Raw genomic sequence first — 72,089 nt, forward strand, 5'->3', positions numbered from 1 at the left:
CCATGTCTGTATCACCTGACCAGACTTTCCTCCAATGATAGTCCAGCAGTCACTCAGCTGATTCCTTTCTCAGGTGAAGCTTTTTAATCTCTTCTTCAGTGTTGATCTCCTCGCTATTCTCAGGTACCTGGCCTGAGGACCGCGACCTTCTCACTTGGTGTGGCGAAACCCAATCCCAATTGGAGGGGTCACTGGTGAAGACCTCCAGGTGGGTTAGACTCTGCGCCTTAGGTCAGGTCTCATAAACACCTGGGTTTGGCCTATGAGGAAGACATATTTACAACCCCATTTGCTGCTTCCTGCTCAACCTAATCCCGCGGCTCTTGGACCTCTAACTGAGGATACCCAGTGTCAGGACTTGACAGTTGATACTTCATGTACACTTCATACTGCTGGAGATACAAACTGATTATAATTATGTGAATATGTCACGCTATAGTAGATTTTGCCTAAACATTCAATGCTGCAGGAATTTTCACTGACTAGAGTGGTATACATTTATTTTGCTTGATGCATGCTATAATGGAACAAAGAATTGTAGAAAATTAACTCTCCTTTTCAGGGGGGCAATCGTTATCAATTGTGTTTAAAATTTGACTTTTAATAATTCATTTAAATATTCAAGAATATATTCCAACCGACTTATAGGAGTAAAAAACGAAAAGAAGCTCAATATAAGAGAAGCAACGAGAATATTTTTGGCATTATAATTCAATCTGGAAACACAAATGCTCCAATATTGTCGCAGCAGACAGTCACCAAGTTCATTAGTAAGAAGCTATTGAATTACTGTATTATAATTTTCTAACCTAGGGCCTGATTCAGAGCCGTTCGCTATTTGCGGTCGTTCGTTCAAAAACAAGGGGTGGCTATTCAAATGATCATTTCGCAAATTGCAGTCTGTTCACACCTCTAAGTCTGAATGAGCGAGCAAAACATACGCTCGTTTATTTGTTAAAAACGCCCCCTGGCCGCACGCACCATACGTCATGTCCGCTTTTTATTAGATTAATCGAGTACATCGACCAGCGTATGAACTGCTCGCTATTCTTGTGGTTGGTTTTTGCTACCACAATCTTGCGAGCAGTTCTGGCTATAAAATAACCCAGTGACGTGGTCAATGACGCTGCTGTATTAATGCACACCCATAAAACGCCCGTTTTGACCTTTAAGCACGCCTGCGTTCGGATCTCCACTCCCCATTTTCAAGCACCTTCCCCTGTTACCACCCACATACGCCTCATTCTGTCACTCAAAATAGAAGGCATTCGCTATATTGCGAGCACATGAATTTCGTCCGCACTGACTGGTTCGCGCATGCGTATAACGATCCGTACGCATGCGCAGATGTGCGAACATCGCTCAGAACGAGCGTACTGCCGCTAGCGAGTGGCTCTGAATGAGGGCCCTTATCTCCATACATACAATATCTACTGTATACCAACATTTTGAATATTTATGTTATATTTATGTCAGTACTAGATACTTTGACATTTATTTTGTTCATTTGACAGAGTGTGACACTTATGTATTGCCTATACTCCTTTTACATCAGAGCTAAAACCCCGGTTATTGCAGGGTTAACCCGGGTAGCTCCTTGTTGTAAAAGGGGAATGGGTTGGATTCCCGGGTGGAGTTACCCTGCAATTCAGCCCAGGTAACTTGCAGGGTTTTACACGGGAATAACCCGTGACACCCTGCAGTGTAAATTACCTAGATTGTGCCGAATGCCTGACGATTGGCCGGCTTCAGTGGCGCTTGGAGATGACATCTCCAAGCGTCCACTTCAATGCTGGAAAAGCCGGGTCACTGCAGACCCGGCTCCGGTGTGAACGGTGCCGACTCGGGTATATCGATGTCGGCGCCAGCTAAATTGCGGGTCTGATCCAGTTTGGAACCCTGTTCCAACCTCCGGGTCAGACCCGGAGTTAAGGTATAAAAGCAGTATAAGACAACTCCGGATTGCTATATGGAATTTGTAACTGCATTGTAACTGTTATTTGAGTTTGAGATGAATTTACATCTCTATAACAAATATATATTGCTGTCACTCGGCAAAGTAATATTCATTAGAACTGTACTACCAATTATAATACAGTAATTTAATAACTTCTTACTAATTGACTTGGTGACCGTCTGCTGCGACAATATTGGAGCATTTGTGTTTCCGGATTGAATTATATTGGCAAAAATATTCTCATTGCTTCTCTTATATTAAGCTATTTTTGTTTTTACTTTTATATGTCGGTTTGAATATATTCTTTGAATGTTTAAATGACTTATTAAAAGTTAAGTTTTAAACGCAATAGATAACGAGTGCCCCACCAAAAAAAGAGAGTTCCTATTGTTCTGTTCCACATTTTACTCTCAGGGGCGCACCCACACATGTGTGATATATATTTGCCATAGGATCTATCTTGATTAGAGGGCAGCTAATAATAATGATGTAATCTGTATTACTATCTTGTCATATTATGTGTCTTACCAGTGCTCCGGTTTTTCCATGCCCTTTTCCCTTGTGACTGCATGCTGTAATGAACCATTTGGGATATCACGCCATATGTATATATTTTTAGATATCTTTTCACCTCAGGTTGTTGACCATTGCATCATAAGATTGCTTTAATTGGCCATATTCTTTGCTCTAAAATATATTTCGGACCAGACCACATTGGAGTTATGCAGATTTTGCGTCCTGGTTGTCCCGTTCTTTTTTTCCAGGTACTTCCGATATCATTTCATTTTTGTTATATGTATTGCTACTTTGTCTTTACGTGTGATTTTCATATTACTGAAGACTACTGTCTTATGATTACAGTGTGATCTTGGAATTAAAACCTGGTAATATATGGGATCAAATGACATTCGACAATATGGTCCCAAACACTGGAAATTGGACAAAAACGATTGTTCAAATTGGTTAAATTAGTCTGATTGAACCAATTTATGTCTGTTTTCCAGTATTTGGGACCATATGATCGATTGTCATTTGCTGTCATACCAGATTTTCATTCCAACCATCCAGATTGAACAGATGTCTGACAGATAATTGTAAAGTGTGTGCCCAGCATTATTTTATTTTTATTCTTTGTATTATTGATTTCAATCTCATGAGTTATTCTCTAATGCCTACTAGGGCTTAATACATTATTTAGAGTCCAGTGTTAATTAATATCAGTGCTCAGGTTTTTCCTCTCTCCCCTGTGTCCTTGGTTTATCTTGATTGTTCTGCAAGTTACTGCTCAGATAACACAATGGGGAAGATTTCTCAAATCTTGGAAAGATATAGAGGGGTATTCAATATGAAATGTTAACTTCACTGTCGAAGTTAACGTTTCATATTGGAGTTTTTACCTGCGTTAAAGTATCGGGCGCGCTCCCGCTTATCCCCGTATTCAATATAAAATTAACAAAAACGGGAAACTCCGAAGTTGGATTTGCGTAAAGTTATGAATTTTTCCTTAAAAAATTTGTAAGACCCCCCTAAAGGTGTAAAAAGATGAGGTATCACTATGGGTACCCCCATTTTAGCCTTTAATTGAAAGTCGGGGATTTAAATAGCCGCAGCAGGTGTTTTTTTCCCGACATTGAAGAAGTGATGCAGAAGAGCACAGGTTATTTTTTTCATTTTTTAAGTGGTCCCATCAGATTTGGGGTACATGAAAATGGGTACTAGCATATTTTGATGTCCCTAAAGTAAGTTTTTAAAATTCTGCATTTGTGCTCCTGCCGCTATAAATCTATTCTAGAAAACATCTGCCGCATACTTGCAGAATAGCTCTGAACCTATTTCCCTATTGTTAAACAATTTTTTCCGATTTTTTTTTTTACATCCCAATTTTTTTATTAATTTTCTGGGGTGTCCCTATTTTTTTAAAAAACTTTTTTTGACACAGTTCTTTTTTAAATGTCATTCCCAGGGGTGCAGGCTATTTTTTTTAAGCCTGCATCCCTAAACCCCAATTCTGCACTTTTTTTCGACACCTATTCAATGGTGAAAAGTTATCCCCGTTTTTTATCAAAGACTTTTCAAAACTGTGATAAGTCTTTGAAATTGAATACGATGTAAAAGTAAAACCTGCGATAATGACGTCATAAGTGCGATATTAATGCAAAAACGATGTTTTCGCTCCCATATTGAATACCCCTAATAAAGTGGAGAAGTTGCTTGGACGCACAGATCTACACCAGGGAAGGGCTTTGTAGCGACATTTGTATAAAGTCGCACATGGGCGACTGCCAATAGACGCAGACATGGAAGTGACTGCATCCACTCACGATCAGTCCCACTATGGGCCATATTCAATTAGGCTGCGAAAACCCGTTATCGGCAATAATTTATCACCGATGATGTCATTTTCGCCATTTTGACTTTTCCCCATATTCAATTTCAAAGACTTGTCGCATGTGTGAAAGTCTTTGGCAAAAACTGGGGATAACTTTTCACCTATGACTAGGTGGCGATAAAAAGTGCAGAATTGGTGTTTTGGGGTACAAAGTAAAAAAAAGTACCCTGCACCCCTTGCAATGTCCCCTAAAGGTATTCTGTGTAAAAAAAAAAAAAATTAAATAGTTCAACAGGATACCCAAAAAAACGTACCATCCTCATATACCCCAAATTTGATGGAACTAGTTATTTAAAAAAAAAATGTTGCTAAATGCTATTCTTCACCACTTTGTTAAAGACGCATTAAAGCACCTGCAGAGACCATTTAAAAACCCTAAATACCTTTAGCAGGGAGTTTTGGGGGTACCCATAGTGATCCCCCATGTTAGTACATCTTTTGGGGGGTGACAGGCCGATTTCCCCTAAAAAAAAGTGACAGGACTTTTCGCTACTTACCTCTCTGCCAGGGCCCGTTTCCCCCCGATTCCTAATTGAATACGGGGATACGCGGGCAGGGGCCCGATACTTTATCCCCAAGAAAACCTGTGTTGGCGGGAAAAAAGTCCGGCCTCTGACTTTTTGCCTCAAATTGAATATGGCCCTATGTCAGAGGTCCCCAAACGCAGCCCTCAAGGCACCCCAACACTTCAGGTTTTAAAGATATCCATGGTTGAGCACAGGTGACTTAATTAGTACCTCGTTCAATTTGATTTAACCACCTGTGCTTAAGCATGGATATCTCTAAAACCTGAACTGTTGGGGTGCCTTGAAGACCGCACATGGGAACCTCTGCCCTATATGGTAGCCATAAGTGTGCCACCATGTGGCAGAAATGTCTTGTGTCTCTTTAGAATTGAAAACAATTGATCATATATCAATATGACCACTAGTTGGCAGTGTGACTCTTACTTTCAACGGGATAGGTGTAATTTAAGAGGAATCAGATCAATAGGTGCAGATAAAACACTGCAATAAAAAAAATCCTAAAAATGGAACATTGTGATGTAAAATAGCTCTGATGCTATAGCCCAGATTTTTCGCCCTTGTGTCAGGCTCTAATGTTATAACCTTCACCGTGACTCGTGTACAAGTAAAATATAATGGGATTTGTTCTTCCATGATTCCAGTCATATACAGTATACGAGAGAAAATGAAGTAAAATGATAAAACAGGGACAGCTTGTCACTCTGGAAACCCTGAGCCTATGCGACCGTTCCACAAGCTTAGGCCAACTGGTGCCCTCTCACTGGCATGAAATAACTTCATACACACATCAGGATCAAATTAGAAAAAGTTTAAGAAGTAAAAGGAAACGTGTAAATTAGATAAGGGTGGGATACACATGTGATAATGAGCAGTGCTGTGAGAGAATCCCTTTGAAGAGTTAGTAAGAAGTAAGAAATCCATTTTAATTCAGGAATTAAAATGTCACATCAGGCCTAACATTGAGTCACACACAAGTGCATTTGCCTGTTGGAATTTTGAATGACAAACAGGGCTGGCCCTAGGCATTATAGGCAAATGCCTAGGGGCATCCCAAGCCAAGGGCCAGATGTAGATTTTTTCTCCTTGAACTGGCTCGGTGCAGCCAGGCAGGAGGCAGCAGCAGCAGCAGCAGGACACTTCTCACACAGGCAGGAGGCAGCAGCAGCAGGACACTTCTCACACAGGCAGGAGGCAGCAGCAGGACACTTCTCACACAGGCAGGAGGCAGCAGCAGCAGGACACTTCTCACACAGGCAGGAGGCAGCAGCAGCAGCAGGACACTTCTCACACAGGCAGGAGGCAGCAGCAGCAGGACACTTCTCACACAGGCAGGAGGCAGCAGCAGCAGGACACTTCTCACACAGGCAGGAGGCAGCAGCAGCAGCAGGACACTTCTCACACAGGCAGGAGGCAGCAGCAGCAGCAGGACACTTCTCACACAGGCAGGAAGTGTTTACTTTCACTTTTGCTGACTGTCAGCTGCTGCAGAAGAGTGCAGAGGAGGGTAGAATTTGCCCTGTAGAATGCCTTCTGAGGTGGGGGTATAATGAACTTTCCCCTAAAACCTGTCCCTTTTCTATTTAGTTACAGCAGTGTGCTGAAATGGGTGCTGTGAGGGGAGAACCTGGGATTTTCTGCTGTGGGCATCAGACAAAATCTTGCCTAGGGCACCAAATTGGTTTGGGCCGGCTCTGATGACAAACTTTAATGAAATGTGCATGCAAACAATTTGCACCAGTAGCTTTGGCTCCATGTACCTAGTGCTAGAGTCTACTACACAGGCTCAGGATGCCGGGAACATGATGCCAGCGCCATGTTTTCTGTAATTTGGCTGCATCATTTTCCTGATGATTTGTGCAGCACTAGTGCTGGACTCTAGAGAGGTAATTATAATGTTCGGGTGCAGGGTGTGCGGTGTGGTCCCCCATGCACCCAGGGGCCTATGTGCAACAGAAATCCTGCACCCAATTCCCATGTGCCAAGGTAAGATGCATTGGGAGCATAGATGGGGACAGAGCACCTCTTTAAGTAGGGATGTGCGCAGACCCCCATGTTTTGGTTTTTGATCTGTATCTCCTCGTGTTTTAGATCTGGACTTGTTTTTTTCAAAATAATGCCCCTTGTGTGTTTTGGTTTTGGATCTGTATTTTTTCTTTAAAAAAATCATAAAAACAGGTAAAATCACATAATTTGGGCCTGTTTTTGTTCCTACAGTATTATTAACTTCAATAACATTTATTTCCAGTAATTTCCAGTCAGTTTTGATCACCTCACAGCTCACAATATTAATTTCATCCAGTTTAGGCCAAAAGGTTGCATCCAGCTAGCTGGCTGACTAAGCTAAGCGACAGCAGTGGGCGGCACTAACATGTGGCAGTTCAGCTTCCAAAATGGCACAGAGGGGCACTGCAGTGGTAGACCGGATGGCAGTTCAATAAACTCTACGACCCCTAGGAAGTTTAAAAACCAAGAAAGTTTTCCTTAACTAGGTCAGAGGCCCGACGGAGTTGGAATATGTTTATGGACTGAAGACAGGGAAAGGACGGAAGGATTGATTTGTTTTAAATTTATTTATTCTAATGTTTTGATTCTTAAAAAAATTATGATGGAAGATCAATCTAGGATCAAGTTCTTCAGTTCCTAAAAGACATCATTGATCTGGAGGAGGTTTTTTTAATTTATATATATCTAATAGAAATGAGATGGCCTTGCTTGTGGAGGTGCTGCTAGAACACCTGCTAATGCACACACACACACAAATATCTTATTTTTTTATTTTTTGTGGATTGATAATATTAATTTAATTTCACTTTTATTTTTTTGACACTGGGGAAGAGCACCCCTGAACGAGGCAGCATCCCCTTGATGAACAACACAGACAGCACCCCTTCTTTATGGACAACAAAGCACCCCTGCTGAGAACGGACAGACCACCTGCAGAGTCACAAATACGTGGACGATAAACTGCGGCAGTGTGACCGAACAATAATAGCGCAGCTAAGTTGCTAACGTACACACACAAAAAAAAGAATGAAAGTAAAACACTTTTATTTTTTTTACACTGTTGAAGAGCACCCCTAATTGACAGAGCACCCCCCTCCCCGCTGGACAACACAGCACCCCTTTATGGACTGCAGCCCTAGCCTGATGGACAGGACACAACACAGCAGCAGCCACAGTTAATTGACAGGACAAGTGACAGCAGCTGCAGCACCCACTGAAGGAAGCCCCCCTTTATATACTGCAGCCTAAGCCCCTTTATATACAACACAGCAGCAGCCTTCAGTCCAAGACCCCGACTGGACACACACTGAGTGACTGACAGTGACTGACTATGTCTGCTAACTTCTCTCTCTACAGCCGGAGTGAAAATGGTGCAGATCGCAGGGACCTATTTTGCAATTTTGCTGTTAGAGTCATATTAGAGTTTGCAGTGTCTTTTGTGACTTTTAAATCTTTAAATTCTTTTATTAAAAGCTGGGTTGGGAGGTTGCCTTAAGCTGTCTGTAGTCATAAAAAAAAAGCCTAGACCAACTCACCAGTACTCTCAAGCCGGTTGGATCTAAAATACCGGAACTTGGGATGCCGTCTGTCAATAGGCCGAACAGTAAGTACTGTAACCCTGCGCTATTCACCCCCTAACACTCCTTTCCTGTATCCTAACACTAACCCTCCCTACCCCCCACCCTAACCCTCCCGGTTAGTGCCTAAACCTAACCCTCCCCCCTTAGTGCCTAACGCTAGCCTCCCCCCTGTGGTGCTTAGCCCTAACCTCCCCTGACCGCAGCCTAACCCTAACCTCCCCCCTCCCAAAGCCTAACTCTAACTCCCCCCGGGGTGCCTAAACCTAATCTTCCCCCCAGCGGCTAACAGCTAACTCGCACCTGTATACATACGATCGGGATCCCGGCTGTCGGGATTCCGGTGTCGGCATCTCCACTTGTGTCAGGATTCCGGTGTCAGTATTCTGCACGCAGTTCGGTATTCCGGCAGTCGGCATCCCGGCTCTAGGTTTATTAACTATATCCCCTCTCAAACACACCAGCCCTTATGAGTTGCTAACTTGCCAATCTACTGTATGTCTGACCAAGCCCCATGCCCAGATGTAAGTGCTGTGCACCCAAGGTAAGATTATATAAGGGCATGGAAAACGAAAGTGAATTGAATTAGAAAGTGTTACAATCACAGCAGTAGGAGAAGTGGTAGCATTGCAGGCTGCCTTATACCTGCCTAATGTGCACTGTCTGTATATGTATGCATTCACCATTGTGCACAAACGTGACATTAGTGGTTTGAAATGAGTCACTTTTGTCGCTTCTCTGTTTATCTGGGTGTGGGGCTTGGCGGTAGATCACATAGGAGCTGTTGGTTTGGGCTGTGTGTGTACAGAAGTCTGCATATACTCATCACCCCAAAGATGGAATCTGATGCATAATGAACCACTAGGTCGCTGCACTCTACCAGTGGGTATAACTAACTAACTAACAGTTAAGCTGGGTACACACTGGAGTGAAATAGAAACCATTTGCCATATTGTAATGACAAATCGTCTACATCGTCTAGTGGGTACCCTCAATTGGCGCTCCCATGGACAACATATTATATTGTTTGATTGACCAAGCTGCCCATTTATTCAAATTCTATAGTTTGTTCGGCAGTGCATTGTAAAAAATTACAGAACGAAGTATCGTTCCGCGGTTCATTACATCGTGTAGGTTGTACCGGCAATCTGTGATGGTCCGCGGTGAAGGGAAATTTCTCTGACCATCTGCACAATTGTCGGTCGTTGTAATGTGTACCCAGAGTTGCATATTGCTTACGCTAGGGGTATTTAATATGCAGGCTTTCAGTTGCTGTGGAACTACAGATTCCAGCATTCACTGCCACAGTTTTGCTATTAGGGCATGCTAAAACTTTAACAGGGCATGCTGGTATGTGTAGTTCGACAGCAGCTGGAGGGCCACATGTTGAATACTGCTGGCTTATGGGTCATATTTTTAAACTTGAACCTGTGGGTTAATGTTTAACGATATTTATCTTTTAAGTGTTTTGTAAAAGTCTATCTGAAATGAACAATGCTCACACACTAGTGTGTTTGCTTGTTCGTAATAGAATTTTAATGGCCTCCAGTCCCTGAGTCAATATTATTGTCTATGGGATGCATATCCATCTGAACTTGTTTACAGCCAGGTCCCACTTTGGGACAAGTAGTTTAAAGTTAAACCTAAAATGTATCTGGCCCAGCGGAGGCATGGACAATATTTGAGTCCTCCTGGAGACCAGTCTGATGTGACCCGAAGTCTTGTGATATTACATCTACAGTATGCAGTTCTGTACAGTCATCTTTATTTAAAACAAAATACCAACATATAGTTTAATGCATACACAGACAGCGACTGACCTCAGGGGTTGCAGTTACATACCCCAAATTTTGAAACCACTTTGAACGGTTACCGAAAGTTGAATAAAATAAATGTCTCCTAATGTATGTACTATTCTAGAAATCCCAAAGTGTTATTTTCACATTCAAATGTATGATTATGAGGTACAGAAGTACAGACATCTCTAACTGCAATTATGTCGTTTGCCCGTGTTCATGTTCAACAATATATATTTTTTTAAAAACCAATATAGAAGAAAGGAGCAGGGGGGGCCAATGCAAAATGTAATAAGTGAGGGCATGGATGGAAAGTGTTGTGTACATCTTTGTGAGTGGACCATAAACTTAGTTTCATACCCGTCACCATCGCCCTATACTTTGTGCATAAGATACATCTGAAAACGGCCAACTTTGCATAGCCAGCAATTTTGTCGACAGCCTTTTCACGAACGTTACCTATGTTAAAATGCCCCGTTACAGTCCAGCTACGCCCATCCAGGTGTAATCGGTGATGTGACGGAATTGCAGATGCTCCTGCGTCACCCGCACGTGGGTGCGCTCAGATCTGATTCATTCGCAGTGTGAAAACATGCAAGACACAGGGCCTGATTCAGAGCCGGACGATATTTGCGCTCGCTCGTTCAGAAAAAGGGTCCGGATATTTAAATTGAGCGCTCGCTCTTTGCGGTCTGTTGACACCTCTATGTCTGAGCGAGCGAACGAAACATGCGCTCGCTATTTTGTAAAGACGCCCCCTGGCCGCTCGCATCCTACGTCATCTCCGCTATTTATTTGATTAATCGAGTACATCGAAAGGCATCTGAACTGCTCGCAGTGCTTGTGGTTGGATTTTCCTACCGCAATCATGCCAACAGTTCAGGCTAAGAAACAACCAAGTGACATGGTCGATGACGCTGCTTTGTTAATTATGCACACCCTTAAAACGCCCTTTTTGACCGTTTGGCACGCCTGCGTTCGGATCACCACTCCCCGTTTTCAAGCACCGTCCCCTGTTACCACCCACAAACGCCTCAGCCTGTCACTCAAATTAACAGGCACTCGCTATTTTGTGAGCGCTCGATTTCCGACCGCAATGACTGGTTGGCGCATGCGCATTACGACCCATACGCATGCGCATATGTGTGAACATCACTCGGAGTGAACGAGCGGCCGCTTACGAGCGGCTCTGAGTCAGGCCCACAGTCTGTACAGGGTTGTACATTCAACTCCAGGTCAGCACCAGGCTGCTGTGTGGAAAGTCGCCAGGCTGAATCGTGGGTCTCTTGGCCTTGGAGCAGTAAGCTGGGATGACACAAATTGATGACACAATGCACCACTACAAACACAAACAACACATTGCTAATAACAGGCAATCCTCCTATTTAGGTGTTCTCTACCTTCACTGACAGTCACGCATTGTGCTGTAGTAAGAGAATGTGATACAAGGGAAATAGTCTCCTTATACGTAGTGACAGTCGGCAGAATTGTTGGTTATTGCTTATAGCTACTACATAAAGCTTGGTCCACGTATAGATTTAACAGACAGGTCCAGAGGGCTCATTCCATAACCTGCTTTGATATATCTGATTTAAGTCCATTGAGTCCAATATACTCTAATACTTTAGTTACAATAAGAAGTAATGTATTATCTCTATCGTTTTTCCAGCTGTCTGAGTGATCCAGACGATGACATAGAGTTGATTTGTGAGGATGACGAGGATGGCAGAGGAGGCGAAAGCACCAAGTCCCTGGAGGACTGAGTGTTCCCCATACATTGAGTCTCCTCTTTTATGACATCTCCAGAAGATACCACAGAGTCTTGTTCTGGGTCACTTCCTCGCCCTCTCTTCTTGTCTTCTTCCTTCTTCCACTTCATCCGGCGGTTCTGGAACCATATCTTTATGTGTCTTTCGGTCAGGTTCAGCATGACGGCTAGTTCCACTCGTCTGGGCCTTGAGATATATTTGTTAAAGAGGAATTCCTTTTCCAGCTCCAGGAGCTGAGCTCTTGTGTACGCTGTCCGTGTCCTCTTATTCTCTTCTTGTTCCATCATGTAGGAGCCACCTACAATGACAACATGCAGAAGATTTAGGTACACAGTAATAGGGGGTTGTAATGTTTTTCTATTCAACAATTTAGAAGTTACCTTCTAGTGCAGAGGTGCCTGGATTTTTGTGACTTGGGATCTACTTTTTGTTTACTTAGCGGCAATCTACCAGCGTCAATGTGTTGAGGTGGAAATTATTATTGGTGCTATTAAATAAATAGCACCGATAACAATGTCCCCATCAAATAATAGCACCAATACATTAATGCATGCATTATGGGTATTATGGCTACAGTCAGGTGCATAAATATTGGGACATTGACAGAATTTTCAGATTTTGGCCTCTATTCACCACCACAATGGCTTTGAAATGAAACAAACAAGATGTGCTTTAACTGCAGACTTTTAGATTTAATTTGAGGGTAATTACATCCAAATCAGGTGAACGGTGTAGGAATTACAACTGTTTCTATATGTGCCTCCCACTTTTTAAGGGGCCAAAAGTAATGGGACTATCAACTCAAAAGCTATTTCATGGACAGGTGTGGGCTATTCCCTCGTTATTTCATTATCAATTAAGCAGGTAAAAGGTCTGAAGTTGATTCTAGGTGTGACATTTGCATTTGGAATCAGTTGCTGTCGACTCTCAATATGAGATCCAAAGAGCTGTCACTATTAGTGAAGCAAACCATCATTAGGCTGAAAAATCAAAACAAACCCATCAAAGAGATAGCAAAAACATTAGGTGTGGCCAAATCAACTGTGGACCATTCTTAAAAAGAAAGAACGCACCAGAGAGCTCAGCAACACCAAAAGACTCGGAAGACCACGGAAAACAACTGTGGTGGATGACAGAAGAATTATTTCCGTGGTGAAAAAAAACCCCTTCACAACAGTTGGCCAAATCAAGAACACTCTCCAGGAGGTAGGTGTATATGTGTCAAAGTCAACAATCAAGAGAAGACTTCACAAGAGTGAATATAGAGGGTTCACCACAAGATGTAAACCATTGGTGAGCCACAAAAACAGGAAGACCAGATTAGAGTTTGCCAAACAACATCTAAAAAAGCCATTACAGTTCTGGAACAACATCCTATGGACAGATGAGACAAAGATCAACTTGTACCAGAGTGATGGGAAGAGAAGAGTATGGAGAAGGAAAGGAACTGCTCATGATCCAAAACATACCACCTCATCAGTGAAGCATGGTGGTGGTAGTGTCATGGCGTGGGCATGTATGGCTGCCAATGGAACTGGTTCCCTTGTATTTATTGATGATGTGACTGCTGACAAAAGCAGCAGAATGAATTCTGAAGTGTTTCGGGCAATATTATATGCTCATATTCAGTCAAATGCTTCAGAACTCATTGGACGGTGCTTCACAATGCAGATGGACAATGACCCGAAGCATACTGCAAAATCAACCAAAGAGTTTTTTAAGGCTAAAAAGTGGAATGTTATGCAATGGCCAAGTCAATCCCCTGACCGGAAACCTATTGAGCATGCATTTAATTTGATGAAGACAAAACTGAAGGGAAAATGCCCCAAGAACAAGCAGGAACTGAAGACATTTGCAGTAGAGGCCTGGCAGAGCATCACCAGGGATGAAACCCAGCATCTGGTGATGTCTATGCGTTCCAGACTTCAGGCTGTAATTGCCTGCAAAGGATTTGCAACAAAGTATTAAAAAGTGAAAGTTAGATTTAGGATTGTTTAGTTTGTCCCATTACTTTTGGCCCCTTAAAAAGTGGGAGGCACATATAGAAACCGTTGTAATTCCTACACCGTTCACCTGATTTGGATGTAATTACCCTTAAATTAAATCTGAAAGTCTGCAGTAAAAGCACATCTTGTTTGTTTCATTTCAAAGCCATTGTGGTGGTGAATAGAGGCCAAAATATGAAAATTCTGTCAATGTCCCAATATTTATGCACCTGACTGTATATTTTAATGTGTGCCTTGTTATTGGTGCTATATTATTTGATGTGACGTCACCCGCACGTTGCACCACTGGGAAATGGGCTTCTGAGGCCCAAGAAGCTGGCAGAGGTTTGTTAGGGACCAGAGATTGTTAAGTTGGTCGTGGTCTACCAGCGGATGCCCTGTGAGCTACCGGTAGATCGCAATCAGCATTTTGTCCAGGTCTGTTCTAGTGAAGTAATTCATGTATCATCTCCGCTCATAATGCTACGAACAAGATCTTTCAACATATCATTGATAATGCAAAGCATTGGCAGCACAGGGACAGTCAGATCAATTCCTTCTTGTCATTATTAAGAGAATTGATGACCTGGAATCAGGGGCGTAGTAAGAGAGGAGGAAGCCCGTTTGCATTCCCTCTCCGGGGTCCCTTCTTCTCTCCACAACGGCCGGCAGCAGACTGGCTGCTTACCAAAGTAGACTCTGGGCACTAGTTTGTGCCCAGCGTCTACTACACATTTCCTCAGTTCGAGTGCGCAAAACACTGGGAAAATGGTTGTTGCGGCCATTTTCCGGCATTATGTGCAGAGCTGAGATATCCGACACAGGATCTCGGAGAGGTAAGTATTAAAAAATGTGGGTGCAGGGTGTGCGGTGTGGGCCCCCTCTGGACCCAGGAGCACATGTGCACCACACACCCTGCACCCAGTATAGATATGCCCCTGCCAGTAATAAAGATCATTGTTCTTTTTTTTTTTAATTATCAATACAAAATGAATGAAAATGTGTAACTTTTACTCTGCCCTCAGCTAAGCTTAAGGGCTCGCACACACCGGAGTTCCCTATTAAAGTGTGTACACGTATACTTTGAAAGGTGTGTGTGTCCTGTGTTTATTTTAATTTTGCTTTTGCTGTGGAACTACAGGTACCAGTGGGCCCGTAATGCCTCGCATGCCGGTACTTGTGGTTCTCCAAGTACCAGCATACGGGAGAGGCTTTCTGGGATCTGTTGATCCACAGCAAAAGACATTATTTTTACTTTTAGCAAATGCACTACACTACACTATCAACCCAGCACCCACCACTCCAGGAGTGCCGGGGATAGCACTGTGCTATCAGCCTAGACTTGGGGTGCCCTGGAGAGGCCTGGGCTTACTAGCGGTCAGGGTTAATGCTTCGGCTGGGAGGCCCAGTGAAAGGGCTCCCCTGGCTGTGGCATTAGCCCCCCGCTAGAAAAAGTCCAGTGCTGTTTCTGGATATCACATGGGGACCCTGCTCATTTTTTTCACCCTGTATTTCCAGGGCCAGATCAGAGCCCAGTGCTGGTTGCTCAAAGTGCACAACCAGTGCTGGTTCTGACTAACCCTGGACTGGTTCGTCTTTTGGAGGGTTGCTTGTAGCACAGAACTCCTTGTTCCATGCCTGCAAGCATCATATATACGAACGACATATCGTACAGGCATAAACACTGTATGATATGCCGCAGGATCGTGTCCGAGATTGGCAGATTTTACCTGCAGCAGGCAAGATCTGAAGATGCGATGTACAACCCATGGGGAAACGCATCGGCATCGTGATCGTGAGTGTCCACGACTAGGACATATCTTACACGATCTCTCATTCCAATGCGTCGGACTCGGGCACATCGTGTAAAATATCGCCTAGTGTGTAGGCACCTTTAATGTGCCATGAGGACTGAGGTTGGGAAACACTGCATTACAGAGACCGTGCATCTCCCATGGATCTCCAGTCCCTGAGCAGCCCTTGCCTGGAGCACAGCCTCCCTTTTCACTTTATTGAAATATGGCCACTGTTCCTGCGGTGCTGTGAAAGAATGCAGCCGCATGCTGAAACACGCCCATACCACGACCATGCCACCTCCCATAACATGCCCATGACCAGGGCATAACTAGGGGTGTGCGGTCGCACAGAGTGCAGGGCTCTGTGGGTGGCATCAACGCCACCCCACGGTCCCTGCTTCTGGCTGCAGGGTGCCTGAGGAGGAAACGGGGATAAATGCAGCGATTTGCGTCATTTAGTCCCGCCCCCTCCCTACTGACCCGCAAATTGCTTGGAAAATATCCCCATTCTGCCCGCGTCCTAAGGAAGTGGGCGGTATGCGGGAGATTTGCCTACTCTTTCGGGGGTGCGGAGGGTTCCCTGAAAATCGGGAGCCTCCTGCGACTCCCAGGAGAGTAGGCAAGTATGGGCAGGAGGGCGTGGCATAGCGAGCAGGGGGCATGGCCACGCGGGTTTGGGGGGGGTGCAGGAGGTGCGGACTGCGTTGTGTGCAGTGTGCCGGCTCCCTCACAGTGTCAGGAGCGGAGTTCTGCACTTAATACTACAGTGCAGCTATCAGCTCCTGTCACTGAGGGGGAGTCTGCACCTCGGTGTCACCCCTCAGTGGGTGACACCCTAGGGTGACCTTGTGACGCCACTGCTTCCAGTTTCCACCCTGAAACACCCATGGATCGCAGACACCGCCGCAGGTCATAGCGTTGCCATACACAAATGCATACGCCATCGCACATATTGGTTCGCGTGTGCACACTAAGGGCTTTTTAGGTTTATTGCAAATGCGCAGTAGCAAAGCATCGCTCAACTGTGCAAACATCGTCACTGTGTGTACCTCTGAATCAGGCCCATAGTATTAGTATATATATGGAGTTGTTGCAAAGTTGCATAAAAATCGGCCGCGATTACACTCGCATTGCATGTATGAAACTAAGGGCCTGATTATGAGGTGGAAGCCTAGTATGTGCTACTGTGCATGTGCGAAAAATACTGAAAGCCACTACAGCGCATACAAGACTCTGAGTGTACAATTGCTGAATGCAGATATTCATCCATATACCGAGTAGTAGGCACTGCTGCAGCTGCACTAGAGATCCTACTACAGTAGCTCTGAATGAATGCACAGGCTCATTCTTATGAAAATTGCGCACAATATAGATTACATCACTCTGTGCATGTGACTGGTGCACTCTACAAAGGACCTGTCACAAGATCCTCAGGTGTAAAAGGACATTGGGCCTGATTCACTATGGATCGCTATTGCAATCGCAGCTGCGATTACGCTTTTGCACATCCATAATACCTTGCAATCCTGCATATACATCGGTAACATCGAGTAACATCGGACCCTCACTCAGAATTACAGCAGGTCTGAACTGTCTCAGAAATTGCAACTGTCGTCACACGCAGTGAGTACTCAAACTGTGAATACCGTCGCAGTGGCTAAATTATGCACGTCCAAGAAATGGCGTTCAAACGGACAGATACGCCTGCTTTTTTACAACAAATCCCTTGTCAGCACTGCTGACGTCCCATCACTCACACTTGGCTTTGTATCTACATACGTGATCGCAGTGCGATTGTAATACTGACCGGAGCACTGCGATGCATACCCATGTGCAGTACGCACCATCGGCCGATCTGCATACGCTGTTGCTGTTGCGATCCATAATGAATCAGGCCCTTTATTTATACTACTGTATATATGGTTATCAAAAACAAAACAAAACAAAAACGTTCATCAGGTGTAGCTATAATCCTGATCTGCAGTACTACGAAAGAACTGTAGGTTGTGCAATTTACCAATTCATATATGCAGTCTGTGCTTTGTGTAAAATAATTTGATGCACCATCTTTACTTACATTTTGGTTGATATGATTTAAATTGTATTTATTATTAGTAAATTAAGGTTTTGATATATAACATACATTTAAGGCGGGTATCCACTTGTAGATATACAAACAAGAGCACAATTACGACATTGCAATCGTGCTCTCGTTTGTATATCTAGTGATGTGCCTAGACTGAACGTTCACTCCTTCAGTCCCGGCACATCCCTCATCCCCGCACATGCTGAACCTGAGGAGATCGTCAGGTTGACCAGCATGTACGGTCGGATGTCGGAAGCGACCAGTTGGCACGCGCATCGCTGCTCACTTCTGACCAAAACATGCCCGATGCATGCGCGATTTGCAAGTGATTGCACGATAACGACGTGGTTATCGTGCAATCGCTTGGCTAAATCGCTAAGTGGATACCCCCTTTACACTGTGTGAAAACGTGTTTACTTAAATAAATCTTTATACTATAATACAATAATAAACAATTGTATATTGTATAATTTTGATAGCTGTCAGCTGTAGAACATGGATTATCAGGATAAATTAGACTAAGTGAATTACATAATGTTCTATGTTATATCAACAAATATCTGCCTTCTGTCTTCCCAAATATACTGTATATCTATATAGTATTTAATGTAATGCTTTTAAACTTAGTATACAAGGTGCCAAATGCATGCGTATATCATTTTTAAAACAATTATTTAACTATTTATCACTTGTTATGTTTATTATATTTTTATGTATTTCCTTTATTCTTATTTGCACACACACACTCCATACTTGCCGCCCATCTCTGCCTAGTATGACACATCCAATGTGGGAAAACTCTGTGAGGCATCTGTTTTTGTTATATCTGAGTGATGCACTATATCCTAAAATAAGATCACTTGGTCGGATAAGATGGTGAACCAGTCAGTAGCCACCCCTAGACAAGTGGCTGTCTCAGTATGAATAGAGGGCCTGATTCAGACCCAGTTGCAAGCGCAGAGTGCTCGCAACCGGGTCGATGGTGGCCCACAGCGCATGCGCACGACGGAGCCGGCTCCGTCGTGCACATGCGAGAAACCCGGCTAGCGACGGCAACTCTGTCGCTCCGGGTCTCACACCAAAGGGGGCGAGCTGTCGATGTTGAGTGACAGCTCGCCCCCTTTGGTGGAAGGGCCGGGGGGTGGGGGCGGTCACCCACAGCTATGCGAGAGGCCGAGAGGACGCTCCAAAAATAAAAAAGCCCGGCCCTGATTCAGAGTGAGCGCTCTGTCATAGCGAGCGGCTCTTAATCAGGCCCAGAATTGGTTGCAGAATTAGTATAAAGACCTCATAATCAGACCTCTAGTGGCATAAGGGTGGGACCTCTCTTACTCCCAGGCTACATCTGCTGTCAGTCACAGTGCTTCTATAACACATGTGCCACACCGTGCACCCTCCTGCAATTACTGAAACCAGCAAGGACTCTTAGAGCTAGGAGGAAGCTAATGAATTGATTTACTGAATATTGATTCCAGCCACAAAGTGGATACCTAGGATACACATTAATATCCTAGGAAAGCTTTGATCTGTGGCACAAGAAGTTGTATCATTGATCTCCTTTTGCCAATCAATATATGTTGTAGAACCTTGGACTTTTCCAACATAGGGTCTGATTCAGGGGTGCACGCAGCCGCGCCTGCTTATTTATGCTAAAGCCATGGCCTATTCTGTTCCTTCTGAGACACCACTTGCAGAGGCGCCAATCCATCTTGGTGCATCTTAGGAGCACCATTGGTCATACCAGCAAAACTTGCATAAGCCCTTTGCAGATGCAATATCTCCATCTGAACATGGCGTCCTGTGTCAGCAACACGCCAGCAACACGCCCGCGTCTGCATAAGCACCTCCCTATCACCTCCCAAGAAAAACCCAGGGAAATCCTCGGCTCTTGCTTCCAAATTAGTTCTGCGTCTTCCGGCAGTAACTATAGAGACGCATGCACAGAGCGACCGGGACACATGCACAGTACTTCCACATTGCCTGTCCTCATGTCGGCATTGCATGTAGCTAGCTGCATCGGGCCCATGGGTACAATCCAGTAAAACTTACATTATATGATTACTAGTGTAAATATATTCTGAAGGGTAATTACTGTAATAGTAATAGCAAATATAATAAACCCATTGGTTGCAATAAACCCATTGCCTAGTTTGAGATATATATTTTTTTAATGTAATTATTTAAAAAATATATATATATATATATACATATATATATATATATATATATATATATATACACACATAAAAGTTTGAATCTTAGGTGGAAATAAGTACTCTTGCTGGTCCGCCGTACGCTAGCTTACACTATACTGATGAATGCATGACATGTTTTCCATTCCTCAGTCTAAGAAACAATGAATCACTGCATATATTTATCTTATCTGCTGCCATGTGCTTCACTGTCTCCAGATGGCAGCATGGCGTCTCCCGCTCTGCGCAGTTGCCTGGCACCCTGATATATAATTATTTGGAAAGACAGACACACAGTCGCCAGCGTTTTATTCCAGAGACACTTCGCTGCTGAGCCGATGAATCAATGTAGGTAACATGCATTACTCTATCAGCATAACCTTGGAGCTCTACAATCCTCATCATGTCATGTTTGCTGAATGTGATAAATTGACTTTATTGCATTTTAATTACTCCTGTTCAATAAATGTTAACATTGAAAAACCGAGAGAATAAAGGGTCTATTTATTGAGGCTAAAACCATGTGATTTAAGTATCACTGTAATGTAAGAAATGCCTAAAGCAGAGATATCAGATCTTTTCTGCACTAGGCAAAGTAACGCAGCAGACCACAGTTCCTATTACCATGCTCTAAAAATCTTATCCCGAATAGCTAATGTCTTCCTTTAGATGGCGTTAGATGTTGTAACCATACAGGGAAGGCATTCTGACCGCCGGCATCCCGACAGCTGGGATCTCAACCGAGATTTTCTTATCTGTCCCTGGCGTCCTACAAGCTCCTCCCATCACGGTTATCATGACTTTATTCTGCGCTTATCCTGATGGTGCATGTGCAGGGTCTGAGCATGCAGAATAGTGATAGTGATCACTTTACTACAAGCCTTTCCACTAGGACAGGTCGGTAATGGAGCCACTTAGGACAGAATTGCAAAGATGCACGCAAGCAATTCTTCAATTCCGTCTTTGCTAACATGCAAATGCAGCAGGAGCTGTATGACACCCCTACTGTGTATGACACCCCCATGCTGCATTTGTGATCCAAGCACAGGCTGGGATCACCATGGTAGACGGCACGGGGCCACCGGACAGCTGAGTTAGCCTCAGCTTATTCAGGCTGGCCGGCTTGTGAGGCCAGGAAACTGCGTCCATGGTCTTGCCACTCCTGGAAAATGGGGCCGACATGCCCCATTCCCGGGAACGCTGGCCGTCTCTGCTGTCAATCAGGCAGAGGCATAGTGGGGCTATGCCCAGATTCCCGATAATCTGGTCCATTCTGGAAAAAATTGGGACATTTGAAAGGACACAAAATTGTCAATACAGCGCACAAATAAACTTTGTACCTGTGCGCACAGGCACTCCGGATCACACGGACGGCAGTCCAGGCAACTCTCCGCTGAGTGTATCAGGTATCTCTGTCCTACTCTTTCTTCACCAGACTCTCATCAGTTGCCGGCTCTGTTATTCCCACCCTGCAATACTGCTGCAACAGGGGGTTACACTGCCCGCGCTGACAGCAGAGAGAGTGCTTTCTATACTTCATTGGACAGGGACTCTCATTCCCAGTCCAATGCAGATGTAAGACTGGCAATAGCAGATCCCTATTTCCCTGTAAATGCACAGGCACTTTATTTCTAATCTATCATGGGGGCAATCTATGGTTAATGAGGGACGCCTCATAGACATCTTACAATTACACGGGTCCGTGCTATTACTGCTTCCATTAATATAGGCAGTAATTGATCACTTGATGACACTTTTGTCCATATTTGTTTTTATTTTCGCCTACTATATCTCTCATTAATTAACTGTGTTCTATCAATTAATAATGCATGTATTTATACTAATATGATTACGTCATATCACTTGCTCAAGAGGAACAGCTTCACAATATGTATCTTTTGTGACTTATGTGTATTTTTCTTTTTGCACTAAGTGAGATATTAGTACGTAGTACACTGCATTTGGTTCACCAGTGAAATTAATATTGGGTGGTATGACAATAGTCACTACCCACTTTTTGCACATATATGTTTATTATATTTTTCTGATATCCACTTAAGGATCTTTTTCAATTGCACTAGCACTTTTGATATTCTTTGATATATATTTTTTGGTGCTTATTTGGTATGTTGACACATACTTTCTGTTTGATTATATTTGATTACCAAGTTACTAATTAAGTGCTCATTTTTGTTTTATTTATTGCTCATATTTGCACACATACGTTATTGACTGTGTTCTCTTGATATTTTTCATTTGCAGTAGCACTTTGATTTTTTCTGCTGCTATTATATATATATTTTTTTTTTGTTTGACTATATTTATTATTAATTTATTAACTAACAATTTATTTATTGGTACTACATCTATTTAATTACTAGGATATATATCCTTAAAGGACATATGTATATATTCTTTTGATTGCACCAAGCACTTTGATGTCCCTATTGCTGACTAGGCATACAAAATACTGTTATACTTCTTTGATTGAGTTTAATCATTAACATGATGTATCTGAGTTTTATTTTTTAATTCTTTGAAATAAAAGTTAATTTTTACTATTTTTGTGATACAGTGTGCCCCAAACAAAGGAGTTACCTTTCTCCTTCCTTCTTGTGAATCAGGCCCTGATTCAGAGCCGGACGCTCTGACAGAGCGCTCGCTCTGAATCAGGGCTGGGCTATTTTTTTTTAGTACGGCCTCCTGGCCGCTCGCATAGCTGTGGGTGACCATCACAACCATCGGGCTTGCGACGAGACCCTTGTGGTAGGGTCTCTTTGCCACAAGCCCCAGAGAGATTTCGGCTCTAACAGAGCCGAAATCTCTCCCACTGACATCACTCGTGATGTCAGTGGGGCCGGCCCCAAACGGAGGCGTTCACATGGGAACGCCTCCGTTTGGGCAGCCACTTCCCCGGTCCGCCCACCAAAGGGGCGTGCTGTCACTCAACATCGACAGCACGCCCCCTTTGGTACGAGACCCGGAGTGACGGATTGCCCATCGCTATCCGGGTCTCACGCATGCGCACAACAGAGCCGGCTCCATCGTGCACATGCACTCTGGGCCACAATCGACCCGGTTGCGAGCGCTCAGCGCTTGCGACCGGGTCTGAATCAGGCCCTCAGGCCCTAAATTATTACTGCCACAATATATGGGGATAAGAAATTATACTTACCTGTGCTAAAATGCTGCTTAATGATGACATGCACACAAAAAGGTTTTCAACGCAACCACAGCTTTTGAATTTGGCGAGGAGAACCCTAACATCCACCCTCCACAGGTTCACTTACACCCTCCTCCTTCCCACACATACACTTAACTCCAGCAAGGAGACATTACATTATTATTATTAAAGATAGTTACAATTTTGTCTCTTAAATCAATGTTGTGACTTTATTATCATTATCTCATCACCAATCAAGATCAATAAGTTGAGTTTTTCTGTGGAACTGAAGGTGAGGTGATAGCACACGTCCATTTTTTTATATCTCTTCCCAGTGCAATTGTTGGCAGGAGAATGGAGGACGGCTTCTCCCAGAGAGATCACTGATTTCTGTACAGAGACAGACTAATCATATATGTTGGACATTACACACTAAGGGAAGTCAGTGTAAAGTAGAACATGCTACTACGGGCTCCTTCCTTGCCTGCATCTTGGCACCCAGAGGGGCCCATTTATCAAAGTGTATTTGAGGTAAAATCCCCGAAAACACCCATTTTCGGGGGTTTACCTCAAATACTAAGTATCTCCCATATGTATTAAGGAGGGACTGCAGCAGGTATATCCGATACCTACTGTGATCCCTCCATTGCCGCTGGCAGCCGCATCCTCCATAGGTTTCTATGGGGGATGCGATGCTGCCAAATTTACCAATATCCGAAAAGCTATTTCAAAATAATCTGATATTTTCTTGACAGAAAATAAATAACAGTTGTTTTAATTCAATCAATCACAAATAAGAACACAAAACGAAACAAACATACAGCATACGAAACAAACATACAGCATAGGAAAGTACTATGTAATATAGTGGCCTATTCATGGGGGCGATTTCTCTTTGCTTGTCGCTTGTACTCCTCCTCTGGGGCATCTCTTGTCACTGCCCAACAGTAGTGATTCACCTACCCTGATATCTTTGTTCCATTGCTGAAATGTCTTGGTGGAATCACTCACTATGCTTGTCACTCAGTGCACCACAGTTATCATGTGTGGGTAATCCCGTGAATCGCATATATTTGAATAGGGGATCGGACAAATAACTGATTAATTTAATTGGGTCATTATGCCCCGCGCCCTCTGCGCGGAACGCAGATTGCTGGTAAGATTCCCTCCATTCTGCCCACTTCACTAGGAATACCCCTACATCGTCATAAATGGGCTATATCTCGGAACTCAGAGCTAACTGAGAATTTAAATGTCATATTCATTCTTTGCATGCTGAAATCAATTAGAAGTAACTATTGTCACATCGGAAACATTTTCATTGTTGTGCAGTGTATTCAGCAATATTTGCTACAAAATTTAAAGCAATTTTTTTAACGGCAATACTCGGCATGTCGGTATGGAAGAAGTTGTTATAAACAGGGATGGACTAGAACAGCCCCAGCATTCCCTTGTGCGGGGCGGACGGAAAAGGAGCGTGTTCACATCTTACAGAGCAGTGCTGTAGGTCATAGGGAGCGTCCCACGTCTTTCTGCATATCAGCTGAGCAGAGCGCTGGAAGCTGTACCTGCTCGTTCAGTCTTTTGGTCAGACCAGCCCTGGTTATAAAATAATGTTTTGACAAATCACACGGTATAAACCTCTTTATGAGAACCATTGAGTTTGTTTGCACACTATTTCTCAGGCATGGGAATAGCACCCAGGTCAGTGGGAATGGGTATGAAATCTTCCTGTCGGTATTGTGTATGTCACCTCCTGTCGGTATTCCGGCGACGGTCTTGTAGCCGCATAGTGGCATTCTGATGCCGGGATATCTTCAGCCGGGATGCCGCACATCGGGATTATAACTACATCCCAGGTAAGTGGTGTATCTACAATGGGTGCAGGGTGTTCCGGTACCAGGGCTGCCATCAGGAATTGTGGGGCCCGCGACTAACAAAAATAGCCAGGACCCCCCCAGCTCCCACTCAAGCCCCCCTTCCCCTGCTCCCCCTTACCCCACTGGCTGGGAGAAAGTAACAAAGCAGCCCCCTAGCCAGTCCCACTCCCCACATCTGAAATGCTGCAATAATGAAGATATCAGACGCTTACCTTAGTAACCTCACTCCTTTTTCTATTCCATCTGCTCTGGCTCCTCAGTCCACTCCTCACACCACACGCCACGGCTCCTTTCTCATTCAGCGCCGTGACGTCATGACGTCACGCTGCGCTACGCCAGCTCACAACAAGTAAAACTTTATTGCTGCAGTGGGCGGATCGCTGTTAGGAGCAGGCCCCCGTCCGTGCCTGTCACTCATTATGGAGATGATGGTAGCAGGCCGTAATAGGAGCAGGCAAGCAGCTAGGCAGTCACATCTCTTGTGTGGCAGCAGGGAGTAGCAGCGGGTGGGCCCCCCGAGTGTCCGGGCCCGGGACACCAGTCCCAGCAGTCCCCCCCTGATGGCGGCCCTGTCCGGTACACACGGCACACCCTGCACACAATTCTTCACCACTTACCTCTCCAGAGTCCCTCGTCAGCACTGGCCGTGCTGCACAAACTACCAGGGAAATGGTGCAGTGGCCACTTCCCAGCGTTTTGCACATGCACAGTAGAAAAAAAATTGCTGGGAAGATGGCCGCAACGCCATCTGTCCGGAGACCTGCGCATACACGGTAGACTCTGGCACAGCACAGCACCAGAGTCTACTAGTGCCCATTAATTCTTTTGCGGGGCTTATCATCATGACAAGCATTGAAGTATTCAGTGCCTATCGCAATAATTCCTATCTCTACTGGTTGTTGTAAATTGCTTTGTTATCAATTCCTGCCTCCGTTCCATAAGTGGGGTATTATGCTGACGCATACATACTCTCCCGGAAGTCACGGGAGGCTCCTGATTTTTTGGATAACCCCTCGCGCCCCCAGGAAGAGTAGGCACATCTCCCGCAGCCCGCCCACTTCGTAGTGAAATGGGCAGGATGGGGAGATTTTACGGGGAATATTTGGACCCGCGAGTAGGGGGCAGGGTTAAAATGACGCAAATCGCATCATTTGAATTCAGTACACATATGAAGAATGAATAAATATAATAATAATGATAATAATGCTCAAATAAAGCCACAACGGTTAATTATAGACAGATGCTCAGTTTGTGTATAACCAGCAAGGGAAGAGTCCTGATAAACTACAGTACAGTATCTGTGCCCTCCATAATGGAGGTCTCCAATTATGCTTAAATAATAAAGGACAACATCCCAGTGATAGTGAGCTGGTGAGCTGATAATGCTGGTAAGCAAGGGTGAGAGCAGCTGAGCACTTTCAGCTCCAAGCGTGACTACCTTGCGGCTGTGGCTGTATTTCAATATACCAGCTCATTCATTTGAGGTTTGATGAAAGTGAAAGCAGCATAAAGCATTGTGCTCCGTACATGACAAGGACAGAGTGGTGACGCCTGTTGAAGTAAATCCGTGCGGCTGGTTCAGTGTACAAGCAGCCTCCTGGTATATCCAAAAACCAAAGTCTGACGCGTTTCCCGAGGCTCCTCCCATGGCATCATCAGAGACATATGCCGCTTACCATGGAATGGCAAACTAAATAGGTACTCTAATTGACAATTATATTTCAGCTGTAACATCAATATTCAATTGTATCATCTCCACAGTGTTACACAAGGATATATTCACAAAAGCGATAAAAACGATACAAAGTATCAATGAAAGAGATGCCATTCCAGTCTGCTAGTATAATAGAAGGCAATCCATATTGAATAGCAAGAAGACACAATTTTAGAAATAATTGTATATTGATTGACGCTTATTAACTCTAAATATAGTGCAAAATAGTATGCAATGGTCATTACTTAATAACTGTAATAAAATGTTTATATTTATTACATTCAAGAGGGAGAAAGATTTAAGTATAACAATAATAATAATATTTTGGTCACATAGTGAACCCACATAAGTGACCTCAGGTAGTTTGAAACAAGAGTAGAGAGAAAGGGGTCAATCCTATTAGGTGCGAATTGCGAGGTGCGAGTTGCTACTTTCACTTCAAATTAGCAAAGTGAATTCATTTTGCAATCCAGTTAGCAACTTGCACTGAATCAGTCAGACTGAATTCGCAACTTTCCACTCGCACCTCCCTGAGGGTGAGAGATGCAAAGGAAAATCTTTATTTTATGGTTAAAATGTCAGGATACTGTGCTGAACCCAACCCAATGACTAATTAGGTATTAGGAAGTTTCCAATTAGCTTAATTAGTCCAATAATTACGTCATTTTTTGGGATAAAAAAAAATTTCTTCAAATTACCCCAAAATCAACTTTTTCGTTAGTTTAGGCATCCCAAATTTAATTACAATAATATTTTAGTTGAAAAATAATTTTTTTGTAGAATTTTTTTACATTTTTCAAGGTGCCCTCAAAGTACTTCAAAATCACCCTTTTTCCTACTTTTTTTTGCATTTTTCATTTAATTCGTTTGAGATTAAACAAAAAAAGTAATTTTTTTATAATTTTCTTGCATTTAAAAATCCCCACAAATTGCCCATTTGACACCATTTAAAAACCTACAGTACTCTCCTAATGCCCACAAACAGCCTTCTATATAGTCCTGCTAATGAAATTATCCATTTTGGGGGGTCCACGATAGTCTCCCCACATTTTCATGCATTTCTGCCAAATCTCATTTGGCAGTCAATTCGCATCCCTCCACTGCGAGTAGAGCGAATAGGCATTTTTAATTAGATTGGAGGATTCTCAAGAGAGCGCTTCACTGCGAAGTGTGCGAGTTTCAAGAAACAAACTCGCTACTCACAATTCGCACCTAATAGGATTGACCCCTAAAGAGTCTAAAGAGAAAAAAATTGCTAAAACAAAACCTAAGATACCTATGTGTAATGTATACCCAATTCAAATAATAGAATTAAGATCAGCAACAAGAGATGAGTGAGCTGATCTTTTGGGCACAGTTCCCTCTAAGCTTTGGAAATGATTAAAAATACAATTTTCTATGAAAAATCCTGCAGATTGCAAATTGAGGTTAAGGATCTGAACCCTCATTGAAATAGCCCTATAAATCCTTATTTTCTGTATTGCACAGCTTAGGGAGACCTTTGCGGGAAGCAATGACCTGTCCAATCCTGTAATTATGGGCAATCTGGGTCAGTGCTGCGTCTTCGGGCTCACTGGATCAGAGAAGTGATGTTAAAGCTGATGGTGGCATCTGGAATAATGATATAGACACCTCCTGGCTTCTCCGATTCGCTGCCAAAGACACAGCATTGAATCAACGACACAACCATCGCAGGTACCAACGCACATATGAGCAACCTAAGGTCCCTGGTAACTAAGGTGCAGAGGCCAGTGCATCTGTGTCAGAAGTCGCAGTCTCTTGCTTTGGTACTCCTCAAAAACGAAGGCATCACACCTCCATTTTTAAAAAGGGACCCCGTTCCCACCCCCAAATGCCTGCAGCCTGTCTATTAAGCTGCAGCTAACCCCACATAACAACTGGAGCGCAGCACCATCTCAGCACATGCGCTCTTTGGCTACGGCGCATGCGCACATAACAAGCCATCATCATTTATGACCGAATTAGCATTATGTCCAGGGCTGAATCAAGCCCTATGTCCGCAAGGACAGCACTGGAAATTCAGGAACTCTTATGGAGGTTTCTGGGAGAGAAAGCAAGTATGGAACAAACTTTGGGCTCATATGGATATCTCAGATTTTCATAGGATGTCCCCTAAAGTAGCCAGGTATGCTCTGATGAAATGATCATTTAACACTGCCTTCACAACTGATATGAACCCACTGATAAACAGAGATGGCTCCCAAATCCCTGCAGCATGGATGTGAGTGTAGAGGAGCTGAGAGAAGCCAGCAAGAAATGGAAGAAGTGGGTGAGAAGAAAATCAGATGTTGAGAGGACTTTATGAAAAACAACTAAAAATGTTGGAGAAAACCAGGATGGAGGGGACGGCGGCATGTAGAGAAAAGTGGTTGGTTGTACAGAACTGGGGCGGAGTGGTTGGTTGTTCAGAAAATGGAGTGGCTATTGGTGTGTGTGTGTATTGTTGTCTGTGAAACATTTATAGTTCTAATCACAAAGGTCATACAATGTGGTCTACGCAAAGGGAACTGGTGTGTGCCTATTAGTCTACAAAAATGACCTGTGTTTATACTTGTGCTAATTTCACTGGACCTGTGTTTTTTATTTTTTATTTTTCTTGCTTTACTCACAACTCAGAATCAGCTCAAATGTGTGCACTGCAGTTTGTAAAAATAAATTTAAAAAAATTGGTTGTACAAATGATCCTTGGCTATGTGTAAAAAGTTTAATGCAGTCGGTTGAATGTAAACTGAAATTTGGTATGGCTATCAAGTGGTGACAGACCCCCACCATATTCTATCATATTTATATATGCTTTATTCCATTCTTAAATAACATATTTCCAGGGCTGGGTCACAACCCTTCTTTCACCACCATATGCTATCAGATTTACCCTCATGCCATCAGACCTCACCCGATGCTCCTTACATGCACCTTCCCACATACCCTCAGATCACCTGACATGACCCCAGACCTTCCCACATACCCTCAGATCACCTGACATGACCCCAGACCTTCCCACATGCACTCAGATCTCCTGACTTTCCCCTGACATATTCATCAGGTTCATGAGTATGAGATGCTGGCGTTCGGGATCCCGGCGGACAAAATGCTGACGCCAGCATCCTGACAGGGTAAGGATACTGACAGCTGTCAGTTGGTATCCTAACCCTCCCTCTCTCCCTAATCCCTAACCATCCCTCCCCGATCCATAAACCTTACCCTCCCCTTTAGTGCCTAACCCTAACGCTGCCACTAACCCTTGTACTTACCTTCGGAATGCTGGTGGTCGGGATGCCAGCACCGGGATTCTGACAGGTGTTGGGTTTCTGACATCGGTTTTCTAAGCACTGACATCCCTTCCCTGCGCTAGGATACTGAATGTATCCCATTCATCAGACCTCCTAACATACCCATAAGTCATCTTTACATACACATCAGACCATCCCAACAATTTATACCAAAGCAAAGAATTAGTTAGATTGGGAACAGCCAGATAGGAAACAATCAGACACTAACATACCTGGGAGCACTTTTAACATTTACAAGCTACATTTACAGATTCAAATAGTTGCAATCTGGACACTGCTGGTCAAGAGTGCTCATTCATTAATCATCTTTCCAGGATGTTAGTAGGATCTATCTCTTTTTCAAACAAAGCATTTTAAGCCACCAGCACCTTCCAGATACCCCTTATGTACCATTAGACCCCTCTATATGCCACTTTTAGGACATCAGTCCCCTCCAGATTCCTCTCACAGTATGTGCCATCAGACCCCTTCATAATGCCCTTTTTATGACATAAGTCACCTCCAGATGCCCCTTATATGCCTTCAGACACCTCTGAATCACAATTATATGCCATCACCCCTCTATGTGCCACTTATGTGCCATCAGACCCAACCGCTTGCCATCAGAGCCTTTCTTGGGCCCCTTATGTGCCATCAGCCCCCTTCATATGCTCATTTATAAACATATTCTCTTTATTAATATACCCTGGTTTGTAATATTGTCTTAGTGTGCTTGACAGTCTTAGCATTAGCACAGTTAATACACAGCAGAGTTTCCCTCCATCTTATCGCTAGTGATGCAAACACATACAGTCAAGCCAAGGAGTATTTAAAGGAAAGTGGAAATGAATGGGGTGTACCCAAAGTGCCAATAGGCTGGACACGAATGTGATGTTTTCACACTTTCCCACCATGTGGCTTTCCAGTTGAACCTGCAAAAGTAGACACCTATTGATTTTGCAGGGTCAAATCCGGGATGTCATCCAGCAAGTATGCACAATTAGAAATATTGCTAAGTATATAAAGCATTATATATAGTTTTAAGTACTCATATAAACATAGCAAAATGATTTCCTTTTTTTTCATGGTCACCATATAATGATGAAACACAGAAATTGACTTTTTCTTCTGCTGAATGATGGTGGAGATTTTAAACACACGCACAGATATCACATCTACAGTGGTCAGCGGGAATGATCCATAAGTTTAATAGCTAGATTTTAACCTGCCTGAGACTTTCATATGGAAAACCAATATAGCAGTCTGACATTTAAAGTAAGGTTGATGGATGAAACTTGGAGCATGTGTGAGAGGTCACATCATCCCCACAAATAGGGTCACTTATGTTCTGTGGGCCTGATTCAGAGATGAATGTTATTGTGTCAGCCGCTGCATCTTTGTACACAGCGACTGGGCTAAAATAGGAGGCGTTTTCTGTAAAAAGACGCCACTGCCGGCTTCTCTGTTTTAATGCTGCATCTGGAGATGCAGCATCAGATCAACTGCGTCAACATCAGACATCTGAGTAACACTCAGGTTACTCAGGATTCCCATGAAGTCATGTTGGCGGGGCTAGTGAAGATGAAAATGGGGCACAACATGCCCCCATTTTCTGGAATGCTGTCCGTTGATCCCTCCAAATACCACCAGCATATCAATCATGCTGCGGTTTTTGGACCTAGACTGGACAAATTCAGCATCACATGACCTCCTCCGTGTCACATGGTCTCCTCCGCACAGCGCCAAAAATGCATCTCAGATCAGAGGAAGAAGGGACAAGCAGAATGCACATGTGGTCTCCCTCCTTCGTCCGTGGGACAGAGCTGTGTGGTCCCGGATTATTTTACTAAAACATTGTAAGGAATTTTAGGCAGAAACTGTTATGCCCAAGTGTGCTATCATTGTTGGTTGCCACCTATACATGCAAACAGACATTGGGGAGCTGTAATAGAGTACCAATTTAGTGGCCTGTTGAAAGCCAGCAAGACATAAAACCAAATCGCATTTGAGCCAAAATACAAAAAAATGGTTCTGGCATGCAGTGTCAGCTACTTTTCCAGCAAAAACACATTAAACAAATGTATTTGATACTGGCTAACACTTAATTAAGGGGCCCAAACAATTACTATATATACATTAATAGGCCACAAATATTGAATTAATTTATTATAGGGTTCAACGTAATCATAAATAACATATATAACATTTTAATTAAACAGGCAAAATAATATTTAATACAAATAAAGGAATCAAAATTATGAATTCATAAAATAACATGGCCAAAAATGTTTATTTGGGATCATATTAATTAATGATAGAGACACATGAATCCTGGCTCTTGTAGTACCTCAAGTTTGTAATATCTTGGCGCCTCCATCATTAATTCATTAATTTAAATGGCCCCAATGAGTTGGGTATTAAATCTCGACAGCGAGAATCCAGACACCTAGAGGAAGGCATGTAAGTATTTTACCTACGGCCCTACCTAAACCTAACCTCCCCCCAGTGCCTAAACCTAACCTCCCCCTCCCCGCACCCTAATCCTAACACTACCTCCCCGGTGCCTAACCCTAACCCTCACACTATCACCTAGCCCTAACCCAGCTAGCTAACACTAACCTCCCCCTAACACCCCGATACTTACCTTAGGGATGCCGACGGTCGAGATACTGGTGCCGGTATTTGGACCATCGTCTTCCCACACGCCAGGATGCCGACTACAACCTGGCCCAATATACATATAAATGTTTTACCCAATTTTTTTACATTTTAAATAATATGAATATTTATTAAATATATTATTTTGTCAGTCTCGTTAAAATTTTGTTATTTTTCAAGTTAATATGAACTTGACCCCAATCATTTCTTCAATGATTATGATCAGAAATATATTTATTAATTGTTTAGGCACCCTCATTAATTTCAACTAGTAAAAATGAAATATGTAAGTTATTATTGTTAATAATTATTGTGCCCTTTTATAATGTTTTGGCTGGCCAGAAGGTTCAAGCTGCAAGAAGCGTTGAGCAATTTTGCTTGACATGGGAAATTCTCTTGTTTGCGAGGAGTTTTTTTTGTTGTTGTATTTGGCGGCAATTTGTGTTTGGGTGATGTTTATTCAGAACACCTGAAAAAAATTCAGAAAGGTGACTTGCAGTGAATCATGTTTGCAATTCACGGTGACAGTTTTGCATTTAATACAACCAGTGAGTTCAGGGACGGAATTAGGGCTACATGGGCCTGGGGCTGAAAATGTTCAAAGGCCTATTGTGAGAAGCGGTGGAGGTGTGACCAGTGCTGTGTGGGTGTGGCCAGTGCCATGTGGGCGTGTATACCCCTTACACTATCAGCCAATGTCTTCCTAATTATGTAAAAGAAGAAAAAATGCATAATTTTGTGAGGGCAAAAGAAATACAATTTTAATATGTATGACTTATGATGGATTATGTAGAAGCTGCTGGCTGGTCATCGTCATGCTGTCATGATGATGGGCCTATTTTTATGTGGGGGCCTGGAGCTGGAACTCCATCCACCCCATTGTTAATCCGGCCCTGCATTTCCCTCATTGTCTATAAGGGAGAAATTAACAACAACAAACGCAAGAGGCTGGCTGATGGAAATCACTCTGCAGAAGAGCCTTGTGTCTGCTCCAGCCTCACATCTAACTTTCCAAAGCTCATGAAAAATCGGGTAACTCGGAAGTCACATTGAATTGTTAGATGTGTTTTTCATATCTTGTAACGCTGGTTTATTTTATATTACATGCCAGCTAATACTTTATTACAGTTAAATGTTAAATGTCTCTTTATTTGATTAATTGTACTTTTAACTTATTACTGAGCATAAGGTCAGTGGACCTCATTCAGACCAGGTCGCAAGCACAGAGCGCTCGCAACCGGGTCAATGTTTAGGCCCTGCGCACGCTCGGGAGCTCTCTACAAAAGGGGCGGCTGTCGTTGTTGAGCGACAGTTCGCCCCGTTTTGTAGGCGTGGCAGGGGGGTGGTTTCACAAACGGAGGTGTTCCTTAAGGAATGCCTGCCATTTTGTGGGCGGCCGCACTGACATCAGCAGTGATGTCAGTGGGGAGCTTCCTGCTCGATCAGAGCAGGAAGCTCCCTGGGGCTTGCGATTGCCGAGACCCAACCTTAGGGTCTCGTCGCAAGCCCCGATGGTCACGATAGTCTTGACCATCGCGACCATCAACCTGGTCGGTCGCTAAAGCTGTGGTTGGTAACCCGCAGCTTAGCTAGCGACCAGGAGGCCGCATTAGAAAAGTAAATTGGCCGCCCTCATTCAGAGCGAGCGCTCACTTCTTGCGACCGCCTCTGAATGAGGGCCAGTGTGTAGTCCTTTGGAATGTTAGTGGGCCGCACATGACCCTCCCATGTTGTGGGGCCCACTCCTATGACGTGTATCAGGTTACCCAGCACTGATATAGGTCCATATGTCCTGGAACATGTGAGTTGCCTGTAACAATTGGTCACTGCCAACAAATCAAAAGTTTAGTGCTTCTACTTTGTTTCAACAATGTAGCAAAGAGCTATAGAACAATTACAGCCCTTTATTGCTGCAAAAGCTGATGAGTTTCAACTTTGTTTCTTCAATCAAAGGGCATAAAACAAATAATGGCCGCAAAATGCCTTATCCATTAGAGAATATGAATTAAAGAATGAGTGGATATCTCACAAACTGTAATATCTGTAATATCTAAAGGGCAGCACGGATGGTGCAGAGGTTAGCGTTACTGCCTCACACCACTGAGGTCTTGGGTTCAACTCCCACAACAGTCCTTACTGTGTGAAGTTTGTATATTCTCACTGTGCTTTCGTGCATTTCTTTTCACACTCCAAAATATACTGTAGGTTAATTGGCTTTTAACAAAAAAAATAACCCTAGTATTTATGTGTCAGTGCATGTGGTAGGAAACATAGATTGTAAGCTCCAACGGGGCAGGGACTGATGTGAATGGCCAAATATCCTCTATAAAGCACTACAGAATATGTTTGCACTGTATGAGTAACTGGTAATAATAAATAATAATCCATGAAATAGGTGAATAAAAGGGACATACATATGTACATAAGTTCTTAGGTATATCCCAGAGGTGGCCAATGCGATTTTCAGTAAGAGTGATAGACACTGTAGGGAACTGTATCTTCCTATACTTCAACTTTTATGTATAAAGTGTCAACATTAGGCACATCTATGATTAATGACTGTATATTTTATGCTATCTTTCCTGCTAAATGTATATATGATATTGTTAGAGATACTGTTTAACTTTCAATGCCCTATGAATTGTTACTGACGGAAGTGATATTAATTATACTTCGTGGTGCATGCCGGAACACATTATTTGGGAAATTATTGGATTATGTTTTCTATTCTGGCCGTATACATTTTGAACCAGAAAATACTGGCGATACAAAATTTTTCTTTTTTCTTTCCTGTTTTGTTTCCTCCAGAGACCAGGTTTTATCACTGCCTATATTTTTGCTTTATGTATTGTTACTTTATAACTTCTCCTTCACGTTTTGAGACATCATTGATTTTAGCTTGTGACTTTATACATACCAATAATTGTTATGTTTTATACTGTACACAATTAAGAGTCAGCTCTATCTCACTGCCATGGGCGCATCTCCACCTCTACTTTCTGATACCTGCATCTACATACACTTCTCATATGAAGATCTGCCTACATTGTCCAGATTCCTGTGTCAGTACTAGTGCTAAGGTTTCTCCCCTTCCCACTTTTTCCTTGCTTTACCAAATAATTAGATTGTAAGCTCTACTGGGGCACAGACTGATATGAATGAAAAATATTCCCTGGTCACAAGGTGCTGTATAATTTTTCTTTTTATTTGTTTTTAATTTTAAATTATATCTGGTATTTTCAAATCTAGGCAATGAATTTTGCAAAGCCTCACACAACGAAACTATAACTATATACAACAGTAATATGATATCATTTAATATATGTACTGTACCATTTGCTAGGAGATTTAATCAAAGTGTAATTTTTACTTCGACATGTCAGCCATTTAAAAAAAAATTATCATATTATTTGGATTGATAACAACATATGCACCAAATGGTGACAGATGCGTCATTTCATTTAAAACCAAACAATGTACATATCCACTTATTTTTATTAACACTATAATAATTAGTGCAGTAGTCTTAGATTTATTATGTTAAAAGTTACTTATATATTTGTTATAATCATGATAATAATAATAATAATAATAATAATAATAATAATAATAATTATTATTATTATTATTATTATTATTAGACAATACAGATGGTGGAATGGTTAGCATTACTGTCTCACAACATTGAGGTTGTGGGTTCAATTCACACTACGGCCCTAACTCTGTGGAGTTTGTATATGCTCCCTGTGCTTGTGTGGGTTTTGTCTGGGTGCTACAGTTTCCTACCACACTCCCAAAAATATACTGGTAGGTTAATTGACTCCAATCAAAAATATAAAATTAACCCTTGTGTGTATGTCTGTGCATGTACATGTGGTAGGGAATATAGAGATTGTAAGCTCCACGGGGCAGGGACTGATGTGAAAGGCCATTTACTCTCTGTAAAGTGAAGCGGAATATGTGTGCACTATATAACTAACTGGTAATAATAATAATAATTATTATTTTTATTATTATTATTAATGTGTAATTTATTATCTCTCTCTCCCCCCTCTCACTCTCTCTCTCTCTCTCACTCTCTATGCGAAGACTAATAGTTGTATTAATTATTTTACACTGTTTAAATTTTTATAGTCCACAGCTGACATGATGAGGTAGCCAACCATTTGCTATAAATACATCGGCTAAAATCTAGTTAAGCTCAGTTTGCCATTTCAACATTTATCATTATTATTGTTTATTTATATACTGTACCACTAATTTACGCAGCGCTGTACAGAGAACATTTCAATTATTTTCAGTACCTGCCCCATATGAGCGTACAGTTTAAAACCTCTAAAACACACACACGTGTTATTTTGATGGATCTATATATATGTATATATGTTTGTACATGTGCGTGGTGTGGGAAAGGATATTTAACTACAGTATTATGCTTACTTTAATTATATGTTATATATTTATTATCAGTATATTAGTAATATGGTACTTTTAATACTAATATCATATTATACACAGTACTCTAATACTAGTACAGTACACTTTAGTGTATAGATAACACTGTTGGTAGCATGAGCGTCCGTTCTGCAGGTGCTTGTACATCCCAAAATGTGTGTTGGCACAGCCACTAGCCATGTGCATGTCCATGCATTGCACATTTATTTCTGTTATATAGGGAAAAGGAGGAGGGGGTGTTAATGTGATCACCTCAAGGTACTTAACTTAATATGAGTATTACTAGCACTAACAGTATTACCTTAAAAGTTACACACACACACGCACACACACACATATATATATATACATAAATACACACACACACGAATATATATATATATATATATATATACACACATATATATATATATATATACAAACACATATATATATATACACATATATATATATATATATATATACACATATATATATATATATATACAAACACACACCTATATATATATATATATATATACAGTATATATACATACTGTACACACACACACATATATATATATATACATACATACATACACACACACATGTATATATATATAATTATATGTACAGTACATACACACATATATATATATATATATATATGTATGTCTTTTACAACCCAGTATAATGTTAATGTTGATTCAAATTGTAAAGTGCAACAGAATTTGCTGCACTATAAAAGAAACTTAATAAATAAATAACATATAAATCCGCACTCACATCTTCAAATCATAGTCAAATGATGGGGTGCATAGTCAAATGATGGGGTGTCCCCACTGGATCCAGTCCTTGGTTCAGATAAACACAGTCAATAGTAGAAAAGGGGCACTCAAAAGAGCAAGTATCGGCAATAGCAATTTTAATGCTTACATTTCCATTTCAGGGTCATGTCGACATTTCGGTCAAAGCTGTCCTTTATCAAGACAAGCATCCATGCATCAATATGACAACTGTAGCATAACTGTCAATAGAGATGCTCCAAAACGTCGACATGACCCTGAGATGGATATGTAAGCATTAAAATTTCTATTGCCAATACCTGCTCTGGTGAGTGCCCATTTATATAAAACACTTGAGACAAGACAGCACTCCTGAAAAAATTCTACAAAGATGCGTGCCTTGTTCATACAAAATAAATATATGCACTCACATATGAAAAATACAGCGTCCAATAGTCAGCAGCAGCGACAGCCTGCCCGACGACCGTTTCAACCAAATCCTAGTTGTTTTTCCCTGGAGAACCAACTAGGATTTGGTTGAAACTGTCGTCGGGCGGACTGCTGCTACTGACCATTGGACGCTGTATTTTTCATATGTGACCTTCACAATAAATCTACTAAGTGTGAGTGCTGGCTTTTTGTTACTCTTTTGTTCCAAAAAAAGTGAGTGCATATATATATATATATATATATATATAAAAAATATCATACAAACTCGGCACTCACATGCTTTTCAAACTGCAACTCCTTTGAACATAGGGAATGTTGGTTCCAAAATATTGCAATAATTTGTTAAGCTGGCCACCGCTTCACGGTCATTCCCATCTAGCAAATTATTGCAATATTTTGGAACCAACATTCCCTATGTTCAAAGGAGTTGCAGTTTGAAAAGCATGTGAGTGCCGAGTTTGTATGATATTTTTTATGTAGATGGTGTGGTCACATACCAAGGGCACCCCAGATGGTCGAGTGCCGTGGATTGAGCCTGTTATTTATATATATATATATATATATATATATATATATATATATTGAACTCAAGTTTCAAATCAGCTGTGCTGGGATGTGCATCTAGTACACATTGGAGGACTACAGGGATCTCTTTAGGCTACATAATAATACCAATAAAATAGATGGCACTCACCAGTCTTCCTGCAAAGTAAATTCATATTTTTATTTATAGAGAACCATAACAATGGGTTGGCAAATTCTCTAAGGTAAACTGATTTTACTTTGCAGGAGGACTTCTAAGTACACACACACACACACAGACATTTTTCCATGAAATTATAAGGGAACAGCATACACAGTTTTTCATGGAAACGTGAATGTGTTATTAAGCAATTTAATTTTACACTATGCTGCAAATGAAGCATTTTTATCAATTACGAGTTCTGCTTGCTTATCCTTTTCTCTCTCTCTCTCTCTCTCTATATATATATAATAAAATAAATACTTCTAATCAACGATCAAAATAAACAACTACATAGGTATAGTGTATTAGGAGTGGACACACAGTAAAAATAGAACTTAACATAATGTAATTTTTTTTATAAGTGCAGCAATGTGATAATGCTACATTTTAATTAAAATACTAAAATAATGACAATATTAGAAGTTTTTAAATCTATTTTCATGTCTGAATAGATTATTATTATTATGTATTTATGTATTGGATGCCAAAACAATTCTACACTGCCATAAATTGGGGAAATAGAACATAGTATAGTAAATGTAGAGGTCCAACAAGCTAAACATAGAAAAAAGCACCCGGAATATTGAATAAGCATAAATGCAATCATTCCAAGAAATTACCAGAGTTTACAATCTAATTAAAAAAACATATATCTATCAATCGATCTATCTGTCTATCTATCTATCTATTTATCTATCTATCGATCTATCTATTTAACTTTTCATCTCTTTCACACACACTCTATCATCTATCGATCTATTTATTTACCCATCTGTTTTCAATAATTTGCATTAGATTTGTATTACATTTATGATGTATATATTCCGTTTAGAATTTTGTATTTAAATTGTATTAACTAAGCTCAATAACATATAATTAAACCTCGGTTAATTAATGAACTAATCTTCAAATATTTAAGTAATAAAAACTCAGTTTTTACTATAAACACATTTATACGTATTTCTAAAGTGTGTTTTTGAGCTTTGTTATTTTATGAAGCTAATTTTGAAAACCCATGGGACAGATAAAGCTCTATAAAGCAATGTTCTTTAGGTTAGTTCATATCTAGTTTATTTAACCACCATATTATTTATAAAACAACCTAGTGCTAAGTTGTAAAATAAAGATAGACTGCACCAAATAAGCATTGCTAATTAGAAGGTATTACTGAAATAAAAATTACGGTCTTTATGTATAGTAAATAAATACAACTGCAACATTTTCGGTCGTGCTATAATTTAAACCTACATTCTCCTCATTGCTATGTACCTAACCGGCAAGTTACTTTTCCATTTTAATACCAGAAGCATGGCTTAACATTATAATTGATGAACTGAACCTTTTTTTAATGCCTGAATGTATTTTGTTTATTTGTTACTATTTTTGTCTGTCATTTGACATTGATATGTGGCTGTTTTTGTCTGTCCTTTAGTTGTTTCTGTTTCTTTGTGGTTTATTTGTTACTTTTTTTGTCTGTCATTTATTTGTAATTGGTTTTATTCTCTGCCGTCTGTTGATACTGTGTTTCAAATCGTGCTGTTTGTGAATGTTTCCCTGTCAGTTGCAAAAATGTTCATTTGAAACCTGAAATAAATCAATAACAGAGGAGGCCCCGGAAGTCGCTGATTATTTCCCTGTATCAATATTTTTCCAGTATCAATGTACAGTACGGAAGTGATTTTATATCACTCTCATAAAAGTATATTTCATGCGACTAAACTTCTGCTTATAGTCATTGCAATAAATATAGTTTAGAAATATAGCTCAATGTAGATCGTTGCATCCGCTGCAGTAAGATAATGTCACGGTATCCGTTTAACTATTTATTATGTTATTAAATATTGTTACTAATTAAAGTAAGTTGTTAGGATAATGCAAAGAAGGGTGGAAATGAATGATTACTGTAATTGATTTGCTTGCCCGGATTTACAGTATAAAAAAGTCTATGGAGAGTTACTGCAGTTATATGACACGGTAGTAATAATAATATTTATGCTCACAGATTGCTGTTTATGATGTTGTTTTAAGTGTGATATTTTCATACATACTACTGCCATGAGGTGTTACATTATGGAAATATCTAAGTAGCTGGGCCAAGCAGACACAATAATAGCCAGACCAGTTACTGATCCATTACACAGTACAGTAAGCGGGATCTGATATTACAGTACATGTCCATATACAGTGGAAAGAGTTGACAGTATATCCTTATACAATATATGGCAATATATCCATATACAATATATGAAAATATATCCATATACAATATTGTCATATATTGCATATCCATATACAATATATGACAATATATCCATATGCCATACATGACAATATATCCATATGCAATATATGACAATATATCCATATACAATATATGACAATATATCCATTTACAATATATGACAATATATCCATATGCAATATATGACAATATATCCATTTACAATATATGACAATATGTCCATATACAATATATGAAAATATATCCATATACAATACTGTCATATATTGCCTATTCATATGCAATATATGACAATATATTCATATGCAATACATGAAAATATATCGCTATATAATGTATAACAATATGTATATCTATTTATTTCCCTTGTGCAGGCCAGGTTGCAGTGCCGGGGATATTTCAGATATGTGCCAGGAATATTACTAGAATATACATTTTCAACAGTCTGTTTGAACAATGTGATTAAAAAATATTTGCTGTACAGGTGTGACAAAAAAGTGTATAATGGGCCCAGCGATAACATTGTACGGCGAGATAGAGGAATATTGTTCAGTAACTGAACCCTCTGTGCAGCAAGAGTCTGTTCCAAGAGCTGCCAATCACCCGGAACATTTCCTGCAAGTGTAATACATTCGTGGCTTACCTACAGGGAAATGACGAATGGCTCTTTGTATATACAGTATATGTGTGTGCGAATATTACAGCTACAGCAAGTGCACCAGTCACATTGCGACTTATAATAATGCATACAAATAAAATGTGGCCAGTCTCATAGGGGTTACCAAGGGATCATTAATATCAACTGTTCATTACATACATTACCAGATCCTCCTGCCTCACTATTCTGTACAAAGCTGTATATGTATCACTGCTCAGTACATACGAGGGGACCAGTATATGGCCGTACAGTATATGGGGACCAGTCACTAGATAGGTAATACAGCATACAGTACACCTGTCTTGCGGATCCGTACATGCAAAGATGGATACCAATCTTACCAGCCTCAAGGTTAAGCTAAAAAGAGAATGTATAATAATAAAGGATACATTCATTATCACCTGTCCTACTGTACTGTAATATGATTTCAATTACTGAAATGTACAATTTATGCATATTGCTCTTAGCTGTCTCAGATCTCTGTGTATTACGGCACAGGGGTCTGACTCACCTATCCACTGGTCAGCTCATAAGTGGATATGTATGTCATCTATAGCTTATTTGAGGATACATTACGTCTCTATAGCCCAGTAAAGGTTAGATGGGCTAGCATGGCACTCACATGTTTGTTATCTAGGGGAGCATTCCCTTTCCTATACAGGGAGCATGTCACACACCTCTATGTTACCTAGGGCAGCATTCCACCCACTTGTATGTTACCTAGGGCAGCTTGCCATTCACCTGCATGTTACCTAGGGCAGCATATCAACTCGCCTGTATGTTACCTAGGGCATCATGCCACTCACCTGTATGTTACATAGGGCAACATGCCACACACCTTTATGTTATTTACTGTAGGGCAGCATGACACTCACCTGTATGTTACCTAGGGCAGTATATCACTCACCTGTATGTTACCTAGGGCAGCATATCACACAGCTGGGGCAACATGCCACTCACCTGCAAGTTACTTAGGGCAGCATGCCGCTCTCCTATATGTTACCTAGTGGAACATTGCACTCACCTATATGTTACTAGGGGAACATACCACTCATCTAGAGGTTACCTAGAGGAGCATCCCACTCACCTGCCCACTGCCCCTTCCAGGTGTGTGATTTGGTTGACTTCATCCATGGGAAAGGTAAAATGGTCCTGTTCCGTTCCTCTAAGAGCCCAGGTTCTCTGTCCTCTGGGAAGGGGATTGTTTGCTGCTGGGGGACTCCTGGGTGATGGTGATGATGGTGATGATGGTGGTGGTGCAAATGGGGTACATTTGGGTCCTCTGATATGGGTGGCACCTCGTAGGGGGAGATATCTGGGGGGCTTCCTGGGTCCAGACCAAGCATGGAGTTGGAGTAAGAGGCCGGCTGCTGTCTCCCCACATAGAGGCATGCTGGGGGGCTGGGGCTGTAATCCTGCCCCTGGCCCCTCTGGAAGGCACAGGAGTCCTTGTAGATCTGGGCTGGGGAGTAGTACTGCTCCTCCGTGTTCATGGCTGTCAGCGAATCAGGAAAACATAAGGTGCTCTGTGAGGTTTACAGCACTGCTGGCTGACAGGTTAGCCTTACCTGCAGGGAATAGCCCGCTTCCCCCAGCCCCACAGTCACATTGGCTGCAGAATGGCTCATGTGATTTGGCAATGGGCACCGGCTGGGTGTGGCTTAGCCAAAGGTAAGTGCAGCTGTTTGCCACTTTCTCAGTGACAATGTCTCTATATTTATCCCTCTCACTGTGTATATCACACAGGTGAGTCGTCTATATAAGAGCTTAGAGTAAAATACTTTCCCTTACTTTGTGTAAGTGCATTGTGATTAGGAATAAGGAACGTGTTCAGTCCTGGTAACTCCCTATTATAGCTTGATAAACATATCACCATATGGAGGACTATCAGAGGAGAGATAACACAGAGAAACCTTATCATTGGGACGCTGGGACCACCCCCAATGGTGTCCTTCACCTTATTGAGACGCATGCAGTTATCACTCCAGTGTAGACATGTGATAGCGTTTTGCAACTGTTTCTTTAATTAAAACTTTGCTTTTGTCACTTTTCCTTTCCTAAGTACTGTTGCAATTGTTTTATTTAGGGAACTGTAACAGCTGTGTCCCAGTGCCCAGCCAGGGGCAGCAAACTGACCTTCCCAGGGCTGCTCACCAGATAATTGGAACATTCTGTGATATTAGCTGGCAGGGATCACAATGCTATCAATACAGGGCACGATAGCAAGCCTATTGATTATTGAAGGGGTATTTTGTGGAGGTTTGCCTGCTTGTGTTGACCCTTATAGATAATTCACTGCTTAGTTGACTTGGTGACAGGGATATGAGGAGGCGGAGAGCTCCCAAACAGGACAAAGATCACTGCAGTGGCTGCTCCAGTCTGCCCTTCTCACACTCTGCACACACACAATCCATATTTGCTCTGCTCTCCTGCACTAATTGCACATTTCTCTGATTCGGGATCCATTTTAATGCTTCATTTACCCCTATTTAGCAGGACAAGTGCAGAGCTGGTATCTTGAAGTTTCCTGATGTAGAAAACGTATCTAATGTGTTGTAGCTGAGGTAATATTTGTATTGCTAACAAATGTCACTTGAGATGTGTGTATTATTTGAAACAGACAGATATACTGTTGTGCCACACTGCCTGGGGACACTATATTGTCACATTGCAGTATCAGGAACGCCATGGGGTTATGTCATCAGGGACCTCTCCCAACTATCATCTTATTATACTCCTTAAATATATATTTTTGTAATTGGATTAGGCCTGTACCCACATAGTATAAGACAGATAAGGGCCACTTGGCCCATCTAATCTGCTACTTTTTTTTTCCCTTATGGTAACCTCAACCTTAAGCTGGGTACATGGAATCGGTATGATTTACCGCCGGACCCATGCCCGGTGGTTCAAATCCCGACAGCCCAACAAGATTGAAAATCCTGATCATCCCCAGGTAACTATTCACTAACCTATTCTACCCCCTAACCCTAACCCTCCCTTAGGGGTGCCTAACCCTAACCTTCCCCCACCAGTGCCTAACCCTAATCCCCCCTCTAAGTGCTTAAACTTACCCACCCTTCCTCGCCGCCTAAACCTAAGTCCCCCAGGGGGGTGCCTAACCCTAAGTCCCCCCCGGGGGTGCCTAACCCTAACCCTCCCTCCCCCTAGCTTAACCCTAACCTCCCGGGGGAGTGCCTAACCCTAAATCAACCCCCAGGAACCCTAAACCTGTCTCTCCCCCCCCGTGCGGCTGTCTGCGCTCGGCGCCCGGGGTCCCTTCGATCGGGATGTCGGGCGCCGGTCTCCCGGCACCGGTAAAATGACAGGCGTCTAGATTTAGATACCTGTCATTTAACCCTCACTGGGATTAAGCAGTCAGGAAGCCGGCTGTTGGGATTAGGTCCGCCGGCTTCCCGACTGCATACCGGGTACACGCTAGACAACATGTGTACCCGGCTTATGGCAAACTCAACAGAACAACATATAATGCTGTTCATAAACACCACACGATTTGGTGAACGACCGCACAATATGTTGTTTCCCCGCTGCATCCAAATGTATGGGGTCGCCAATCAGATCCTCAGATTGAGCAGCAGGTATGGCTGATCTAAAGATGCGATGGGCGACCCTGCTAGAGCGTGTTTAGTGAGTACACATTTGGCCATTTGTACGATTTGTTGTTCTGATCTGTAGAAAATCGGCAAATTGTTTAAAAAATCGTCTAGTGCGTAACCAGCTTTGGTTCATTGTAATGGGGCTCATCCACTAGCAGACTTTGAAATGACTGCATGATTACGACATTGTGCAGTCGTTTGACAGTCTGTGCTGTGCCTACACTGAACGTTCAGTCGATCAGTGTAGGCACATCAATCATCCCCTAACATTCTCACCCTGATATTATCGGCAGTTTGACCAGCATGTTTGGGCGATGATTGATGTCGGAAAAGACCAGCGGGAGCGCACTTCGCTGGTTGTTTCTGACATTAATGTGCCTGACTGATGCATGATTCATGAGCGATTAAATGATAACGATATTGTTATCGTTCAATCACTCATAGAAAATGCCAAGTGGATGTGCGGCCTTATGATATCCTTGCGTCTGCCCCAAACATGACTAAAGTGTAGGATTGACCTCTTACAAAAGTTAAGCCCCAATGCTGAACTGTATGTGAACCCCACTTATTATACTAATATCATGTGTGTGTGTGGGGGGGGGGAGGGGGTGCTTAAATGGTTGAATGTTGATTTTCCCCATAATTTGCAGTGTGATGCCTATAATATACTGAATTACATTTAGATATTGTCCCTGAGGTTTCCTATTCAGCACCCCACATTCATCTGTGCATTAATTATCTAGCAGTGCTCCTCACAGTGTCTATAGAAGGAAGCTCTTAAGTTATCACTTAGAAACACATATTTAGTTCTTATTCTTTCTGTTTTTCATTATTTGTATGCATAATATGAGGTTGCTTGTAGAGTTCTCCATACCTGCAGTTTTATCTGACTATTAGGGGCCCATTTATTAATGATCGCATTTTGCAATGCGATCAGAGCTTCCAGTACCACCCATGATCGCATTGCAAAATGTGATCACAGCGGCTGAATGTATGTACCGGCATTCCGAAAAGAGCCAGTCCCTGCGATGTGGCCGGAGTGCATGCGGGTCTGCTGCGCATGCGCAGTCTGCACTTGAGTGGCGCCCATTGCCGGCGTAGGGATCTGGGAGATCCCTCCGCTGGATGAAATGCGGTAGGTTGCCTATAGGCTACAGCGGCTAATGCTATCTTCAGATGGCGTTAGCTGCTGGGGCCAATATCAGCGGACTGCACATGAGCGGCGCCCATAGCCGGCAGAGGGATCTGGCAGATCCCTCCGCCGGCTGATATGCGGTAAGTACCCATAGGCTACAGCAGCTAATGCTATCTTTAGATAGCGTTAGCTGCTGGGGCCAATATCGGGAATGCTTCGCATTCCCGATATTGATACATTTGGCAGCACCGCATCCCCCATAGAAACCTATGGGGGAGGCGGCTGCGGGCGGCAATGGAGGGATCGCAGCAGGTATAGGACATACCTGCTGCGGTCCCTCCTTCATACATCCGGGGGATACTTACTATTTGAGGTAAACCCCCGAAAACAGGTGTTTTGGGGGAATTTACCTCAAATTAACTTTGGTAAATGGGCCCCTTAATGAGCACCAGTGGATGTGATTTGTTTTTAACAGACAATTCATAAGCCTATAATAAAAGGTGATGATTTTCATTTCCAAGCACAGTGTATTGAGCTTGTCCTTTCTATAGTGGTGATAAGTAAAAGATTGTCAGTCAGATATTATCTTTGACCAGTCCGGTACAAATTAGCCAGGTGTACGTTTTACCTTGTTTTTGATGATTTATTTTCTAGGACATGCTAGAACACCACAAGATAAGCACCAAGATAGACACTGGGGGATTGTTTCAGAGGTGTATGTAGTGCTGATGTTTGCGCATTTGAGTGATTATTTGCTACTGAGCATGTGCAAAAGTCCTGAAAACCCCTAAAGCGCATGTGTCACCCTGAGTTTGCGGCTCCATACACTGTTATGTACAAGGGAGCTGGCATTAGGAACTGCAAGACAAAACCATGTGCATTCCTGGTGGGTAACTGGGATGTGGCCTGAAGTGAATGTAAAAAAAGCTGTCTCAAGGGCGTGTTTTGGGATTGTGTAGAGCGTATCAGTAAACACGGCTGCTTTCTCCGCCGCAGAGCCCCAGAAGAGGCCATGTTAAGTAGAATTTCAGGAGACAGTACACCTGCCATAGGCTAGACCAAATGTAGGTGGGGAACGCAATGGTGAGCCGATGGTGGAGTGTTTGGAACCAGCAGTGGAATTGCACCTGCCACGGGCATTGAAAGTGGGCGTCTCACAGCTTGCATATTCCAGCGCAGGCTAGTACACAAAGGGAAGGCTAAAACTAGCATTTGCCTATAATCGCCGCTGTGGCTCCGCAAATAGTCGCAGTTGCAGTTATATTAATGTCCGCCTCTGAAACTGCCAAGAGAGCAGTCAGGGCAATATACAGTCACTTCTTGGCTCCCATAAACTTCCACTCTTTGGGGTTTGTTTATTAAGCAACATGTGGAGTTTGGCTATTAAAAGCATTGCCCTTTTATATTTTAGGCCTAAACACATAGGGAAGTGGCGGCTTTTACAATCCACCTCTTAGTAAATAGACCCCTTTGACTCAATTAAGCCCTCAGACCAGTATGATGACCATGTTTTTCCAAGGGGTGCTACACTGCTGTATTATGCACCAGCAAAATCTGTTGTTGTGGGCGCATCCTTGTGTGGTGTGACCATGGGAACCAATAGGAAGCTGCAATCTCCCTGCTATAGGCCCATGCAGCTATGACTTTTGTTTTGCTGCAAACAAAAGAACCAATTAGTTTGTGTGGACACTGTCTTTCCCCACTAATAATATAAAAATAATATTTTTTCCATCAAGACTCAAAGTCACTTTACAACATCAGAAACAAAGCACATGGGTTTAGAATTACATGTGCTCTAGCCTTAGTGCTCTCATTGCCCGACCCCTAAGGAAAGTCTGTAACCAGGGGGAGATATGTCAAAGTTTCTAAAGACCAGTGCAGGTGATGCAACTAATCAGCTTCTAGATATCATTTTATATAGTGCAGTCTATGAAATGATAGCTTCTATGTTATTGGTTGCTATGGGCAACTCCACCACTTGTCTTCTTTAGAATGTTTGATAAATCTACACCAAAAAGTACAGTTTTTTTTCTTTTTATGTAAGAGTTTTTGTTATTTCAGATAAGTGACTGTCTGAAACTAATAATACAGTACGGGTAACAGGTCTAGCATAGAAACATACAAAATAGATGAACTAGAGATATACTAACGTATAACTATCACTATTCTTTCATTGGCAACATAAATGCTGTTTGTATGCGCTTTTGTCCCACAAATAAACACAAATTTGCAGGTGTCATAAAATCTGTGCATCCATTAGCTGTATAACTTTTTTCCAATAGAAACACTTTTCTTCTTTTACAGATGATGTGTAGTGCCATTAAGCAATTGCTCTCCCGAGCCATTTAACAGCAGCTCTTATGGATAAATAAACAGAAAGGGGCTGTAAACTAATTACTGGATGGATAGAGAAAAAGTATTTTATTAGTGGGAATTACTGAGTGTGCTCACTGATCTGCCAACCTTAATGCCCTATAACCTGTACACTACCGGAGATTTAAAATGTATATGTACATGGTTATGTTTTACTTTAATGAGGGGAAAATCTCAAACCTAGGGGGTAAATTTACTAATGTGAGAGTTTTTTAGAAGTGGAGATGTTGCCCATAGCAACCAATCAGATTCAACTTAACATTTAACTAGAACCTTCTAGAAGATAATAGCTAGAATCTGATTGGTTGCTATGGGCAACATCTCCACTTCTGAAAACTCTCACTTTAGTAAATTTACCCCCTAATATCACTCTACCAGGAGCATATTAAGTGAGGAGGAGGCCTGTGTGCAGTCTCTGTATGTGCCCCCTCCTCTCTACCCAGCAGTGAAGGAGACTCTGAGCACTAGGAGCACAGACTCTATTGTGCATGCACAGGTCAGGTCCCCCAGCGTTACTCTACTACACATGCACAGAACGCTGGGATAAATGGCCGTTGTGCCATTTTCCCGGTTATTTCTGGAGCATTGCTGCCGCCGACGGGGGACTCCAGAGAGGTGAGTATTGAGGAAATGGGTGCAGCATATGCGGTGTGGGCCCCCTGGACTCGGGGGCTCCGTTTATTTGTTGATCCCATTCAAGATTATTTCTTAACAGTTATTTATATAGGGCATACATTTTCCGCAGCCCTTCACAAAGAGTATTAAAACCCTTTTTCCACTGCCGCAATAACCCTGGTTATTGCCAGGTCTACCCGGGTCACGGCTCAGTGGAAAAGGGTCCCTGAAAAATAACCCGGGCCCAGTGACCCAGCTAGGACCCAGGTAATGGTCTGGTGTAAAAGGCTTCAAGCGTCCACTGTAACACTGGAACCCGGGTCACAGAAGACCTAGTTCCCAGTGGCGGAACTGGCAGCGGTGCAGCTGGTGGCTTGCACTGGGGCCTGCTGTGGTGCAGGGGCCCAAAGCCGCCTGCATCCAACAGTGCCGCTGCACCCGCTGCCAGTGTCCCCTGGGCCCCACAGTATTTAATTTAAGTGTTGGATGGAGTGCAGACTGCAGTGAGAGCGGCTTGTTATAGCAGCCAATGACAGTCAGACAGACTCTCATTGGCTGCTGAGTTCACAGAGGGAGTTGGCTGGAGCTCATAGCCGGTGATGGGAGAGACGTCATGACGTCTCTCCCATAGTGCAGAGTGGGCTGGGAGGAGCAGACAGCGGCGTTCACGGCAGGAGCGGGGATTCAGGTAAATTGTTTTTTTTTTTGTGTGTGTGTAAGGGGCACGGACACTGACACTGGCACTGCATAGGGGAGGCGCTACTGAGGGCACTGTATACGGGGGGTGGCCGCTACTAGGGGCACTGTATAGGAGGGCCACTATTGGGGGCACTGTATGGGGGGGCTGCTATTGGGGCACTGTACAGGTTGTCACTACTGGGAGCACTGCGTAGGTGGGACCACTTCTGGGGGCACTGTTTAAGGGGCACTACTGGGGGTACTGCATAGGGGGACCACTACTGGGGGCACTGTATATGGGGCACTACTGGGGCACTGCATAGGGGAACCACTACAGGGGGCACTGCATAGTTGGGCTCAAAGCATATTCTTGCACCTGGGCCCACCACTCTCTAGTTCCGCCACTGCTGGGTCCGATGTATATGGCTGGAACTGGGAAATACCCAGGTCCAACCTCCAAAACCTGGCTCCAACTCATGCTCAGTCGGTGGGCAGTGTCCCAGGTTGGAGCCAGGTTTTTGGTGGAAAAGGCGTATTAGTCATTCACATCAGTCACTGCCCAGTGGAGATTGCAATCTATATTCCCTACCACGTAGACACACATATACACTGGAGTTCATTATTTTACTCAGAATCCAATTAATCTAACAGTATATTTTTGGATTATTGGAGAAAACTGGAGCACCTGGTGAAAAGCCACGCAATATGGGAGAACATAAAAACTCCTTCAAGATAGGGCCCTGGTGGGGATTGAAGGCCTCAGGGCTGTGAGACAGTAATGCTAACCACTGTGCCACTTTGCTGCATAAAAATAATTGCATTTGCCTTAGGCATACAAGTACAAAGATAATATAACTAGGATTGCAAATGCTAAAGTTGCACTAACTTATTTGTACACAATATAATAATATAATTTAGTGCCATGTAAGCTAGAGAAAATAGGGTCTTGACACTTAATAACTGCAAAATTCACGTGTTTGGTACCAAATGTAAGTAAACACATCACCCATTTATCTGTTGTTATACCCTCTAAAGCCATACATGCCTACCCTCCCGGTTTTCGCGGGGGGCTCCTGATTTTTCGGGTAACCCCCCGCACCCCCGGAAGGTTAGGCATTTCTCCCGCATTCTGCCTACTTCCTAGTGAAGTGGGCAGAATGAGGAGAATACCCGCGGCGATCACGGGTCTCCATGTAGGGGGCTGGGCTTAAAACATGATTCTACATGAATCATGTCATTTGGCCCCGCCCCCTATGCAAATTCTAGCCTATCGCGGAAATTTCACAGTGAGGGGGCGGGGCTTAATGATGCGAATCATCAGGCCCCGCCCCCATCACCCCCCTCCTGCTTCTCTTACCCGGGCTTCTCCCAGGAAGAGATCTGAAAAGGTAGGCAACTCTGTCTAAAGCTGAAATGGGAATCGTATTTCCTGCAGCAGTCCCAATGGAAATGTCAATGGAGTAATGAGAATAGAATAGATGTAACATAATTGAGCCAGAACACTAATGATTTAGGTGTTGTAAACTTGGGAGGGAGGGGTTATATGTAATTGGCCAATCAGAAGTAGCTGCTGAAAGTCGTCATCATCGTTGCATATAGCTGAGCCAATTTACTAGTATCTGTAAAAGACACACCTTAATGGTGTATCTAGGGATGTGTCCAGGTCTAATTGTGTTGCATTCACATGAGCCAAATCACCGACATACATTGGAGACATCTTTTTGTGGGATGGACAAATATTCAAGGTGATCACTCACCATGTGGCATGAACTCAGTGACCTACTGTTTTGTATTGAGTTCATAGGCTGTATTTTTGTGACTATAATTATTATAATTATTATTATTAACAGTTTCTTATATAGTGCAGCATATTCCGTTGCGCTTTACAACTGGAAACATAAATAGAACAAAACTGGGTAATAACAGACAGATATATAGGTAGGAAGGCCCTGCTCGCAAGCTTACAATCGATAGACTATTGATTTTGCCCACAAAGTGTCTGTCTCCACTAGGCGTAGAGTATAGATACTGAACTTGATTATGGAAAAAAAGAACTGCACAGTTTTCTCCAGTGCAAAATTTGCAATCTACCCCATTCCAATTATTGGTAATAAATAGTCTCACAAGATATCATAGGCCAGTTTATAGCATCACCACACTTTATACAGATGGAGCAGACATCATCCTTTGTGCTTATGTATTTTTTTGGCTACTGTAAGTGAGCAAAATTGCACTACATTAGTTGTAACACTATGGGCCTGATTCAGAGCCGGACGCAATTAGCGCTCGCTCGTCCAGAAAATAGGGGTGGCTATTTAAATGAACCATTCGCTCTTTGCGGTCTGTTCAAGCCTCTAGGTCTGAACGAGCGAACAAAACTTGCGGTCGTTTTTTGGAAAACTACGCCCCTTGGCCGCTCGCATCCTACGTCATGTCCGCTATTTATTAGATTAATCGAGTATATCGACCAGCGTATGAACTGCTCGCTATTCTTGTGGTTGGTTTGTGCTACCACAATCTTGCGAGCAGTTCTGGCTATAAAATAACCCAGTGACGTGGTCAATGACGCTGCTGTATTAATTATGCACACCCATAAAACGCCCGTTTTGACCTTTAAGCACGCCTGCGTTCTGATCTCCACTCCCCGTTTTCAAGCACCTTCCCCTGTTACCACCCACATACGCCTCATCCTGTCACTCAAAGTAGCAGGCATTCGCTATATAGCGAACAAACGATTTTCGTCCGCACTGACTGGTTCGCGCATGCGTATTATAAACCGTACGCATGCGCAGAAGTGCGAACATCACTCGGAACGAGCGTACTGCCGATTACGAGCGGCTCTGAATCAGGCCCAATATTCCTATACTGCTCTACTCTAGGTGTATAGGCATACAGTAGTGTGTTATCTACCCAAATCTCAAGATTGCCCCAACACTGGTACTAGAACCCAACTCATATTGGTTTCCAGTGGGTGATTGATCAAACCTTCTAAAGAAAAAAAGTGTAGTAGTTGCCTATAACAACCGATTAGCTTCCACCTATCATGTACTCAATGGGGAGGTCCCTATCCCCAACATCGGTCAGCCAACACCCCTTTTATCTAAAGAAGCCAACCACTGTTCTGTATTTGTACATTTATGCCCGGGGGTTTCAGCAGCAGGGGGAGAGGATAAAAGATAGAGGTCATTGTTGAATTGGATTATAAATTGCAGAATAGACTGGTGTTGAAGTTGTGGCTCCTGGCAGTAATTACAGGAATACGCGGTGGGAATTTGAACTTGAATTGCTGTACTCCTCAGTGTGGTTAGACCACACTAACCAGCTACTCCATCGGGAATTGTCCGAGATCTAATTCATATTTGCCTTTACTGCCCCTAATAAATGTGTTGATTATTAGTTTATAAGTTTGCTGTTTACACTGTTATCATTGCTTGACTTGTAATAAAGGTATCATTGTAACTTCGCTATTGCTTGTCTCCTGTGTGCTCCATAACTCATAAGGTTACACACTTACCAGACCCAGCGGACGACTGGCCGTCGTGTCGGCAAGCAGATGGTTTGGTAATCTATATACACTTACCAATCGGCCAGTCCATATGTCTGGTCTGACATCACAACTGGGCGGGCATTTCAATTTTGCCACCCAGTTGTGATGTCAGTGTCAGAGGTCCCTGCAGCCAGTGTACGAGCATTCAGTGGGTTGTCCTTCCACACATACAGGTGCACCGATCACATCTATATGATGTGTCAGCATCGGCTGTGCTGCAGGGTCAACCTGATATGTCTATTAATAACTTAGTTCACAGACATATTGGGTGTACATACCTGCCGATGCGCTACCGATATATCGTACATGGTCCAAATAACAATATATATCTCAGCTGTAGAGTGCTTAGATACCAGGCTGCTATAGAAATAGCCAAACCCCAACCCTAACCGCAGCCTAAATCCAACCCTAACCGCAGCCTAATACTAACCCTAACCGCAGCCTAACCCCAACCCTAACCGCAGTCTAATACTAACCCTAACCACAGCCTAACCCCAACCCTAACTGCAGCCTAAATCCAACCCTAACCGCAGCCTAAAACTAACCCTACCCGCAGCCTAACACTAACCCTAACTGCAGCCTAACCCCAACCCTAACCGCAGCCTAACACTAACCCTAACCGCAGCCTAAATCCAACAATAACCGCAGCCTAACCCCAACCCTAACCGCAGCCTAATACTAACCCTAACCGCAGCCTAACCCCAACCCTAACCGCAGCCTAATACTATCCCTAACCACAGCCTAACCCCAACCCTAACTGCAGCGTAATACTAACCCTAACCGCAGCCTAATACTAACCCTAACCGCAGCCTAACACTAACCCTAACCGCAGCCTAACCGCAGCCTAAATCCAACCCTAACCGCAGCCTAATACTAACCCTAACCGCAGCCTAACCCCAACCCTAACCGCAGCCTAATACTAACCCTAACCGCAGCCTAGCTCCAACCCTAACCGCAGCCAAATACTAACCCTAACCGCAGCCTAACCCCAACCCTAACTGAAGCCTAATACTAACCCTAACCGCAGCCTAACCCCAACCATAACCGCAGCCTAACACTAACCCTAACCGCAGCCTAACCCCAACTCTAACCGCAGCCTAATACTAATCCTAACCGCAGCCTAACACTAACCCTAACCGCAGCCTAACCCCAACCCTAACTGCAGCCTAACACTAACCCTAACCGCAGCCTAAATCCAACCCTAACTGCAGCCTAACCCCAACCCTAACCGCAGCCTAATACTAACCCTAACGGCAGCCTAACCCCAACCATAACTGCAGCCTAATACTAACCCTAACCACAGCCTAATACTAACCCTAACCGCAGCCTAACCCCAACCCTAACTGCAGCCTAACACTAACCCTAACCGCAGCCTAAATCCAACCCTAACCGCAGCCTAACCCCAACCCTAACCGCAGCCTAATACTAACCCTAACCGCAGCCTAACCCCAACCCTAACTGCAGCCTAATACTAACCCTAACCGCAGCCTAACCCCAACCATAACCGCAGCCTAATACTAACCCTAACCGCAACCTAATACTAACCCTAACCGCAGCCTAACCCCAACCCTAACTGCAGCCTAATACTAACCCTAACCGCAGCCTAACCCCAACCATAACCGCAGCCTAACACTAACCCTAACCACAGCCTAACCCCAACCCTAACCGCAGCCTAATACTAACCCTAACCACAGCCTAACCCCAACCCTAACTGCAGCCTAATACTAACCCTATCCGCAGCCTAACCCCAACCCAAACTGCAGCCTAACACTAACCCTAACCTAGCCTAAATCCAACCCTAACCGCAGCCTAACCCCAACCCTAACCGCAGCCTAACCCCAACCCTAACTGCAGCCTAATACTAACCCTAACCACAGCCTAACCCCAACCATAACCGCAGCCTAATACTAACCCTAACCGCAGCCTAATACTAACCCTAACCGCAGCCTAACCCCAACCCTAACTGCAGCCTAATACTAACCCTAACCGCAGCCTAAACCCAACCGTAACCGCAGCCTAATACTAACCCTAACCACAGCCTAACCCCAACCCTAACTGCAGCCTAATACTAACCCTAACCGCAGCCTAACCCCAACCCTAACCGCAGCCTAATACTAACCCTAACCACAGCCTAACCCCAACCCTAACTGCAGCCTAAATCCAACCCTAACCGCAGCCTAATACTAACCCTAACCTCAGCCTAACACTAACCCTAACCGCAGCCTAACCCCAACCCTAACCGCAGCCTAACACTAACCCTAACCGCAGCCTAAATCCAACCCTAACCGCAGCCTAACCCCAACTCTAACCGCAGCCTAATACTAACCCTAACCGCAGCCTAACCCCAACCCTAACCGCAGCCTAATACTAACCCTAACCACAGCCTAACCCCAACCCTAACTGCAGCCTAATACTAACCGCAGCCTAACCCCAACCATAACCGCAGCCTAATACTAACCCTAACCACAGCCTAACCCCAACCCTAACTGCAGCCTAAATCCAACCCTAACCGCAGCCTAATACTAACCCTAACCTCAGCCTAACACTAACCCTAACCGCAGCCTAACCCCAACCCTAACCGCAGCCTAACACTAACCCTAACCGCAGCCTAAATCCAACCCTAACCGCAGCCTAACCCCAACTCTAACCGCAGCCTAATACTAACCCTAACCGCAGCCTAACCCCAACCCTAACTGCAGCCTAATACTAATCGCAGCCTAACCCCAACCATAACCGCAGCCTAATACTAACCCTAACTGCAGCCTAACCCCAACCCTAACCGCAGCCTAACACTAACCCTAACCGCAGCCTAAATCCAACCCTAACCGCAGCCTAATACTTACCCTAACCGCAGCCTAACCTCAACCCTAACCGCAGCCTAATACTAACCCTAACCGCAGCCTAACCCCAACCCCGTGAGTGTGAGAATATTGTGTACTTTCGCTAGTATGCATTGTACGTCTTGTATATTTTATACGTATTATCTAATGTGCGTGTAGGTTTTGATTGGACTTTCAACAATATGCAGTAGTTAAACAGACGTAAGACGCTAATAATCAAGTATAGCGTCGTACACAATGGTATCGTGCTGATGATGCAAAATGGCGTCGTCAGAGGCGACAAAAAATGGCGTAGTCAGAGGCGACGAAAAATGGCGTTGCCAGATATTAATTTAAAAGATTTGGTCTCAGCCAATTATCCGGCTTTGACTCTATCTATCTATCTATCTATCTATCTATCTATCTATCTATCTATGTATACAGTATATATATATATATATATATATATATACATATATATATACTGTATAAATATACACTACCGTTCAAAAGTTTGGGGTCACCCAAACAATTTTCGTGTTTTTTATTTATCAAATGAGTTGCACAATGAATAGAACATATATTCAAGACGTTGGCAAGGTTGGAAATAATGATTTTTATTTGAAATAATAATTTTGTCCTTCCAACTTTGCTTTCGTCAAAGAATGTTCCTTTTTGCAGCAATTACAGCATTGCAGACCTTTGGCATTCTAGCTGTTAAATTGTTGAGGTAATCTGAAGAAATTTCACCCCACGCTTCCTGAAACACCTCCTACAAGTTGGATTGGCTTGATGGGCACTTCTTGCGTACCATACGGTCAAGCTGCTCCCGCAACAGCTCAATGGGTTTGAGATCTGGTGACTGTGCTGGCCACTCCATTACAGACAGAATACCTGCTGCCTGCTTCTTCCTTAAATAGTTCTTGCATAATTTGTAGGTGTGCTTTGGGTCATTGTCCTTTTGGTGGTGGAAATTGGTTCCTATCAAGCGCTGTCCACACGGTATGGCATGGCGTTGCAAAATGGAGTGATAGCCTTTCTTATTCAAACTCCCTTTTACCTTGTACAAATCTCCCACTTTACAAGCACCAGAGAAGCCCCAGACCATCACATTACCTCCACCATGCTGATGGCTTGATGGGCACTTCTTGCGTACCATAGAGTCAAGCTGCTCCCGCAACAGCTCAATGGGTTTGAGATCTGGTGACTGTGCTGGCTACTCCATTACAGACAGAATACCTGCTGCCTGCTTTTTCCCTAAATAGTTCTTGCATAATTTGGAGGTGTGCTTTGGGTCATTGTCCTTTTGGAGGTGGAAATTGGCTCCAATCAAGCGTTGTCCACACGGTATGGCATGGCGTTGCAAAATGGAGTGATAGCCTTCCTTATTCAAAGTCCCTTTTACCTTGTACAAATCTCCCACTTTACCAGCACCAAAGCAGCCCCAGACCATCACATTACCTCCACCATGCTTGACAGATGGCGTCAGGCACTCTTGCAGCATCTTTTCACTTGTTCTGAGTCTCACAAATGTTTTTCTGTGTGATCCAAACACCTCAAATTTCTATTCGTCTGTCCATAACACTTTTTTTCCAATCTTCCTCTGTCCAATGTCTGTGTTCTTTTGCCCATATTAATCTTTTCCTTTTATTAGCCAGTCTCAGATATGTTTTTTTTTCCTTGCCACTCTGCCTAGAAGGCCAGCATCCTGGAGTCGCCTCTTCACTGTAGACGTTGACACTTTCGTTTTGCGGGTACCATTTAATGAAGCTGCCAGTTGAGGACTTGTGATGCATCTATTTCTCAAACTAGAGACCCTAATGTACTTGTTTTCTTGCACAGTTGTGCATCGGGGCCTCCCACTTCTCTTTCTACTCTGGTTAGAGCCGGTTTGTGCTGTTCTATGAAGGGAATAGTACACACCTTTGTAGGAAATGTTCAGTTTCTTGGCAATTTCTCGCATGGAATAGCCTTCATTTCTAACAATAGACTGTCAAGTTTCACATGAAAGTTCTCTTTTTCTGGCCATTTGGAGAGTATAATCGAACCCACAAATGTGATGCTCCAGATACTCAGCTAGCTCAAAGGAAGGCCAGTTTTATAGCTTCTCTAACTAGCAAACCCATTTTCAGCTGTGCTAACATAATTGCACAAGGGTTTTCAAAGGTTTTCTAATTATCCATTAGTCTTCTAACACGCTTAGCAAACACAATGCACCATTAGAACACTGGAGTGATGGTTGCTGGAAATGGTTCTCTATACACCTATGTAGATATTCCTTTAAAAACCAGATGTTAGCAGCTAATATAGTTATTTACCACATTAACAATGTATAAAGTGTATTTCTGATTAATTTAATGTTATCTTCATTGAAAAAAACAGTGCTTTTCCTTTCAAAGATAAGGAAATTTCTAAGTGACCTCAAACTTTTGAACGGTAGTGTATATGTGTATATATATATATATATATATATATATATATATATATATATATATATATAGTAACAGCATAGGTTGCACTAACAAGACACAATATACACTTGCGTTTACTATGACTAACATAAAGAATATTTAAAACTCTGTTTTAATGCCAAAACATTGTATAAATGTAACAAGAGAAGGCAGAGATCTGAGTCTATCTAGTATATTTCATTCATATAACAACACTCACCTACAATTGCTGTGTAAGGTGAGGATTTATAATAATGATTTCTGAACCTTTACTCAACCTATGTAGATTCTAGTAGCAAATTTCAAAGGAATTGCATCACTGCGGTCTGTTTGTGAATTCCCCTTACATTACTTGTAATCTCTATAAATTCTTTCATTTTCCAATGTCTCAATATGCTCTGCCGGTTATCTGGTCCTGTCAAGAGTTGACAAGCGTATAAAGGTGAAAGTGGGTGGAGCAGCAGTGCGGTGCGCAGAGCCTGGGAGTGATAGCTGTGACTTTTCTCAGGTAAAACACTGGAACAAAAATAGAACTTTATCTAAGTGAAAATCCCATTGCTACAGATTGCTATTTGTTCTTTATGGAGTTCAACTCAAGTTCTCTAAGCAGTCAGTGATACAACTGGAAATGAATGTGCCTGTTCATCAGTGTATCCTGATTCAGGACAATAGTTTTAAAGGTGTCTCTAGGGGGTTAATTTACTAAGAATCGTGTCTGGTCGAGATATCAATCAAGGTTGTGTTTGCCCATTTTTTACCACCCGCAAATTTACTAAAGGCAAACATAGGGGATAAATCATGAAACTCTCTTCAAAACATGGGTGAAAACACAAATAGGAATAAATACACCATTGGCCAAACTCGCAGGTACTTTTCATAGACAGTACTACAACACGGGAATTTACCAAGAATCGTGATTGTAATCACGGGTGTAATTTTAGCAAACTCGGTCCAAACTAGACATTTTAAATAGACTACCCCCTGAGCTGCGTGTTTAGCAGAAACATACATAGATCAGTGTTATACGTGTATCTTTCTGCCTGTAAATAAACCGTATTTTATGAACCAGCACTGGGCTCTGTGAGCTGGTCCTGGTTTTAAAAATCTGTGTGTGTTTGGGTGTAATAAACTTATACTTTGCATGGTGTGTGTCCTGTCATTTTTTTAATATTTATTTTTACAGTGGGGGTACCAGTGCCGGCCACCTGCAGGCACACTGGAACCACTGTAAAAAACAATAGTACCCATTATATATTATCACTATTACCCCTGAACTTACTGGCCAAGGGTGTAGGGAAGAGCCTTGGGCTTCAGCCCAGGCCTGGGGTTTTCAGGAGAGGGGGATTCCTTTATTGGGGGGTGCACCTCCCCTGGAATCCCCGGCCTGGACTGACTAGTTTGGGGAGTTAATGCTTTGGCCAGGGGACCCAGTGTAGGGTCCCCTGGCTGTGGCATTACACTCCGACTAGTTTGAGCCCAGTGTTTGTTTTAAAAATATGTGGAATCTTGTGCATTTTTTCCCCCCATATTTTTATAACCAGGACCGGCTCACAGAGCCCAGTGCTGATTCATAAAAATGTGCACCCCTACACATTTTGTCCCCCATTCCCAGAGCCTGGGGCTGGTTATGCTTTTGAGGAGAAACCCCATGCCATTTTTGTTCTTTTTTTTTTACACTATTTTTATACACAAAACACACATACAGCCTGCACGTATCTCACTAATATGTGCAGGCTGCATGTTCAGGTGTGTTTGGTTCTGGTCAGGGGGATAAACGTGAACACATACACCATCGAAAAACACGATTCTTGGTAAATTTGAGTGTTTCAGCTGTCAAAAGTCTCCCGTGTTTCAGCGATGCTGTGAGTGTTTCAAATCCGGCCAGACACGATTCTTAGTAAATTTACCCCTAGGTCCTGGTACCAGATGGAAATGCCTCACGTCTCAGGGACAGGGTAATAGGCCATTTTTAAAACTGACCACTTGAATGGCCTCTTTTACTAAAGTAATTTGTGGCCAGGGCTGGTATTAGATACAAAAGGCAGAAATCTAATGTGGACTCCAGATATTTAGCTTCATCGAAATAAAAACTCTTACTATTGAGCGTGAAATGTGTCATCATCATCATGGCCCTTCTCCCTACATTATAATGCCATAAATCACATAGGACCAGTGATTATATGAAGGGAATCATATATCTCGTTTATGATGCCTTGACACTGGCGATGGTGGTGTCCGCAGCATGAACTTATAAACTAAAAAAGGAGAGAAACATTGGCAATGAAGATAATGGATTTTGCTATTAGATTCATGAACATTATTTATAAACACTGCCCAATGCGTTAAATCTGCCAAGGCTTCTTGTCAAATGGAAGAGTAAGTCTGAAGGGTGTATTCAAAAGTCTTATTAATTCTCTCAGTTCATGCATTAAGCTGTGGTAATGGGCAAAAAGAAAGTCCAGCCTGTTGCTTCTGCTGTGGAAGATGAGTGAGGCTCTTCCTTCATATATATCGGTAAACTGTTAGTTGCACTCGTCCATTTAGGTCTGAGGTAATACTATTCCTTGTACCATATCTATTCCGCTTTGTCCTTTTTTTCCCACAATGCACTATGGGCCTATTTCAGCGGTGGATACAACGCTGCTGTTTGTGCAGTTAGCTGATGTTTTTGGTACTGCGCATGTGTCGCGATGGGTTACCAAAGGCGGTCGCAGTGAGTATTTGAATGCAGAGTAATTGACAGTCAGTGTGCATTTTTGGGAGGTTACGGGAGTTGCAAGTCAAATGCAAGTTTGTTGCAAGCGATTTTGTTGGTGACGCAGTTTTTGTGGGCGTTTTTGTGGGCGCCATCTTTGTATGCAGTTTTACTGGCCTCGGCGCTTAGTTTTGACAGACATCCTGAGCAGCCATAGAGTTGCTCAGAAGTTTGGTGTATGATCCTTGGTTCTTCTCTGTACGTAAGTGGTGGATTAAAGACGCAACCGGAGGGTGTCTCTGTACAAATTACATTGGCTGCAGCATTAGCATAGCTTCTCAATACGGCTGCGTGCAAAGACACACCATGAATTGTCCCCTCAGTGTCCAACACAATGGACAGCTCCGCTCTGCTACTATAAAGCCTATATACATACCTCCCAACTGTCCCATGCGCAAGGAGTCCCTTGGCTGACATCCCATATGAAGCAAGGCATATATTTATCAGGTTGGGTATGAAATACCGGTGGCTCAGTAGCCGCTGGTTCAAATCCCGACAGTGGCAGCCCGAACATGCAGAATCCCAACGGTGGCTGTAAGTATACTAACCCTCCCCCAGTCATCCCCCCAACCCTAACCCTCCGTTAGTGGTGCCTAACCCTAACCTCCCTGGGGGGTGCCTAATCCAAACCCCCACCCCGTTGGTGCCTAATCATAAGCCCCCCTTCCTGCAGCCTAAACCTAACCCTCCAGGGGTACCTTACCAATGTGACCCCTGCATCTCACAACAGCCTCCTGCTTCTCACTACTGCCCCCTGCATTTCAATACAGCATCTCACCACAGGCCCATGATTCTCACTCCTGCTTCTTATCATAGCTCCGTGCATCACATCACAGACACCTGCAAAACACCACAGACTTCCGCGTCTAACCACAACACCCTACGTCTCACTCCTGCCCCCTGCATCTCACCAGTGTCATCACACCAACTACTGCTGCTGCCCTGCAACTGGCTGGTGCCCGGCCACAGGGATGCGCTGTTAAGGGCAGGAGGATCATGGATGCTAGATTTATATTACAATTACGGTAAGCATTATCAGCAGCTGGGGCACTTGTGTATATTTTCACAACCTCCATGTGCACCCCTCCCCAGCTGCCGAACATGGTTATAAGCAATGTTCTGTTTGCACAATGTACCCTGTATTTCCATGGTCCCCCTGTCCAAGAACAGCTCTGACTTCCATGGGAGATACCTCCTGTTCTTCGAGGGCGTGTGGCTGAGCGGGAACATCACGCTGGAGAGGGAGCACTTCACGGTGGTGGAGTGGTGGCCAGAGTCCGTGTGCAGGTTCAGTGTAGGGTTGGACATCGGAATTCGATGGTTACTAACCATCAATGTTTTTGTTCCGATGGTAGTGGTTTTACCATTTGATGGTGGCAGTCCGATGTTTGCCACCATCAAATGTAAATCATTTGATGGTGTTCCGATGGTTGTCTGTTTTTATTAAATTCCTGATAGCTGTGCCTCCCCTAGCTCCTTCCTGGCACCTGTGTTTGCATCAGGGAATCTTCATGGGTTCATTAGCGGCTGTCTCTCATCCTCAGTGCCTGACTCCCTCCCCTCTCTAGGCTGCTGCTAAACAACCTTGCTATCTCTGACTGGCTTAGTTTCAGATGCTGTCTTGCTGTTTCAGCACCTGGTCAGCTCCTATACAGCAGTTTGGTGCAAGATTTTTTCTGTGAATTGCTTCTCTAACATAGTGACTGCTCGGCTCCCTTTTGTTACAGATAAATGGTTCATACACCCACACTTTCCTCAACCAATGCTGTATAGAATAATGAAAAGCCCATCAAAATCTGTCCAGTTGGTTCAAAAAATTAGTCCACAATGAACAGGCATCCCCTAAACGAGAGAGAGAGAGAGATTTCCGAAGAGCAAGAGAGATATATTTGCGGGTTAGGGAGGGTTAGGGTTGGGGGGGGGGGCGAGGGGAGGGCTAGGATACTTACCAGGCGCCATCGGGATCTTCATCTGCAGTACTTCCGGCATCAGTATGTCAGCCGCCGAGCTTAGGTCCGGCGCTATGTCATACCGATTCCCTCCCTGGTAGCGGCCTCTGACCGTGAATGCCTATTAGGGGCCCATGTGATCAGGGCATCCAGTACCGCCCATGATCGCATTGCAAAATACGATCATACCGGCTGAATGTACTATCCGGCACATGCAGGGAGACGGGCTCCGAAAGGAGCCCGTCCCTGTGATGTGGCCGGAGTGCATGCGGGACTGCTGCGCATGCGTAGTCCCGCGGACTGCACATGAGCGGCGCCCACTGCCGGTGGAGGGATCTGGGAGTTCCCTCCGCCGACTGAAATGCGGAAAGTCCCCATAGACTACAGCGGCTAACGCTATCTTCAGATAGCGTTAGCTGCTGGGGCCAATATCGGGAATGCTTCGCATTCCCGATATTGATACATTTGGCAACATCGCATCCACCAGAGAAACCTATGGGGGAGGCGGCTGCGGGCGGCAATGGAGGGATCGCAGCAGGTATCGGAGATACATGCTGCGGTCCCTCTTTCATACAACCAGGGGATCCTTAATATTTGAGGTAAACCCCCAAAATCAGGTGTTTTCGAGGAATTTACCTCAAATTAACTTTGATAAATGGGCCCCTTAGTGAGAGGGGGTGTCGATAGAAGACTGAAGTGATCACTAATGCTATCACTTTACTTCTAACACACCACAGGGCTTCTTGTGCATGTATTTTAATAGAACCCTGTGAATCTTAATTTCTTATTGCTGCAAATAGCGGCGTTTAAAAAATTATAATTCTGATAGTTAATAAACTATCCCTATACCCTATGGCTTTAATGATTCCCTAGTGGGTCTATACTTCTTCATCCATGACCTATATTATATATAGTCACCTTGTTGCACAGTTTTCCTCCCACTGGTCAAAAAATATTGATATTAACTAGAACCTGACTAAAATATTTGCAGGTAGCCCATTTATGTACAGTATTTGGGGCCCATTTATTAATGATCGCATTTTGCAATGCGATCAGGACATGCAGTACCGCCCCTGATCGCATTGCAAAATGCGATCCTATCTGCCGGATATATTATCTGGGACATGCAGGGAGAAGGGCTCCGAAAAGAGCCAGACCCTGCGATGTCTACGGAGGGCAGTCGGGGCTTCTGCGCATGCGCAATCCCGTGGACTGCACATGAGCGGCGCCCATAGCCGGCGGAGTGATCTGGTAGATCCCTCGGCCGACTGATATGCGGTAAGTCCCCATAGACTACAGCGGCTAACGTTATCTTTAGATAGCGTTAGATGCTTCGCATTCCCGATATTGATACATTTTGCAGCATCGCATCCCCCATAGAAACCAGTAGGTAAATCGTAAACCAGTATCTGTGGCAGGGGCTGATTTAAATGCATAAACACATTGAGATCCTACACTACTTATTAGTATGAGTACAACAAGTCTTGTTTTAACACAGGGAACAAACATTATTCCCACTATTTTGTATATAATTTCAATAAAAGTAAGAACAGTTTTATCCAATTTTTGCATTTTGTTTATGTTTTTGAGGTTTTTGTTGTTATAATTATACAAATGATGGTTTATCCCTGAAATGTTGAAACCTGTTGGCATTGGTTCACATCTTAAAATAGTTTGTTCTAGATGTCATTGCACATAAAGAAAATAACAGTAGTAATATTCTAGCATAACTTAACATAACTTTATTACAGGTCAGGACATGGATTCTGTACCAAGCGTTATATAACGATACATTATGCACCAGACATGGTTATACTGGTGCGTTCGCGGCAATTCGTTTGTCGTCAGTGTACAATCAAAGGAATGATTACAAATAATTTTAGCACATAGTAATATAATGTTTTTATTAGATATAGAAATATATGTGTGTATGCATGTAGGTTTTTATTTGTGAATAGTGTTTTTATTAGATATTGAAATATATGTGTGTATGCATGTAGGTATTTATTTGTGATATATATATATATATATATATATATATATATATATATCTTATCTATGCAATCCGGCAGCGGCACTCGGTGCAGTTTCAATGGAAAATTATATTCGTTACAACATAGTGAAGGATTTTACTATGTTGTAACGAATATAATTTTGTATTGAAACTACATCGAGTGCAGCTGCCTGTTTGTATAGAGATGGTTTACATTTATCCAGAGTGCACCGGTGGACTTCATTAAGATCGTGGGAGTGCCGGATTGAAGGATTTATATATATATATATATATATATATATATATATCAGTATGTATATATATATATATATATATATATATATATATATATATAGCTTGTTGATCTTAAAAAATATATATACTTGTATGCTGAATCCAAAAGCGTGTGTCTCCTCAAATGCTGGGACATGTAGTTCCACAACGACTAGAGAGAGCCTGTCTAATCCTTCCTTGTAAGTAGAGATGAAGCAATACATAAAAGGCTGCGTGTTGGAAAATGTCATTATTATAATTGTCCAACATAAACAGTAATGTTTTTACAGTTCACTTAGGCTCATTGATAAGGTATACAGTTATGGGAATGGAGGCACCTTGCATCCACATGATACATACACATCGCACAGGTTATTATATGCAGTAATGGAGGCACACGTCAGTTCTTTTACCTATTTATTCAGCAGCAATTCGCCTGCTAATTCCTGTGTTAATAGGGAATCAGGGTGCTGTACGTGCAATTTAAAACCATATTTACAACCTGGGCATGCTGTGCTCTAAAACGTAAAACAAACTCTGCACCAATAAATATATGCAATAAACCCAGAGTGCATGGTTTCATCACCAGGGAGCCACTGGAGCTACCGCCCCGATCTCCATCCAGGTGTCTGGGGCGCAATAAACACCTTACACACAGGTAAATGCATTTTATAGAATTCTGCTGGCGTAATGTCCCTTATTTCAGGGGAGATGGGCAGGAGATAAGGAACGAGGTAAGGCATTCGTCTCATTTCACTCAGTGACTACTGCTGTACAGTATCTTCTGTTTCCTATAAGTTACATTTGTACTGGATAATATCAGAGTAATAACGTGTTATAGCATATTCTATATCTACAGAGTACGGATATGGAATATTATATATTTAGGTCCAGTTTGCAGCCTTATTAATGTATGATGAAATAAAACGACATTTTTAATCTTCCACGACTGTCATATATTGAAAAATAATTTGGAATTTCCCTTATTATTACCTGGTGGGAATATTATCTTATGGTATATGCTTTACTATAATATGCTATAATACAGTATAATTATGAATGTGTTTTATGATGATTACGGTAATATATTGTAGTGAAATAAAGAATCTGCCTTATTATTCTATGACGGGATATACTGTAATAAAAAGGTGAAAGCAATGTACTATAAGACTTTTCATTACAAGATAAAGAACTGACAATTGAAATTATTTATTATATATGGAGAATATATTGCCGGATATGATTTAATATTGAATACTATAATAAAACATTAAATAAAAAGAATGATATTTTGTAATGAGGAATATGCTTTAATACTAAATATTATACTGTAGCATAACAGTTTGACTTTTATCACATGACAGGAATAGTTTATTGCTTATAGCAACTATGAAACTTATTATTACATATGTACAATTAATTGTTTTCCAAAAAAAAATATTTATTTGTTTTCCATTCTAGAAATTTCTCAGTATAAAAAGAAGAGTTGTAATATCAATCTGTGTTTAATTTGTAAAATATTGAAGAATGCAAATTATTATAATGTATTTGGAATACAGTAGAGTAAGTTGTTGACTAATAGAAATAATAATAATAATAATAATAATAATAATTATTATTATTATTATTATTATTATTATTATTAATATTATTATTATTATTATTATTATTATTATTATTATTATTATACGTAGAATGTTAATGGTGGACTTTACAGTTTTCTTACAAAATATTTATTCGTATTATTATTTAAAAAATGTGTTTTGAAGCTAATACTCTATACAATTATATATTGTTATTTGATATAGATGTGTATTATTATAACATTACCATTATCAATTAAACCACTATTTAGATTATTAGAATAATTATTGTTGTTGATGTAATATAACAGAAATAATGTGTATTAGTATTAGGCAATATTGCCACAGCTATTGTTACTGAGACTACAGACTACTCGAAACCTGCCTTGACTAGCACACGAGTTACAACTCATGAGATCCATAATAAATCGATAACTTACTTTCGCTTTAGTTTTTTTTTTTTTGCAGTGTTTACATTTCTGCTAATAAAAACTACCACAGGGGAGAAATAAAGTATAAATCAAATAATTATACTCCGTGTTTCCTCCTAACTTCTCTAATTTCAAATTTATTACGGGCAACAAATTTCTATGAGACAAAAATACAAAGTTCAGATTTTATTGATGTAAATGCCCAAACCTGCGATCTGTAGGTTGGTCAGATCCATTACTTGTGTGTATGGTAAAGATAGACAAACTGCAGTGTTAATACTGTTTCGACATAGTTGCAGCATACCCTTCACGTAAAAGGTAGGCTCGTCCTTACAAGAACATGCCACAAGGCCAGGGCCAGGACATCCTGAGATCTTTACTAGCTAGGACATATGGCAAGAGGTGATTATGGTGCCTTATATAAACTCACAAGAGACCACACACAGCGTGGAGTGTGATCCCTCACCTGTACCAGCCATATGTGCAGTATATCAGTCACAGCATCCCCCCATCCGCCCCTTCTGTGACTGCAGTGTACCCCGGGGTACGGATGATGCTAATATAGCCAAAATGCAGAACTAAGATTGGAAAGGGGCAAAGCAGTAAAAACAGTGGATTATATATATATATATATATATATATATATATATATATATATACATACATACACACACACACGAACACGTCGGTGACCCTTGTGTAATTACGTTTATCACATCTATAAACAGGAGCACTCGCTTATCCGATCATCTAACTATAAATTAATCATCACTGCTACCAAGTAGTTATTGGCATTGCTATCTGTCTTGTCTTTATTTTATTTTGTATTTTAATAATTATTTAGGAACTTGTTTTTTTTACATTACATGTAATAAAACGTTTACTATTTCCATTCATCATCATCTTCTTCTTATTAATAATAATAATAATAATAATAATAATAATAAATTAATTATTAATTTACCATGTAGTTATATTATCTATATTGTTATACAGATTTTAGCTTAAAAATGAATCAAAATCTGCACCGATGTCACGCATAACTCCCACTTGCATTGGGAACAACACATATCGGAATGCTTGTGAGCGATGTCATCATTGCAAATCAAACGTGCACTTTTTTTGTCAGTTTCTTATGCAACAATATATCGCTACATCCCAGTCACAACATTTGATAAATAATAAATTGCATATATCAAAGTGCCATCTCCAAGCATCCGGGCACTTAAGTTGTTCTATTTATTTAGAGAGGCGATAGCAATTTCGGAAATCTCTCTCTCTCTCTCTCTCTCTCTCTCTCTCTCTCTCTCTCTCTCTCTCTCTCTCTCTCTCTCTCTCTCTCTCATATATATATATATAGACACACATGTACATACTATATATATATATATATATATATATATACGTGTTTTTAAGGTATGTACACAAACAATGTGCATACTTCTGTTTCCTAAGTACCAGAGGAGTAGCCGGCTGTGGTGGAATTACAATTACAGTCTCCTGCAAGTCTTGGCTGCACTTGTAGTTCCACAGACTTCTTTAACGTGCTCAACCGAATAATTCACCAACACGGTACAAAATCTGCTTCTAAATCTATTATAGCATGCCAATCCTGTGTATTCTATGGAAAAATAATGCTTTCTTATAATCTTATTATTACGCTTTTATCCATGGAAAAATTGAAAACATACTGTACATAAGTTATGCAGAAATAAAAAATGGATAATGAAATCATTAAGGGTACATAAATTAATTAATCATAAATAACACTTTATCATCTATTAATGAATAATGTTTTCACTATTTAAATAATACCGATAGTATTCGTGTAAAGTAAATACATATACTACTAATACAAAATAATAAAATAAAAACAACAACATATAATAATAATAATAATAATAATAATAATAATAATAATAATAATAATAATAATAATAATAATAATAATAATAATATTCTGTTTGTCTATTTTTGTCAGAATTCTCCTTAGCATTCCCTGGTGCCTGTATGACTTTGTATAACTCTATTCCCTAGTTATTTCCAGTCTGCCCTATCAGAGCCATTGAGGTAAGTGCCCTCAGTGTGTACTGGGGTATCAACCAGAAAAGCTAAAATATACAATAATACTAGCTGCAATATTTAACTTTGAACCTAACAACCAGCTAAGCAAGTAAACCCTCGGAACATGGAGCCTCTTAAAAACGGATTATTTCACCTATTGATTTTTATAGACAGCTCAGTTTGACAGCAAGAACTGCTTACATTAATAAGTAACCATGGGAGAACCACGGGAAACCCAATTTACCAAGGGAACTTGCAATCTCAGCGTTAATCCGAAGATACTAATGTAGCTGACTTTTACAAAGTGCTGATTGTTTGTGGGCTGATGCAGCACGGGGAGAGGGAATGATATAATATATTGGCAGCTCACACTATGCTCAGTGTATTTCAGAGCTGACACTGAGTACAGGTCTCAGTAAACTATAAAGCCACTTGCAGTTATCTTGTTTAACTACAGCCCAATCCTTGCCATCGATTTGTGACTAGAGCTAACAGTAGGTGCTTGTGCTTAACATGGACCCATGTGGAAAGGCAGACAAGCTATCTGTATACCAAGTAACTCAGTAACAATGCACAGCCCAGGAACAGGAGCCCCTCTTATCAGTGTGGTTGACCTCTTGGTTCCTGCAGCCCTCATAAATGCCACAATACTGCAGGTATAGCATTGTTCCCATATTTCAACTAATGATAACCCTACAACTGCAGTGTAAGCATGACTCAGAATACAATCCTCTGTGTGTTCACACATGCCTGGGACGATTGCCCTATTTAACTCGTGACTATACAATTTATTTTTTCATCTAGTCATGCACAATCAAATAAGTCAGTATGCACCTTGACCATTATTATATCTAGGGTAGTGGATCCCCTGCTGTAATTGACATGGACATTTGAAGGCACAGTGGAGGTTATAATAAGGTTGCAGGATGTGAGCTTTTACACAGGTGGCAGGAATCAGAGGGGACTGATGTCAGTATTAATTTGCAGTAGGGGTACATTAGGGGTACATTATTTCTTCTAGTACACAAGATTCCAAATGAACACTGAAGTGACATCAGCACTCACCCAATATCAGCAATGACATCACTATAATGAAGTCACTATTTATACAGATATAGGGGCTCATTTATCAAAATGTATATGAGGTATAATTCCTGAAAACACCCGTGGGGTTTACCTCAAATATTAAGTATCCCCCATATGTATAAGGAGGGACCATAGCAGGTATATCCGATACCTGCTGTGATCTATGCATTACTGCTGGCAGCCGCATCCCTCATAGGTTTCTATGGGAGATGCGATGCTGCCACATTTACCAATATCCGGAATGCAATGCATTCTAGATATTGGCCCCTGCAGCTAACGCCATCTAAAGATGACGTTAGCCGCTGTAGCCTATGGACTACACCGCGCACTATTAGCCGGCTGAGGGATCCACCAGAACCCTCCCCGACTATGGAGGATGTGCATGTGCTGCACCCTCTGCACTGACCGGCAGCTCTCCGGAGACATCGCAGGGACGGGCTCCTTTCGGAGCCTATGTCCCTGCATGTCCTGGATGATACATCCGGCCGATGGGATCACTTTTTGCAATGCGATTATGGGTGTTACTGGCATGCCCTGATCACATTGCAAAGGCGATCATTATAAATGGGCTCCATAGAGAGTCACTTATATGCCTGTGTCCACATTTTTTTGCTCCTCAATGAC

At 42.3% G+C, this 72,089-nt stretch overlaps 1 protein-coding gene across 1 annotated transcript; it reads right to left on the reverse strand.

The window, feature by feature from the left end:
* Positions 1-11,904: 11,904 nt before the first annotated feature.
* On the reverse strand, positions 11,905-43,590 carry PDX1 (pancreatic and duodenal homeobox 1). The gene is made up of 2 exons (XM_088460161.1): positions 43,185-43,590; positions 11,905-12,317 (listed from the first exon to the last, which is right to left on the reverse strand). The coding sequence occupies exons 1-2, from the start codon at positions 43,588-43,590 to the stop codon at positions 11,905-11,907; spliced, it is 819 nt and encodes a 272-aa protein (XP_088316287.1).
* Positions 43,591-72,089: the final 28,499 nt, after the last annotated feature.

The sequence above is a fragment of the Taudactylus pleione genome, unplaced genomic scaffold, assembly GCF_031769625.1.
Source record: "Taudactylus pleione unplaced genomic scaffold, aTauple2 ptg000043l, whole genome shotgun sequence".
NCBI classification, from domain to species: domain Eukaryota; kingdom Metazoa; phylum Chordata; class Amphibia; order Anura; family Myobatrachidae; genus Taudactylus; species Taudactylus pleione.

Coding starts and splice junctions, on each gene's coding strand:
- PDX1 (XM_088460161.1), bottom strand. CDS start 43,590: ATGAACACGGAGGAGCAGTACTACTCCCCAGCCCAGATCTACAAGGAC. Junction 12,318..43,184: donor CTGGAAGGGGCAGTGGGCAG/GTGAGTGGGATG, acceptor TTGTCATTGTAG/GTGGCTCCTACATGATGGAA.